Raw genomic sequence first — 72,089 nt, 5'->3', positions numbered from 1 at the left:
GTGGGTGACAGTTGTATGGCTAGGGAAGACTGGGGCCACTGGTAGTGAGACAGGATTTATTCTTACTGCTTTTTGGAACCCAGTCTCTTTGGAGGAATACCTTTCTCAGACTAGATATAGTGGGGAGGCCTTGGTCCTGCCTCAAAGCAATGTGCTAGACTTTGTTGACTCCCCATGGGAACCCTTACCCTCTTTGAGGAGTGGATGAGGGGGGTGGGATGGGAGAAAAGGTAGAGGGAGTGGGACGAGGGGAAGGAGTGGAACTGGGATTGATATGTAAAAAGGGAAATAATAATAAAATGATACAAAGATAATAAAAATAAAAAGATAGTTTAAAAAAATAAGAGTTACTGTAGTCATAGTACCTCTTCACAGCAATAGAAACTCTAAGAGAGAAATATATAGTACATTCTGGTTATAGGCACCTGATGATTCAACAGTACAGTGATGTTACTCCTATCTAATTACAATGTAGAGGCCATTGATCAAGCTCTCCCCATTCCAACTTTCCCCTACTCCCTCTGACCTCTATGAACAGATGATTTTACATATTTTTATATTATAATGGGATGATTTGGTGTATGTTATATTATGCAAGTGGTCATGAGGATTAGATGTATTCCTGATAAACAGACAGGAAGAGGGGCGTGATTAAGTAATAAAGACTGTAAACTTCCAAGACTGCTGTCTTCTTCCTCACTCTGTTGACCTGAGACAAATCCTGGAAACTTAAAACAAAAGTCTTGTGTGCTTTTCCTCTTGTGAGGACTTTTGAATTTGGATTAAATAAAGTTTGCATTATCATAAGGTGATGAGCTTGCAGATCCCAGAGAGCAGAATGTAATGATTTAAATGAAAAATATTTTTCATAGGCTTGTTTATTTAGCCACTTGATTCTTAGGTAGTGATGCTGTTTGGGGAGGCTGATGTGCTCTTGCTGGAGGAAGTATGCCACTGGAGATAACTTTGAGGTGTTAAAGCCACACAGCACTTCTTTCCACCCCTCTTGCTTGTGTTTGAAGACAGGAGCTCCCAGTTTCCTGCTCCTGCTGCCTTCCTGTCACAATGGACTATTATCCTTTTGGGACTATAAATTCAAATGCATTCTTCTTTTTACAAATTACTTCTATTTTGGTGCTCTATCACAACAACTGAAAAGAAGCTAGTAGAGTGAATAATGCAGAAAAGCCAAGCCTCAAGCTGGACATGGTGGTGCACAACAGTGATCCCTGAACTTGGGGGAGAGTGAGCCTCATTGTAATATCCTAACATACAACCACCATGCTACTAAACCCACACAATCCACAACTGCACTTGAAATATTTGTCCTTATTACCGCAAATAAGTGCAGTTTTCACCCTTCAGCAAGGAAACTTTTCTTTGCAACATACAAAGACTATTATAACCAATCAGATGCAGAGTTGTGGATCCTAGTCCTAATACATACATCTTCAAAACAATTTCACACTTAAGGCTCAAGGGACATTTTGTGTGTGAGTGTGTGTGTGTGTGTGTTGTGTGTTTGTGGGTATTCTAAGAGCTAGAGGATTAGGGAAATTGGAAAAGGAGATTGTGTTTGTTTCTTGGCCAGCCAGACCTAAATAATCACACAAAACTATATTAATTACAACACCATTTGACTAATGGCTCAGGCATATTCCCAGCTAGCTCTTATATCTTAAATTAACTTATTTCTATTAATCTGTGCACCGCCACGAGACTGTGGCTTACCATTAAGGTTCTGGCATCTTTCTCCTTTGGCAGCTACCTGTCATCTGCCTGACTCCACCTTCTTTCTCCCTGAATTCAATTTAGTTTCCCCACCTCCCTATATTCTGCCATGCCATAGGCCAAAGTAGCTTCTTTATAATCAATGGTAATAAAACATATTCATAGTATACAGAGGGGAATGCCACATCAGGAGATTGCTGTGAGATTGTGTCTCTAAGTAGATCTTAGGAGCTACATCAAGTCTCATCAACATGACTGTCTAACATGAGCTGAACAAAGACAGCACACGCCAAAGTGTACAGATGAAAACACTCAAGGCCTCAACTCTATGCTGAGTACTACAGTCCACTGAGGAGTCCTGAGAGTGGAAGAAAGTCTTTCCTAGGAGGAAATGGACAGTTATTTGAAGACATACATAGTAACATAACATAGCCTGAACAGGTTATATTTAGGAATAGATACATATACACATATGTATATTATATACACATGTATATTTATATGCAGACATATTTTTCAATATATATCCATGTAATAACAAGAGGAAAAAAAGGGGCCATGACTTTGAAAAAAGAGCAAGGAGGGGTATATGGAAGGGTTAGGAGGAAGGGAAGGGAAAGGAAGGGGAGAGATGATGTAATTTTATTATAATCTCAAAAATTAAAGAAAGAAAAAAGATTTCCATTAAAAAGTAAACTGACACTTGATCAGCTAAATAACAAATGGACAAGAGAGATAAACAAAACCTCCATCCTGAGACTGAGAGTGAAAGGATGAGAAAATATCTTACATATAAATAAAACTAAAAAAAGAGAGAGTGGTAACAGCATAAAATGTCTCATTATATGAGAACTACAAAAGAGGATGGCATTATATAACAAAAAAAGGGCCAATTCTTTTTAAAATAGTGGGACATCTAACCATCTAAGGGAATAGTAAAGGCTGAGAAAAGGAGGAATGGATTATGAGAGGATGAGACTGGAATGCCTTAGCACAACATTCCCCACATCAGGCAGCTCATTAGACAGAAAGCAAATGAGGAAACAATGGACTTAACACATCAGAAGCTAACAGACATGCGGAGAAGCTGTGCCTAACAGCAACAGAGCATGCATTTAAGTATACACGGGACATTTTCTGGGCTGAATGATATGCTGGGACACACAAAGGGTTTAAGAAGGTTTCAATAGTATCAAATGTCTTTTCGGAACACAGTGATATAAAACTAGACCTCAATAACAGAAGGAATTTCAGAAAACCCCTCAAATATATAGAAATTCAGCTTGCTTCTTGTCAGCCAATGGATTGAAAAATACATTTAAAGGGAAGGAGTGATGTATCTTAACACAAATAAAAATAGAAGCACACCATCCCAAATAGTACCAAGAATACATCTTTTTCATTTAATTAATAAAAATTTTCTTTTATTTTGCATCTCTATCACAGTTTTCCCTCCCTCTTCTCCTCTTGTCCCCTCTCACCTCCCCTTTCCCCAATCCACTCCTCCTCTGTGTGAGAACATGACATGTTTACTAATAGCAAAATTTCTACCACAAGACACCTGCAGCCAACAAGAACTGAACCAACTTAATGTTACTCCTCCCAAGGTCCTGATGAGGAGCAGAAGGAGGGAGAACATGAGCAAGAAAGTCAGGACCCTGAGGGGTGCGTTCACCCACTGAGACAGTGGGACAGAACTAATAGGAGATCACCAAGACCAGTTGGAATGGGACTGATGGAGCATGTGATCAAACTGGACTCTTTGAATGTGGCTGACGGTGGAGGCTGACTGAGAAGCCAAGGACAATGGCGATGGGCTTTGATTCTACGGCATGGACGGGCTCTGTGTGAGCCTTGTCAGTTTGGATGCTCACCTTCCTGGACCTGGTGGGAGTTGGGAGGACCTTGGACTTAACATAGTGTAGGGAACCCTGATGGCTCTTTGGCCTGGAGAGGGAGGGAGTAGGGGTATGGGTGGAGGGGAGGGGAGGAGTTAGAAACTTTTAATAAAAAAATGAGAAAAAAAAGAAAAAGAAAAAAAGAAATAAAAAAAGACCATGGTAACAGAAGAAAAGAGCTACACAGATCAGGCTAAAATAAACAAGAGACTAGAAAAACAGTGGGAAATATCAGTGAAACTTATGACTAAGAGATAGGTTTTGGAAAACCAAAATCAACAGACTGTTGGGTAGCCTGATGGAAGGAAGAGAATAAGCAAGTAAATAAAAAAAACAAACAAAAAAAAAACAAGTGGAGGTCTGAATGGGAAAGTCTGGCAGGAGGAAGGTGCTCTGCATTCTAATGAAAGAAAGCCTTCGCCGGGTGGTGGTGGCGCACGCCTTTAATCCCAGCACTCGGGAGGCAGAGGCAGGCGGATCTCTGAGTTCAAGGCCAGCCTGGTCTACAAAAGCTAGTTCCAGGACAGGCTCTAGAAACTACAGGGAAACCCTGTCTCGAAAAAACAAAAAAAAAAAAAAGAGAGAGAGAGAGAGAGAGAGAAAGCCTTTCTTCACTCGGTAACTAACGAGTTACCTCTTTTACCTCTTAGCTGATTATCGCCTGGGGTTTTATGCCAGACCACCCTCCCCACAGCCTTGCCGTGTTTACTCAGACCACCACCGATGAGAACAACAACATGGACCCCAGCATGGGTTTCTCTCTAGGTTTTGTTTGCTTCTGCCCTCTGCTGGACATTTCATAAGGTGAGGCATCTATAAAATGGCATTTTAGGATGCCAAGACAACTTAAGTGAGTTGACTTGACCTTAAGTCATCCAGTGCTCTAAGTAGTGTCTTCCTTGTTTGCTTCCTGAGTGGCAGTGCATTTAGGTAAAAGGGAAGAGGGAATGATAGTTTGACATGTGGTTTGTGATTGGAGTGCTGAGAAGAAAGGAGAAGAGAGCTGCTAAGAAATCCCTCCTGGGAACTACAAACACTTGGAATTCATGGCAGGAGTCAGGCAGTGAGGAGAGGGAAAAAGAGGTGGGAGGCATAGAAAATTCTTCCCGAATCTTCTTTTAACTTTATATAGCTTTCCTTGTCTTTTTTAAAAATTTATTTTTACATACCAACCACAGTTCCTTCTCCCTCTTTTCTTCCCTCTCCCTCCCCAATTTCTCCTCAGCCCATTCCCCATTCACTCCTCCAAAAGGGGTAAAGCCTTCTATGGGGAGTCAACAAAGCTTGGCATATTTATTTGAGGCAGGACCAAGCCCCTCTCCACTGCATCAAGGCTGAACAAGGCATCTCACCATATGGAATGGACTTCAAAAGGCCAGCTCTTGCACCAGGGATAGATCCTGGTCCTGCAAGGGGTGCCACAAACAGACCAAGATACATAACTGTCACCCACAAGCCTAGTTCAGTTCCACGCAGGCTCCCCAACTGTCCATTCTAGAGTCCATGAGCTTCCATGAGCTCCAGTCATCTATCTCTGTGGGTTTCCCTGTCATGATCTTGACCCCCCTCCCTCATATAATCCTTTCTTCCTCTCTTCAACCGGACTCTTGGAAATTGACCTGGTGCTTGGCTGTTAACTGCATCTGCTTCTATCAGTTACTGGATGAAGGTTCTAGGATGACAGGGCAGTCATCCATCTGATTACAGGGGAATTGTAGGGGAATGTGTTACAGTAGTGGTATTGGGATATCTTGACTTATCAGGAAGCCAGGATATAAGTAGAGGTGCAATAGGAGAGCTCTGGAGGCTGGAGCTGCAACAGGACAGCTCTGCCCTGGAGGAAAGGTGTCCTGACTATCTGGAAGCCACGTTACCTGGGGTGCCTGGTGGGGAATGGTCTCCCTGCAAGATATAGGGATCTTGCTCTTTTCCTGGAGAGCCGCTGCAGCTGAGTTCTGCTTTGTTCCCTTACAGGAGCATCCTAGCAGAGCTATTTGCTTCTCTTCCGGCCCTAGATGTTTTTTTCTGTGGACACTCTGCTAGGGGAAGCCCCCTGCAGAAATGTAGCAATCTCCACCTCCAGCCAAAGGCCTTGTTCAGCCCCCTTAAGGAGCTTCCTAGCAAGGTTCTTCTGTTCTGTTCTGCCTTGCTGAGGCCCCCTAGGGAGTATCTCAGCAAGGTTTTTCAGCTAAGTTCCCTAAGGGGAATGTCCCAGCCAGGTTCTTCTGCTCTGTGCTGGCGCTGGCGAATGAAGGTTGTCACCCAAGACTCCTTTGAGAAAAAGATTTATTTGGAAAGGAGGAATCCAGGAGAGTGGCTGCCTCTGCCAGGGAGGGATTAATGGCAACTCTTAACTGATAGGCAGAGAGGCTTATATAGGGCTTCTTAGGGGCGGAGTTTTCCCAGGGAGACGGGGGATTGGTTAATTTTTCCCTGATCAGGGATTGGTCAGTTTAGCTGGTCAGGGGCAGAGATGGCTTTGACTTCATGGCCAAACTGTGATTCTTTCACTGGTCCTTTTTACCCATTTGACTCTAATCTTAGGACCAGAGCATATTTCTTTTACTGGCTCTAATTCTAGGGACAAAGTGTGTTTCTTTGACACTAATTTCAGAGCCTGGTCACATATCTTTTTTTTTTTTTTTTTTTTTTTTTGGTTTTTCGAGACAGGGTTTCCCTGAAGTTTCTAGAGCCTGTCCTGGAGAAAATGCCCATGTTGGGGCTGGAGAGATGCCTGCAGGCCAGAAGAGGGCACCAGATCTGATTACAGATGGTTGTGATCCACCATGCAGTTGCTGGGAATTGAACTCAGGACCTTTGGAAGAGCAGGCAATGCTCTTAACCGCTGAGCCATCTCTCCAGCCCCCTGGTCACATATCTTTAGTTCTGAGTTTAGGGATAAAAATGTTTCTTTCCTGGCTCAGGTCTCAAATACAGGGTGTGTTTCTTTTACTGGCTCTGGGTTCAGAGTCAGAGTGCCCAGTGATTGATTGGTTTCCTGCCCTGGGATTGGTTGGTTCAGTTGGGCAGTGGCAGGGGCAAAGGTGGCTCTGCCTTCATGGCCAAACTGTGATTCTTTCACTAGTCCTTTTTAGCTTTTTGATTCTAGTCTTAGGACCACGACATTTTTTTTTTTTCCACTGGCTCTGATTCTAGGGACCAAGTGTGTTTCTTTGACACTAGTTTCAGAGCCAGGGCACATGTCTTTAGTCCTGGGTTCAGGGATAAAGATGTTTCTTTCCTGGCTTAGGTAGGTCTCAAATATAGGGTGTGTTTCTTTCTCTGACTCTGGGTTCAGAGTCAGGGTGCTCAGTGATTGGTCGGTTTCCTGCTCCAGTTGTCCCCTTTACCCTACAGGAATGACAGCTCCACCATTGCTAGGAGTCTTAACTGGGGTCATCTTTGTGGATTTCAGGGAATTTCCCTAGCACCATGTGTCTTTTTAACCCCATAATGGCTCCCTCTATCAAGCTATCTTTTTCATTGCTTTCCCACGCCTATCCTACCCCAACCTGACCATTCCATTCCCTCATGTTCTCATCCCCATCCCCTCCTTTCTGCAACTCCACCACTCCTGGTTTACCCAGGAGATCTCATCTATTTCCCCTTCCCAGGGTGATACACGCGTCCCTCTTAGGGTCCTCCTTGTGACCTAGCTTCTCTGGAGCTGTGGACTGTAGTCTGATTAATTTTTGATTTACATCTAGTATCCACTCATGAGTGAGTATATACTGTGTTTTTCTTTATGGGTCTGGTGACCTCACTCAGGATGATTTTTTTCTAGTTTCATCCATTTGCCTGAACATTTTATATCATTGTTTTTTTTTCAGCTGAGTAATAATCTGTTGTGTAAATGTACCACATTTTCTTTACCCATTCTTTGGTTGAGGGCATCTAGGTTGTTTCCAGGTTCTGGATATTATAGATAATACTGTTATGAACATAGTTGAGCAAGTGTCCGTGTGGTATGATTGAGCATCCTTTGTTCATATAGAAGAGTGGTAATTCTGGGTCTTGAGATAGATTTATCCCCAGTTTTCCGAGAAATAGTCATACTGCTTTCCAAAGTGTCTGTAAAAGTTTGCACTCCCACCAGCAGTGGGAGTTTTCCTTACTCCATATCCTCCCCAACACAGGCTGTAAAGCAGTGTTTTTGGTCTTAGCCATTCTGACAGGCGTAAGATGGTATCTCAAAGTCTTTTTGATTTGCATTTCCCTGATTTCTAAGATTATTGAGCAATTCCTTAAATGTCTTTCAGTTATTTTAGATTCTTCTTTTGGAAGTTCTTTGTTTAGATCTGACCCCCATTTTAATTGGATTATTTGAAATTTGATGTAACTGATTTTTTTTTTTTTTTTTTGGTTTTTCGAGACAGGGTTTCTCTGAAGCTTTTTTAGAGCCTGTCCTGGAACTAGCTCTTGTAGACCAGGCTGGCCTCGAACTCACAGAGATCCGCCTTCCTCTGCCTCCCAAGTGCTGGGATTAAAGGCGTGCGCCACCACCGCCCAGCTGATGTAACTGAATTTATGTTGAGGTCTTTGATCCACTTGTGTTTTGGGAATTCCATCTGGTTAGCCAATGGTATTAGGGTGATTTTAGCCCTATGGATGTGGTCTCATCTGAGGATGAGAGTCATATGATCTCTGTGACAGTGAGGGAACTGGCAAAGATATGGCTTAGAGATCCATTGGCCCTTGAGGAATGAGTTTATGGTGCAGAGGCAGAGAGCTGTTTCCCCAGTGGGATCAATGGAGTACCTGGTGATACCATCTGTACTCTTCCTTCTGTATTTTAATCATTGTGTACAGATTTGATTTAATAAAAGGTAAAACAGTTTTAAGGATTCCTGCTTTACCCTTGGACTTCAATTTTATGCATGGTGATAGACATATATCAATTTGGAATCTTCTATATATTGACATCCAATTATGCCAATACTATTTGTTAAAGATGCTTTCTTTTTTCTTTTCTTTTCTTTTTTCTTTTCTTTTCTTCTTTTTTTATTGAAAATTTCCATCTCCTCTCCTTTTCCTCCTCCTTCCCTCCCCTCCCCTCCTCCCATACCCCCACTCTCTCCCTCTCCAGGCCAAGGAGTCATCAGGATTCCCTACTCAATGTTAAGTCCAAGGTCCTCCTAACTCCCCCCAGGTCCAGGTGATGCTTTCTTTTTTCCTTTGTACAGTTATGACTTCTTTGTTAAAAACCAGGTATTCATAGGTGTGTGGATTAATGTGAAGGTCTTCAATTCAATTTTGTTGGTTCACATGTTTGTTTTTATGCCAATACCAGGCTGTTTTTATTACTGTAGCTCTATAGTAGAGCCTGAAGTCAAGGATGGTGATACCTTCAACAGTTCCTTATTGTACAGGATTGTCTTAGCTATCCTGGGTTTTTTGTTTTTCTATATGAAGATGAGTATTGTTCTTTTGAAGTCTGTGAAGAATTCTGTTGGGATTTTGATGGGGATTGCATGAATATGTATATTGCTTTTGGTAAGATTGTCATTTTTATTATATTGATCCTACCTGTCCAAGAGCATGGGAGATTTTTTCCTTTTTATAACTTTTTCAATTTCCATTCTTCAAAGGCTTAAAGTTCTTGTCATACAGATATTTCACTTGTTTGGTTGGTTACTCCAAGATATTTTATATTATTTGTTGATATTGTAAAGGGTGATGTTTCTCTAATTTCTTTCTCAGCTGGTTTATTATTTGCATTGGGGGGGGGCTACTGATATTTTGAGTTAATATTGTATCCCACCACATTACTGAAGGTGTTTATTAGCTATAGGAGTTCCTTGGTAGAATTTTTGAGGTCACTTATGTATACTATTATATCATCTGCAAATAGCAAAAGTTTGACTTCTCCCTTTCCAATTTGTATCTCCTTGATCTCCTTCTGTTGTCTTGCTGCTCTAATAGAACTTCCAGTACTGTATTGCCTAGATATGGAGAGAGTGGACAGCCTTGTCTTGTTCTTGATTTTAGTGGATTTGCTTTGAGTGTCTCTCCATTTAATTTTGTATTGGCTGTCGTCTTGCTGTGTATTGCTTTTATTATGTTTAGGTTGTTCCTTGCATCCCTGATCTCTCTAGAACATTTATCATAAAAGGTGTTAGATTTTGTCAAAGGTTTTTTTCCCAGCATCTAATGAGATGATCATGTGGCTTTTTTCCTTTCAGTTTGTTTACATGGTGGATTACATTGACAAATTTCATATGTTGAACCATCCTTGCATATCTGGGGTAAGTATTACTTGATCATGGTGGATGATTTTTTGTATGTTCTTGATTTAGTTTGCTAGTATTTTATTAATTATTTTTTGCATCATGTTCATGAGGGTGATTGGTCTATAATTCTCTTTCTTAGATAAGTGTTTCTGTGGCTTTGGGATCAAGGTCACTGTAGCCTCATAAAAAGAGTTTGATAATGTTCCTTCTGTTTCTATTGTGTGGCATAGTTTGAGGAGTATTTGTATTATCTCTTTTTTCGTTTTCTGGTAGAATTCTGCACTGAAACCATCTGACCCTGAACTTTTTTAGTTGGGAAACTTTTAATGACTGCTTTTATTTTCTTAGGGGTTATAGGTCTATTTAAATCATCTGTCTAATTATGATTTAATTTTGGTATGTTGTACCTTTTAAAAAAACTGTTCATTTCTTCTGGATTTTCCAACTTTGTGGAGTACTGGTTTGAAGTATGACCTAAAGATTACCTTGATTTCCTTAGTGTCTGTTTTATGTTCCCTCTTTCCTTTATGATTTTGTTTATTTGTATATTTTCTCTTTCCCTTTTGGTTAGTTTGGATAAGGTTTTGTCTGTCTTGTTGATTTTCTCAAGAATCAGCTCTTTGTTTCATTGATTCTTTGTATTATTCTCTTTGTTTCTATTTTATTGATTTCACCCCTCAGTTTGATTATTTCCAGTCATCTATTCCTCCTGGGTGAGTCTCCTTCTTTTGTTTTAGACCTTTCAGGTGTGCTGTTAAGTTGTAGTGTGACAGTTCTCCAAATTCTTTATGCAGGCAGTTAGTGTTATGAACTTATGAACTCTTAGCACTGCTTTCATAGTGTCTCATAACTTTGGTATGTTGTGTATTCATTTTCATTAAATTGTAGAAAGTCTTTAATTTATTTCTTTATTTTTTTTGATCCAGTGGTGATTCAGTTGAGTGTCACTAGGTGTCCATAAGTTTGTAGGCTTTCTGTAATTTGTGTTGTTGTTGTATTCTAACTTTAAGCCATGGTCGTCCAGTAAGATACAGGGGGTTATTCCAGTTTTTAAATATCTAATAAGATTTTCTTTTTGACAGAGTTTGTGGTCAGTTTTAGAGAATTATTCCATGAGGTGCTGAGAAGAAGGTTTGTTCTTTTGTGTTTGGTTGAAATGTTCTGTAGCTGTCTGTTAAGCCCATTTGACTCATGACAGTGGTTAGTTACCTTATTTCTCTGCTAGGTTTCTGTCTAGCAGATCTGTCCATTGTTGAGAATGGGGTGCTGAAGTCTCCCCACTATTAGTATGTGGGGTTTTATGTGTTATTTAAGATTTAGTAATGCTCCTTTTACAAATGTGGGTGCCCTTGTATTTGGGGCATAGATGTTCAGAATTGAGACTTCATCTTGTCGGATTTTTCCTGTGATGAATATGAAATGTCCTTCTTCATTTCTTTTGATTAATTTTAATTTGAAGTCTATTTTGTTAGGTATTATGATAGCTATACCAACTCGTTTCTTAGGTCCATTTGATTGAAAAATTTGGTTGTAGTGAAAGATTCTGCTACCCTTGAAATATTTCTGAAATATGTATCTTTTACAGTGGTATTCAAAGACTATTGGTGGTTTCTTGTTCACATGATAGAGCCTAAGCTTTAATACCCTGAAACTATTTTAGAGTCTTCAAGGTAATGAACCTGTTTATTTTAAGGCCTCTCAAACTATTCTCAACAAACACAGGACCCAGCAGACAGGACTACTGCTGATTCCCTAGACAGGCAATGATTAAGCATCTCTCAGTGAGCTGCTCTCTATCCCCTTGGCCCCCAAAGTAAGTCACACATGATCAGTGACTAATCAGTCACTGTTACAGGCTTCCAAGACAATTTGTCTTAGAGAGGTCTTGAATAATTATTTTGTCTTATTTAACGAGTTCCTCCAGGATGTAGACTCCTCTGGGACGCAGAGCCCCTTAGTCCCAGGGATGAACAGAATGAGGGATGTGAGCAGGGATGGTAGAGACACAGGTGATGACCACAGAGGCTGTTTTTCGTGTGCCTATACTGAATAAATGGGAACAGGATCTTGGATCAGGGCCATGAAGTCACCCTGAGACATTCTGGGTAAGTTGGCAGGAAGTTAAATGAACTGGGACCTTTATGTCCTTAACTGGAAGTTCTTAATCTCCCATGTCTCATGCATGATATTCTGCAAGATAATGTTTTCAGATATACTTCCATTTCTGTGCCTCCCAAGGAGATTCTGCACTGTAGAAATGCTGTGATTAGAATTTCGCACTTATAATATTTCTAGTGTAGTGTGTTAGAGGAGCAACAGGTGGTAATCAGCTTCAGAGGATTGGCCCACTAGCATATAAGGCAGTGATGGGTGCATCTCAGAAAGGCAAAACCCCAAAAGGTTCAGCTCCAGAATGTCTCTTGATACTGCTGTGTCTTTGCATGATTGCTGCTGTCTTTTGTCTCTGGTTTCTGGCATGGTGTGAAAGGGAGATCCCCATTGCCTTTAATGTAGTCTGATTATTTCAAAAAATTATTTCATGGAAATATACCTGGCATTTTTACCTGTGGATTGTTATGAAGATGATTTCCTCTTAAGCTGTACTGTTTAACTGAAGCAATGATTTATACAATAATAGTGCTAGTTTAAATAGGATTTTGATGACTGAGGGTCTTTAATAAATATATTGAAGGATTATGATAGGGGTTAGTTTAGTGGGAAAACTAATATAGGTAAAAGCAAGATATGGTGTTGTCCCCACCCCTGATAAAGCAGGGGCTGCGGAGGATAGAAAATAAGAACAAGGAAGTGTCACACAGCTAGTTTCTCTTGAGGAGCTATAGTCTATGGCTTAGGGTAATGATTAAGAAAACACAATTGAGTCCCAGAAAGATAAGTTAGCTTAAGTTCTTTTAATCTTAATATTGAGAGAAGTGTTCACAGGGTTTTGGTATACATCACAGCTAAAACAAAGCCTTAAATATGACTTAAGGTTAGGTTAAGATGTTTTTGTTAGTGACTTTGAGGTAGAAAATCTTGGAAAACAATTTAAATTTGAGAAGGACATACTTTTTTTTTTTTTTTTGGTTTTTTGAGACAGGGTTTCTCTGTAGCTTTGGAGCCTGTCCTGGGACTAGCTCTTGTAGACCATGCTGGACTCGAACTCACAGAGATCCACCTACCTCTGCCTCCCGAGTGCTGGGATTAAAGGCGTGCGCCACCACCGCCCAGCTTGAAGGACATACTTTTAATAGCTGAATGAGACATTCATTGAGGTCAGGGAACAGGAACACTGGCAGCCTGACTATTGCTGGCTGTTGTATCTTTCTTGAATGGGTTGGTGATCAAAGGTGATTATTAATTCCTTGTGACCATTTCTGTCCTCAGCTTCCTGATATAAAAAATTATTGATGAATAGATATGTACCCTGAAGATTTAAAGTAGGGAAGACTGATTCCTTTTTATATATAAAAGTTTAGATTTGTGATTCTTTTAATATTCCTAATAAGATTACCTGAGATAAATAATAAAATGATTGGTTCTTTTTTTGTAACCACAAAATGCAACCTGTCAACAGCAGAACTGACTGAGAAAAGTACCTTACTTGCTCATTCTGTTAATCTTTAACAAGATTCAGTAGGAATGTATGTGGGTTCTTAGAATAACTTGTTTATCACCTATAACACATACAATGGTTACTCATGTAAGGGATATGGAAAACATGCTGCTTTTTATTTGTATTCACTGTAATCATCCACTTAAAAATAGAATGTATCCACATTGCAATTTTTATACTGATTGAAAGATTTTGTTAGTATATATAAGCTGTAAGGGAAAAATAAAGTTAGTTAAACGGAAGATATCAAAAGAAATATAAGGGAAACATGAGGGTAGAAACACTCATTCTAAGTATTATCTTGGCAAGTTGGAAATCTATGTGTATATGTGTGTCCCCCCTTTTCGATGGCCCAGAGAGCTAAGTTTAACCCCCTGCTTGCCAGCCCCAGAGAATTAAGTTTTACTCCCTCAGATAGAAAAGTCAAGTTGAGTAATTAGTTCATTGAGCCAGCTTTATTGGATCCCCCTCAAACCCTGAGCTGATGGAGACTGGTTCTTATAACAATATTTGAGAAACTTAAAAAGGCCAAGATAACCCTTTGAAGAGATTATAGTCACAATTATTGGAGACAGTGTGAAAAATCTATATTTTTAAAAGTGAGTTATATGGTTATCCTATCGGAGTGTGGTCCACAGACCTCGAGAATTAACATCACCAAATGTAAAGTTTGGATGTTTAAAATGTAATATTTTGATTTCACACAAGATTTCCTGATCAGAATCAGAATTTATGAGGATACACAGGTATTTCACATCTAAATTAACTTTAACTCCATGGCTAAATCTAAGCCTTTCATCATTTTTTTTGTTGTTTTGTTTTTTTAACTAATTAATTTTATTAAAAAACTATCTTTTTAAATATATTTTTACATACCAATTCCAGTTCCCACTCCCTCCACCTTTGCCCCCCAATCCCCATCTACTCCTCAGAAAGGATAAGGCTTCCCATGGGGAGTCAACAAAGTCTAGCACATTGCTTTCAGGTAGGCCCTCCCCACTATATCTAGGCGGAACAAGGTATTCCTCCAAAGAGAATGGGTTCCAAAAAGCCAGTACAAGAAGCAGGGATAAATCCTGATCTCACTGTCAATGGTCCCACAGTCTGCCTCAGCCATACAATTGTCACCCACATTCAGAGGGCCTAATTTGGTCCTATGCTGGTTCCCCTGCTATCAGACCAGAATTGGTGAGCTCCCATTAGCTCAGGTAAGCTGTTTCAGTGGGTATCCCCATCATGGTCTTGACCCCTTTGCTCATATTATTGCTCCTCTCTCTCATCAACTGGACTTTCGGAGTTTAGTTCAGTGCTCTGCTGGAATCGCTGAATCAATGCGGATCTCTGCATCTGATTCCATCAGTTGCTGGATGAAGGTCTATGATGACATTTAATATAGTCATCAATCTGACTACAAGGCAAGGCCAGTTCAGGTACCCTCTCCACAATAGCTTAGGGTCTTAGTTGGGGTCATCCTTGTGGACTCCTGGGAATTTCTCTAGTGCCACGTTTCTTGCTAGCCCCATAATGTCTCTCTCAATCAAGATTTCCCCTTTCTTGCTCTTCCTCTCTGTCCTTCCCCCATCTCGACCATCCTGTTCCTTTAAGTTCTCCCTCTCCTACCTTTCTCCCCTTCAGCCTTCCCTTCTCCATCCACCCCCAGGCTCCCAATTTTCTCAGGAGATCTTGTGTATTTCCCCTTCCCAGGGGGATACATGTATGTTTCTCTTAGGATTCTCCTTGCTACCTAGCTTCTCTGGGGTTATGGACTATAGGCTAGTTATTTTTGCTTTATGTCTAATATTCACTTATGAGTACGTACACACTGTACTTGTCTTTCTGGGTCTGGGTTACCTCACTCAGGATGTTTTTTTTTTCTAATTCCATCCATTTGCATGCAAATTTCAAATCACCAAGTAGTATTACATTATGTAAATGTACCACATTTTCTTTATTCTTTGGTTGAGGGGCATCTAGGTTGTTTCCAGGTTCAGGCTATTACAAATAATGCTGCTATGAACAAAGTTGAGTAAATATCTTTGTTGATGGAGCGGTGGGCTGTGTCCCGCCACTCGGCTTGCTTTACCCAAAATAATTACACGGAAACTGTATTCTTTTAAACACTGCCTGGCCCATTAGTTTCAGCCTCTTATTGGTTAATTCTCAGATCTTGCTTTAACCCATATTTAGTAATCTGTGTAGCACCACGAGGTGGTCGCTTATCAGGAGAGATCTTAACCTGCATCCACCTCAGAGAGGAGAAGCATGGAGATTCACTATGGCGACTGCCTGAAGTGTCTCCCCACTCCTGCTACCCAGCATTCTGTTCTGTCTACTCCGCCTACCTAATTTTCTATTCTCTTAAAGGGTCAAGGCAGTTTTTTATTAATAAAAGTAACACATAGACACTCCTCCATCATGTCTTTCTTTGTGGTATGATTGAGAAACCTTGTTCACATTCAGGTAACCTGCTGCAAGATGAAGACAGACACAGCCTTTCCTGCACAGATGCAGTAAGGTGAGAAGTCAGCTCAAAGCAGCGACCAGGGAATTGGTAGTTGTGGAATGGAAAGAGGGTGCAATGGGAACATGATATCTGGTCTCCCCTCAAAAGGAACCAAAGATTTAGTGGGTGAAGCCCCATATACTGTACTTAAAAAGCAAGCCCAGTGAAATGGGGGCAGAGAGAAGATGTCACTAGATAGCAGGAACAGCAACTGTGGTGGGCTGGAGTCAAGACGCTGTGACTTTTTAGTCCAGTGTGGATGAAAGTGGAATATGAGAGTTGCTGGGTGAGCAGGTGAGGCTGTGGAGGCAGGAAGGGACCATTTGTGATTATCCTGGTTTTTCTAGTGTCTTTAGAAGGAGTTTTGCCTTTGTGTTGTGGAGGAGGAGAAAACAAAAGAACTTTTAGTAGAATGATGATCAGTTTCATCTCAAGCAGTCGCAATGTGAGAAGATTGAAATAGAGTATGGAAGAAAAGAGATAAATTATTCTACTAGGATTGTCCAACTGTATAGATGAGATACAATAGTAGTTTCTGTGTGGCAATTGAAATGATCATGGATGACTTAGAGAGAAATGAAATGACAGACTCTATGGGATTTGCTAGATTAGATGTTGATGGGAATGAATGGATGAATGAAAATTCAAACATCTCTTCTGTGAGTGTAGATTTCTTCTCTTGAGTTATGAGAAACTGCAAGAGAAGACTGGGAAAAGGGCAGGGCAAGTTGTGCATGGCATTTTATTGAGATGATGATAGTCCTGTTATACCTATGGGGAGATAATATGGGGAGTTGTTGTTGGTGTACTACAGATAACAGAGTGGCTTAGCAAAGAATTGTAGGTGATAGTTGATGCCGTAGCAAATGGATAGAAGTAGAAAAAAATCATCCTGAGGGAGGTAACCTAGGCACAGAAAGACAAACATGGTATGTACTCTCTCATAAGTGGATATTAACTATAAAATAAAGGATAACAGTACTGAAATCCACAGACCCAGGGAGGTTAAGTAACAAGAAGGGCTCAAGGGTGGTTCTCTGGGTATCCCTAGGAAGCTGAAATAGAAGAGGTTTGTGAGTGAACTAATGGCTGGTGGGGATGGAAACATAAGATATCAGGTCATGGGGGCAAAGTGAGAGAGTACTGAAAGAGTCTACTGGGAAAGGGAGACATTTCAGAGTCATGTAAAAACCCAGTGGAAGAAAGTCTCCCAGTCATCTACAAGGATAGCCTGAACTGGCCATCTCCTGTGACCAGACTGGTGCCTAGGTATGCTATAGTTGTGTAACTTGTTCCTCTTTTGGGACTCTTAATAGTGGAAGCAGGGGCTATTCCTCATAATGGGTCACCTTGTCCAGCCTTAATACATGTGGAGCTGCTTAGTGTTATAGTAATTGATATACCATGTTTCTTGCTATCTATGGGAGATCTTCCTGAACTGAAATGAAGAAGGAGTGAATTGGGGGTTTCTGAACAAAGGGGTTGAATCAGGGAGAGGGACTTGGAGGAGAGGAGTTAGGGGAACCTGTGGCTTGGTTGTAAAATAAATAAATTAAAAAATTGGTGCTATGGAAATTGGCAAGCTTTTGCAGGGCACTAACTATAGAAATATAAGAGAGGGGGTGTTTAGTACAAAGTCTCAGAAAACAGTAGCTACTGTCAGCAAAACCCAGCTCCAACTATTGAGAACCAATGGCCATTGAATTAGCAGGAGAGTGACTCACCTGTGTGTGTTTTTTAGATAGGAAATAACAGACAATCTCATTGTATCTAATTACCAGTGAGATAACTGACAAGTGGCTTTGACTTAGTCATAGAACTAAATTTAAGAAATTTAATTCACGTTTGGTGGTGCAAACCTTAAGTCCCAGAACTCAGGAATCAGAAGCAGGGAGATCTCTAATCTCTAGGCCCACTGGGTCTATCTAGGAAGCTTCAGGCCAACTAAGGCTACTAAGGGGGTCTATGTGTCAAAAACACACAAAAGAAAGATTTTTTTCAGTTTATGAGGATGAAATCAATTACTGATGTACAGTTGGCAGATTGTGTATCACTGAAATGTATTAATTTTTATTTGGATTTAAATGACTTTTAAAATTTTCTCTTAAAGATTCAGATGACACAGCATGACAGAAGGGAACCAAACTGTCTTCTCCTGGTTCCTCCTCCTGGGCCTGCCCATCCCCCCAGAGCACCAGCACCTGTTCTATGCCCTGTTCCTGGCCATGTACCTCACCACCGTCCTGGGGAACCTCCTCATCATCATCCTCATTCACCTGGACTCCCATCTGCACACACCCATGTATTCCTTACTCAGCAACTTGTCCTTCTCTGACCTCTGCTTTTCCTCAGTCATAATGCCCAAATTACTGCAGAACATGCAGAGTCAAGTGCCATCCATTTCTTATGCAGGCTGCCTGGCACAAATGTACTTTTACTTGCTTTTTGGAGACCTTGAGAGCTTCCTCCTAGTGGCCATGGCCTATGACCGCTATGTGGCCATCTGCTTCCCCCTTCATTACACCAACATCATGAGCCACAAGCTCTGTATGGGTCTGGTGGTGCTGTCCTGGGTGCTGACCACATTCCATGCCATGCTGCACACCCTGCTCATGGCCAGATTGTCATTCTGTGAGGACAATGTGATCCCCCACTTTTTTTGTGATATGTCTGCTCTGCTGAAGCTGTCCTGCTCTGACACACATGTTAACGAGTTGGTCATATTTATCATGGGAGGCTTCATTCTTGTCATTCCATTTGTGCTCATCATTGTGTCCTATGCAGGAATTGTCGCCTCTGTTCTCAAGGTTCCTTCTGCCCGAGGTATCCGTAAAGCCTTCTCCACCTGTGGCTCCCACCTGTCTGTGGTGTCACTGTTCTATGGGACAGTCATTGGTCTGTACTTATGTTCATCAGGTAGTCACTCTACTGTGAAGGAGACTATCATTGCTACAATGTACACAATGGTGACCCCCATGCTGAACCCCTTCATTTATAGCCTGAGGAACAGAGATATGAAGGGGGCTCTGGGGAGAGTATTTTGTAAGAAGAAAATGACAGTGTGATAGGACATGATGGTATTTTTTTGAGATTATTTATGTAGTAGATAATTAATATCAAATTATTAACCTCTTTTTTCATTGTAAATGGAGGCTGTGCTCTAGTTTCTCGGTCATACAAACCCAAGTAATCATACAGAAACTATATTAAATGAAATACTGCTTAGGCATATTTCTAGGTAGCTCTTACAACTAAATTATCCCATTTCTATTAATCTGTGTATGGTCACGAGGCTATGTGGCCTACCAGTAAGGTTTTTCAGCATCTTTCTCCCTTGGCAGCTACATGGTGTCTCCTTGACTCTGCCTACTCTCTCTCTATATCTCTGTTCAGATTTCCTGCTGTGGCACAACAGTCTTATACCCTGTAAAGGTTTACCACTTGTACTGGTTTAATAAAATGCGGATTGGCCAGTAGCCCAGCAGGAATTACAGGTGACCAGAACAGGAGGACTGGGAAGAGGAAAGGCTCAGTCTGCAGTTTTCACCCAGACACAGAGGAAATAAGATGAGAATGTCTTGCTGATAAAGGGAACCAAGCCATGTGGCTAACACAGACAAGAATTTTGGTTTGATGAAGGATATAAGAGTTAATAAGGAGCCTGAGCTAATAAGCCAACCAATTTATAATTAATGTAGACCTCTATTTATTTCTTTGGGATTGGATGACTGTGAAACCAGGCAGCACAGAAACCTCTGTCAGCAATTTCCTGCCTGCCTTTGCTCTGCTAAGCCATTGGCCAAAAGAATTTTATTCATCAGCCAATAAAAGTAACACATATACAGAAGGACATCCCACATCATTTCACTAGGGTAATTTTTCTTAAAATGAACTATTATAGTACTGCCTAGTAATTAAAATAGTGGAAGTAGAATTGTCTAGTTGATTAAGAAGGGAAGCAAGTGATCCTCCCATTTCTACTCCACATGGTGCTGGAGTTAAACAGTCACATGGCCATGCCTTTTTTATGTGAGTGTTGGGGATTTAAACTCGGGTCTGATTCTGTGGACCAAGCACTTCTACTCACTGAACAATTTTTCCAATTCTACATTTATCATTTTCTTATGGTGAAACATTCAAAACAATTTGTTTTTGAAATTGTGGTAGTTTGAAAGTAACTGGCCCCCATAATCTCATAAGGAGTGGCACTACTAGGAGGTATCACCTTGTGGAATGGGTATGGCCTTGTTGGAGGATGTGTGTCACTCTAGGGGTGGGGTTTGAGGTTTCCTGTGCTCAAGATTCCAGAGAGAGAGAGAGAGAGAGAGAGAGAGAGAGAGAGAGAGAGAGGGAGAGGAAGAGATAAATGTTGAGATTGAGATGCAGCAAGCAGCAAAGTTGGAGGGATGGTGCCATATAGGTCATTTGACTCAGACATAGAGCTACAGGACTTGGAGTCTTCCCTACTGAGTTGCAGTCTTACTATGGTCCAGTATTTCCTCATTATTCCCAGATTTTTCCTTTTTGGAATGACAATGTGTAACTGTTCTGTTGTATATTAGAAAGATATAATTTTGATTTTATAGATAGTAACAATTGAGAGAAACTTGATATTTTGGATCTTTATATAATGTTGAGATAGTGAAAGGCTATGGGGACTTTTAAAGTTGGATTAAATAAAGTTTTCATTATCATAAGGTAAAGAGCCTGCAGATCCCAGAGAGTGGAATGTGGTGGTTTGAATGAAAAAACATCCCTATAGGCTTGTATATTTAATCACTTGTTCCTCAGGTAGTGATGCTTTTTGGGGAAGTTGGTGTTCCTTTGCTGGTGGAAGCTGGTGACCGGAGATAAGCTTTGAGATATTAAAAGCACACAGCACTTCCTTTAACCCCTCTTGCTTGTGTTTGAAATCAGGAGCTCTCAGTTTCCTGCTCCTGCTGCCTTCCTGCCATGATGGACTCTTATCCTTTTGGAACTACAAGCTCAAATGTGTTCTTCCTTTTATAAATTGCCTCTAGTCATGGTGTTCTATCACAGTAATGGGAAAGAAGCTAGTAGAATGAATAATGCAGAAAAGCCAAGCCTCAAGCTGGGCATGGTGGTGCACAACAGTGATCCCTGCACTTGGGGGAGGGTGAGCCCCATTGTAATATCCTAACCTACAACCACCATGCCACTAAACACACACAATCCACAATTGCACTTGAAGTATTGGTCCTTATTACCACAGATAAGTACAGTCTTCCCCTTTCAGCAAGGAAATACCTCCTCTTTTCTTTTTCTTTAAAGAAAACAAACTATCTTTTTCTATTTTACATAACAATTGCAGTTCCTACTCCCTTCCCTCCTCCCATTCCCTTTACCTACTCCCACCTCACTCCACCCCCATTCACTCCTCAGAGAGGGTAAAGCACATTGCTTTGGAAAGGTCCAAGGCCCTCCCTACTCTATCTAGGATGAACAAGGTATCCATCCATAGAGATTAGGTTCTCAAAAAAGCCAGTACAAGCAGTAGGGATAAATTCTGGTGCCACTGCTAGTGGCCCCTCAGTCTGTTCCAGCTATACAACTGTCACCTACATTCAGAGGGACTAGTTTGGACATAGGCTGGTTCCTTCCCTGTCCCACTGGAGTTGGTGAGCTCCCATTAGCTCAGGTAAACTGTTTCAGTGGGTGTCCCTATCATGGTTTTGACCTCTTTGCTCATATTCTCACTCCTCCCACTCTTCAACTGGACTTTGGGAGCTTAGCCCAGTGCTATGCTGCAGGACTCTGCTCTGTTTCCGTCAGTTGCTGGATGAAGGTTCTATGGTGACATTTAAGATATTCTTTAATCTAACTTCAGGGCAAGGCCAGTTCAGGCACCCTTTTCTCTATTACTTAGGGTCTTAACTGGGGTCATTCTTATGGATTTCTGGAATTTCTCTAGTACCAAGTTACTTGCTAGCCTCATAATGGTCCCCTCAATCAAAATATCTCTTTCCTTGCTTTTATCTCTGTCCTTCTCTTTGCAACAGACAGAGACATGTGGTTTTAATCTACTGGTAAGGTTCTATCTGGTGTCTGGCATCTGTCTCCTGTGGCAGTTACATGGTGTCTCTCTGACTCCACCTACTCTCTCTCTCTATCCTTACTATACTCTGTTAAGCCATTGGCCAAAAGCAAATCTTTATTAACCAATGGCAATAAGACATATTCATTGCATACAGAGGGGAATTCCATATCACCTCCCCTTTTCTTTCTAATTAAAAAGGAAGGTTTTAACTTTAACATGGCATTATTACATACAACAAAATAGTTATCAACCAAGAATTACAGTATTTATATCTACTTTATCTTTTATCATAACTAAGGAAAACTATAATTATAACTATCTACTCTTCAATTTCATCAAAAACCCCAGAAGGATATAATATTACCTAAGTTAACAGAAAGTGCATTGTAAGCAATTTCCAAAACACTAGAATTGATAGAGACATCTTGCTGCCTGGACAGTCACCCAAAGTTCTTCTGTATCATTGTAGTATCCATCTTCAACCTTCAGGCCCATGGTATCTGGCAGACTTTTTCATGAAGAAAAAAGTTTGAAAGACTGTTTTACCTCTATTGGCAGTTTTCAGTCACTTTCTTCTGTGTCCTGAAGAATGTCTGTCAGACTCTTTCATGAAGCCGGAACCCTGAAGTTTAGGCAAGTTCAGCAGTCATTTTTCTGTGGCTCTTATATATCCAGTTCATACATCATAACATCAAGCAGTCCAGGCAAGAGCAGTTTCTTGCCCAAATGGCTAACAAACTCCATAAGGAGTCTCTTTTATGCCCATCATCATCTTGAAGTAGACTGGTGCTGCCAGGAGCAGATGAGTCTCATTGTAATGAAAATTCCTAATTTCTTAAACATTTTAAATGCCATATTCTGTTAGTCTTTGAAAGAACTGAAGAATACCTATCCATATGAAATTTATCTCTGTACATCTAGAAAACCTAACTAACATGACTACAAGCTTGACTATTACAGTTGACTATCTATTAACCTTTATTTCTTAATTATACATTGCATTTTAAATGAGCTGCACATGCACAATATCTTAGTCAAGAGCAGAAATACATATACCAAAATTGACCTTATATTTTATAGATAAACCAAGATCCATACCAATGAAAAGTATTCATCTCTATAGCATATCCCCATTTAAATGTAAACATTTTTAAACAATATTTGAGAATTTGGGCATAGTTCTGTCCAAACTACTTCCTGCTTTTTGTTGGGTAAAGTAATTTTGGGTGTTCATGGCAACCTTTTGGGGTATCTTTGTTTATCAAACCACATTAGTCTGGAAGGAATCCACAGCTTTTCATCCTCTGTGGAAACAAAAGAAGAACCTCTTTTCCAAACAACATATCCTTAGACCCAAATTTTGAAGTCAAGATACCTTTATGTTAGTTTAATGTAGCAGCCCTCAGAATCAAATGTCTCTCTGCAGTGAAAAAATTCATAGAAAATACAATAATATACATAATTCAGACTCTCTGTGTATAGTCCATCTTTACATGGCCTATTTTTCTTACTCTATTACTTTTTCTACAAGTTTAATATTTATTTTATTATCTTTACCCCTTTAATCTATGACTGTCTGTACTCTTATAACTGTTTATACTCTTTCTCTCTCTCTCTTAGGCCTATGTACATTTATCCAACACTGTGACCCATTTACAGGTCTTTTCCATTTGAATTTGTCTTTATTGTGTGCATATCTGTAATTGTTTTCTGACCAGGAGAGCTTTTAACCCCCAAATGCTAAGCAGGCATGGCTAGGACCAGCCCTGTCACTCTGACTATTGGCTCTGCCCAGTCCAACATGGTGGACACATATTTATATTGCCTCTGAGATCATCAGTTGGGAGCCATCCTCACCACCTCAACTCTGGGTAGCACTGTGTAGCATATAAACCATTCTATTTTTTTCTGAGTAAAAGCTAAATATGCTGTGCAGTGCCCTGCATGACCTGAAATACCTCTGTGTATGGCCACAGGAATCCATCATGCTCTCCTTCCTGTGCACTCTTAGCAGATCCCACCCCACCATCTGCCCAGGTGGAGAGTGCTAAGCTGTCTCAGCTGCTTTTCTCCCAATCCTGAGTGGGTACACAAGAACCTGGACACAAAGTAGGTGGTGGGCATCAGCCCCAAATGTTTGGGTACCAATCTGTAGGCAGAGGCTGCTTGTTTGTTCCTGACCACCCAGACCTGAAATAATTACACAGAAACTATATTAATTAAAACACTGCTTGGTCAGTCACTTAAACGTATTGCTAGCTAGCTCTTATATCTTAAATTAACCCATCTCTATTAGTCTGTGCATCACCATGTGGTTGTGGCCTATTGGTAAGCTTCCATCTGGTGTCTGACATCTGTCTTCTGATGTGGCTACATGGTGTCTCTCTGACTCTGCCCCCCCCTCTTTTTTCCAGACTGGCTATATTCTGTTAAGCCATCGGCAAACAGCAGCTTTTTAAATAACCAATGGCAATAAAACATATTCATAACATACACAGGGGAATTCCACATTAGTATATGGAAGGGTTGGGAGCAATGGAAGGGAAGGGAGAGATGTTGTAATTTTAATATAGTCTCAAAAATAAAAGAAAGGAAAAAATTTTCATAAACAACAACTGAACAAGTAAGCAACCAACCAGAGAATGACACAGACAGACAAAACTCCCCATTCTGTATGACATAATAAGAATGAAAGTCAAATGATGGAAAAACTTCTACAAATAGTTACTAAAATAAAGACAGTGGTAACAGCATGTATCTGTTACAACATACATTAAATGAGAACTGAAAAAGATGAGGACAACATATATCCAAAAGAGGGTTAATTCTTTTTAAATAGTGGGGCATCTAACCACCTAAGCAAATAGTAAAGGTCCTGAAAAGGAGGAGTGGATTGTGAGATGATGAGAGTAGAATATCTTAGCACAGCACTTCCCATATCAGAGAGATCATTAGACAGGAAACAAATGAGGAAACAATGGACTTAAAGCATCAGGAGCTAACGGGCAAGTGGAGAACCTGTGTCTAACAGTGACTGAGCAAGTATTTAAGTGTACATGGGGCATTCATTCAAATGGATGATATGCTGGACCACACAAGAAGGGTTTAAGAAGGTTAAAATAATATCAAATGCTTTTTCTGAATACAACGATATAAAGTTAAAACTCAGTAATGGAAAGAATTACAGAAAATCCCCAAATATATAAAAATTAAGCATGTCTCTGGGTAGTCAATGGCTCAAGGAATAAAATAAAAGGGAAATAGTGATATATCTCAAGGGAAATAAAAATGGAAGCACTCCATTCAAAATAGTGGGATGTAGTGAGAATACGTCTTCTAATAGCAAAATTTCTACCAAGAGACACCTGCAGACAAGCAGTAAGGTCAGAAACAACTTAATGCTATTCTTCAAGGAAATAACAAATGAACAAATAGGCATGGTAACAGAAGTAAAGAACACTACATATCAGATTAAAATAAATGAGAGACTAGAAAGACAGTGGGAAATATCAGTGAAACAAACAACTAAGAACTAGGTTTTGAAAAACCAAAATCAACAGACTATTATGTAGATTAATAGAATAAAAACAATAAATAATAAATAAAATCTCAAATGAAGAGATTGTGTTGGCCTGAATGTAAAATATCCTGGTGGGAGAATGGTCTTCTGCATTCTAATAAAAGAAATGCTACTCTTCAGGTACCTCTTAGTTGGTTATTGCCCTGGACTGTGTGCCAGACCACCCTTCCCGCAGCCTGGCTGTGTTTACTTAGACCATCACCAATGAGAACCATTTCTGATGAGAATGGCAAAGTGGACCCCAGCATTTGGTTTCTCTTAAGGTTTTGTTTGCTTCTTCCCACTGCTGGACATTTCATAAACCCATGCATCTATAAAATGACATTTTAGGATACTGAGGGCAACTTTGGGGCATTCACTTGACGTTAAGCCATCCAAGTAGTGTCTTCCTTGTTTGCTTCCTGAGTGGCAGGATATTTAAGTAAAAAGGAAGAGGAAAGGAGAGTTTTGACATGTGGTTTATGATTGGAGTGCTTTAGGGACGCTGGGATGGGATAGAAAGAGAAGGGCAGAAGGCGTGGGGAGAAACCCCTGCAGAATGACCAGAAAGATTCGGGGGTCAAGGAATGTCTGCGGAAACACACTCACCCTCTGCTGGGTCTTCTGTTTCAGGCTAATGGCTCCTTGCTGGGCTGGTATCTCAGACAAAGGCCCAGCTTGCCAGTGGCAAGCTGAGTCTCAAGCACATGTATTTAACGATGGTTCTCTGCATCAGATCATCTAAAGGACTCTTGTGGAAAACTGACCAAGTGTTCACAGTCTTTGATACCTTCTCTGGATTCTTCAACCTCCTTCATTACCTCCTCTGATGAAAGCTCATTGACACAACCTTAGTGATGAGTAAACATTTCCCCATGAGTTTCTTTATGCTCCCACCATTTTCCAAAGTATAGCCATGTATAATCAGGGGATTTAATCAGAAACAAGGTTTCTAGAGAATTGGTTCTAGAAGGGTCCTGGATAATTACCTTGTTTTAAATGAGTCTATCTGGGACAAAGACTCCACTGAGATTCAGAGTCCCGTAGGATCAGAGATGAGCAGAATGAGAAATATGAACAGGGGTGACGTACACAGGTGACAGCTTAGAGATCATTCTTCGTATGCCTATGATGAATAAATCGGAGCAGAATTTTAGGCCAGCTCCTGGAGTCACCCTGAGAGACTTCTGGGTAAGTTGACTGGAGGGTGAATGAGCTGATGTCTTAGTGTTCTTGCAACTTGAGGTTTTTGATTTTATTGCTTTTATGACATTCTATGGGATTTATTTATGTCATATATTAAGGACAACATTTATTAACATTAGCACAAAATGCATTCTCACAAACTGAGCCATTTCAGCATGATGGAATCCCTGTGAGATAGATATCAGATACATAGGTTTTCAGCCCTTGACTATATTTGCTATATTATTTAAATACTCAAGGAGCTTAAGAACACTTTAGAGAGCTTTTCTCTATGAGATTAGGATTATTACATTAATTGGGGAACAGTTCAGAAGTTTTCCTCAAAGAATATATCATATCATCTTACTATTCTAAGTGTGATCCACAGACCAGCAGTGTTATTACTAAAGGTCTTAAACTTAGTGTCTTGGGCATGCTAGACAAGCACTCTATCTCTGGGTTGTATCTCCAGCTTGAAGCTCTATGCTTTACAACTCTTATTTGTAGCCTTGACTGAGAATATGTATGAGAACATGTATAAGAGGTGAGGAAATGAGAGGTACCATCATGGGAATGGCTCAAACTTTTATTCTTAATGAGTGTCACTTTCTTCCAGGTGGTATCCCTTAATTTTGATTTATTATAACATCTAGATGCCAAATTGAGATCTTCCTCATTTCTCAGGAATGAACCTTTTGGTAAGCCACATGTACACTATTTTAATGATGATTTTCCTTATTGTAGAAACAAGGAAGCAAGCAAGCAAGCACTATCAGTGCAGCTTGAATAAACAGCACCACTAGGGTGAAACTTATAGTATCTGGATTCAATTATTCTTTAGAGGAAAAAGGTACCATGTGCCTCATTGTTCCTCTTCAGCTTTCTTAGCACTGAAGCATCCAACATATGCTTGTACCTGGAGACAAACTGGAGTGTGGTCTCAAGAGTAGAAATTACCCCCTTTCCTTCCTTTCTTCCCAAATAATTAAATCTATCATATTATTTTCATCCTCATATTAGCAAATCACAAATATATCAACATAAAGGGCAAAATATTTATGTATAATGTATGCTATATTTTTCAGGTCATTTAGGATAAAAAGTAGCATGCTTAGGCAGTATAATATTTTCCACAGGTCTGAAGTTATACTCGGGAATTATATATTAAGATGTCCAAAGGTAATGCTGTATAGCTCAAGCTAGAGACTCCTTATGTGAAGGCACAATAGCAGTGATCATCTTAGATGAGCATTTGCAGCCCTTGAAGTTTAAGAAATCTGTGTTTCAATCTGAGGGACAGCCAACGGAAATTCATGAGAATGCCAGGTGCTGTTCATGCCACGAGATGGCGACATAGTCTTTCCTGCATGGAGTTTACGTAGGGTTGGGAAGTCAGTCAAACCAGTGATCAGGGACTTGAGTGCAATGGGATGAACACAGGATACAGTGGAAATGTGGCTGTGGGGCTCATCTAGAAAGGCATGAGAGATTTAGCTCCTCAAGTCACCTGCAGTCTAAATGGAGGATAGATGGAGGAGAAGCGGGTGAAGTGGAAGCACAGAGCAGATGAGACCAGGTAGAAAGAACGGCAACTGTGAAAGGCAGGCGTGAAGAGATAGTGACGGAGAAGTCACACGTTGTTGTGTAGGACCTGTTCATGCAGTGGGTCACATGATAATGTGGAATAGGCAAGGGACAACTCTTCTGGAACATTTTGCCTTTTGAGCCTTAAAAGAATTTTGCCTTCATCTGAAAAATGGTGAGCATTCATGAAACTTTCAGCATGGTAATGATTACCAGATTTTCATCTCAGACAGCCAGGGAATGCAGGAGTCAAAACAAGGTAAGTGTGGAAGCAGGGAATTCAAATTAAAGCTGATCTAACCATCCAGACATAATTTTGGCATGGTCCAAATTTGGGAAATGGGATAAGCATAGTTCAAATAGAAAGAGACTCAAAGCTGGGCATAGCATCACACAATGCAACCCTAGCATTCTGAAGGTGAAAACAGTTTGAGGCCAGTATGGGACTATATAGCCTCTTGGAGGCTCCAGGAACATTTTTGAAGAAAGGGAGAAAAGAATGCTAAAGATATAATATAGGGATAAGGGCTGTAAAATGCCATCTTCTGGGCAATACATAGTGATTACAATCATGAGCTCTCAACAGTTATGAATGACTGCATTGTGTGTCTGCACAAGAATGGTCCCATAAACAGCCAGGTGTAGATAGAGCTCTCCCCTCACTACTGAAATATTTTGTACTGACAGATTCAGGGAAAGGTTGGTCATTGTCTTTGGTTGGGTGCACACCAGGCCCTAATGAGCAGTTTCAATGCAGTGGTAACACAGATGTCCCCAGATAAACTAAGTGAGTCACAAAACAAAATGAAAAATAATGAATCTGAGAGGGACAGATAAAAACAACACAGATGGTTAATAGGGGTGGGAGACATAAAAGAGAGAATGGGGCGGGGGAGAAAGTAACCAGAACATTACATTACATACATGAATCAAATTGCCAAAGAACTAGCTAAATTAATAAAAAAGCTGAAAAGAGAGACATAAAGAAGAGGGAAAGAAATAAGGAAGCAGAGAAGGTAGAAAAATACAGAATAAAGGGAAGCACAGAATTTGTAGAACTTTCTAGATTGTTAGAGAAACAAACAAAAGAAAGAAAACTCTGAGGATTCTGACTTGAGCCTAGATTCCATTCACACTAAGGCATGGCAGATGGAGGAGTGGGTTAGGAAATTGTCAGGGGAAAATGAGGTCTGTTGATCTGAAGATGGCCTGATAAATCCAGGAATAACTAATCACTCAGCACTTGATGCTGGGGTAATGAAGATGGTAGGTGTGTCCATGTAACTTAGATGACAACTAATGCCATGAGAGCAATTTGGGGGCTGGATGTTCATCTTCACAAGGGAAACTGTTCAGAGACATACTCCAGGGACCAGTGACATGGAATATACTGTTAGAAAAATAACAGCCAATAGTAGTTATTGAAAGTGAACGGTCATACAGTCATCAGAACTGGAGACCACAGGATTACCTGTGAGTATGTTTTAGATGGGAGAGAAGGTTTTGTTTCTAATGCTGTGCTAGGTGGCTGAGATTTAGACATGGGGTGATTCTGGTTGCAGAGTCAGCTTTCAGGTATGAAGATGAAATTAAGTATAGAGAACATGTTCACGGATCACGCGTCACACATATGTTTGTTTTTATTTGTATTTTAAGGACATTTTATTTTCTCTTAAAGATCCTAGATGCAGGGCAACACAAAAAAGAACCAAACTGTCATCTTCCAGTTCCTCCTTCTGGGCCTGCCCATCCCCCCAGAGCACCAGCATCTGTTCTATACCCTGTTCCTGGCCATGTACCTCACCACCATCCTGGGGAACCTCATCATCATCATCCTCATCCACCTGGACTCCCATCTGCACACACCCATGTATTCTTTTCTCAGCAACTTGTCCTTCTCTGACCTCTGCTTTTCTTCTGTCACAATGCCCAAATTGCTGCAGAACATGCAGAGTCAAATTCCATCCATCCCTTATGCAGGTTGTCTGGCACAAATGTACTTTTTCCTGTTTTTTGCAGACCTTGAGAGCTTCCTCCTTGTGGCGATGGCCTATGACCGCTATGTGGCCATCTGCTTCCCCCTTCATTACACCAGCATCATGAGCCCCAAACTTTGTATGAGCCTGGTGGTGCTGTCCTGGGTGCTGACCACATTCCATGCCATGCTGCACACCCTGCTCATGGCCAAATTGTCTTTCTGTGAGGACAATGTGATCCCCCACTTTTTCTGTGACATGTCTGCTCTGCTGAAGCTGTCCTGCTCTGATACCCATGTAAATGAGTTAGTGATATTTATAACTGGAGGAATTGTTCTTGTCATTCCATTTGTGCTCATCATTGTGTCCTATGCACGAATTGTCGCCTCTATTCTCAAGGTTCCTTCTGCTCGAGGTATCCGTAAAGCCTTCTCCACCTGTGGCTCCCACCTGTCTGTGGTGTCACTGTTCTATGGGACAGTCATTGGTCTGTACTTATGTCCATCAGCCAACAATTCTACTGTGAAGGAGACTGTCATGGGCATGATGTACACAGTGGTGACTCCCATGCTGAACCCATTTATCTATAGCCTAAGGAACAGAGACATCAAGGGGGCCCTAGTTAGAGTCCTTTGCAAGAAGAAAATTCTCTTCTGGCTATGATGGTAGCTACTGGAATTTTAAATTAACTTAAATAGTAAATATATTCACACTGATATTGGGTATTATAGACCCTTTCATTACATCATAAAACTTTCTGCTCAAATGAAATATTTTAGGATTGTTCAATATGTAAAGTGTCTGCAGAAATAATACTAGTGTACAGAATAACTCCATATAATATAGGTTATCATTTAGAAATTCTGTGGGTCAGATGTAGCACATCTAGCTCTCCAATCCCATTTGGACAGTGTTTGTAGAACTCAGAAGAATCTCTGATTAGGGTTGGAACATAAATGAACATGTTTTTCTTGGAGTCAGTTTTGTCTATGACTCCTGCTATCTGAACCTGTATTCACTGCTACTGCCTTGATCCTGAATAGTTCTCTGAATCAAGGCTTGCATCAAGTCTTTGGCAGACTTACAGACTTATAAAATAGGGCCCTGGAAAGCCAGATCCTGACAACTTTAGGAAAATGCAACTCTTTGTATTCCACCACTGCTCCATAAGTGAGTCAATGGAGTTATTCTTTTGAGCATTGGTGCAAATCCCAAGAAGGGACAGATGTTAATTTATGTTTCCTCTCATAATCATTGCGCTAAGTAGTAATGTATTTTGAGGGAAAGTGGGTACCAGTAACTTTCCAAGACAGTTTTCCTGACTCTGGTCAGCATAATGTAAAAATGCTTAATTGAAATTTCTTATTTATATTGCCATAATTCAGGTATGAATTATATCTTGTCTTCCCATGTCCAAACTGACTTGACTTAAATACCCAAGTCTTATTTCCACTCTTATTAAAAAAAATAGAAAAATTAACTTATTATACTAAGAAGCATGAATAATATTTGAGCCAAGACTCAGAGAAGCAGCCCACAAAAGTTCATATCTGTAATGCATTGGCTCATATATGGGGCACATATAAATATTTATGTTTACTTTGCTAATCAGCACTTTTCATTACTAAAAACTACTTGCCACTTCTGAGAACACATCTTTATCTTTCATTCTTTCTTTTTTGTTTCCATGTGTGCCTTGTCTTTTTTCTTTCCCCTAATTTATACTCAGAATAGACTGTTTGCTTTGTAGTAAGAGTTTTGATTTATGTTTGCCTAAGAGATGATTCATACCAGGGCCCAAAATTCTTCTTTCTGGTCATTAGGAAGGAAGTTGGAATCTGTTTATCCTCCTGGAAGATCTTTCCTTCTTTGTTATTTTAAACTTCTTGATAATTTTTGCAGACATTCTTTGTAGTTGTCTGGTGGTAATTGTATGAAAGAAAGTAAATTTTGGCTCAGATTATTCAAATTTGGAGCATCTCCCTCAGCACCCCACAGCTTCATAAATAGGATTAGTGGCCATTCATTTTAGTCTTAGCTCCATGGACATCATTGTTTAAGTCTCCAACATTGATCAATTTATTTTTTCAATGTTGTTTCTAAATGGTCACATCCAAATCATTTCATTCTTATATATTAGATCACATCTCTGCAGTCCAGACATCCTCCTGTACCCACTTTTACTCTTTGTCAGTAGATGCCTTTATTGGTGCTTCATGACAAGCAAAAAATGCTTATGCTTATGTCATTATGTACCTATATTTTCTTTTTGCTCTACATTCTATTTCTTGATTCTATAGTTTACTACAAAATTGCCCTAGACACTGCAAACTTCTGTATGTATGAATGTACACATATATTAAAATGGATTAAGATTCAGTCACATGACGTTGGACTGGTATTTCACAACCAAACTAATATTTTTCTTGAATGAATCAAGACTAAATGATTGACATCTGGTTCACATTTGAACAGGTGAAATGTGGCCTGATTTGAGGATATGATGGAATATAAAAGGGAAGTGAATTTAAGAGTAAGATAATAGTTTCACTTTGAATGTGATGGGTTTGTAATGATAAATATAATTTCAATTCCACATGCTATTTTTTGCAATATATATATATATTCACAAAATCTATAACAATAGAAATCTTAGAATATGTAAAGGAGTAAAATTTCATCACCTTTGATTACTTAATGATTAAAGACATTTTTAAATCTCAACTGTATGTATGTCATTGCCTAAGTTTCCAATCTTGATTCACTAATTTTTGTTTGTAGTCTTTCCTAGTGGTAGTTGTTATTATGCCTTAGGATATGATACACACAAAACAACTCAAAAACTTACAAGGAGCAGAAGGAAGAATATATCAACCATTTTTTTGTGCAACAATGGATACTTCCAGGGAGTTTTTAAAATTTATTTAATTTTTTTTTTTTTACATTTCAACCAAAGTTCTCCCTCCCCACCTCCTCCCACACCCTACCTCCCTCAGCCCACCACCATCCATTTCTCCCAATAGGTAAGGGCTACTATGGGGACTCTACAACGTTTGGTACATTAAGTTGGAGCAGGACCAAGCCCCTCCACCCTGTGTTAAGGATGAGCATGACATCCCATAATAGGGAATGGGCTCCAACAATCTAATTCATGCATGATAGATAGATCTTGGTCTTACTGTTAGGGGGCCCTCAGATAGTCCAAGTTTCACAACTGTCTCCCACATATGGAAAGCCTAGTTCAGTCTAGTGGAGACTCCACAGATGTCAGTCTAGAGTTCAGCATGGTTCAGCTGTCTCTGTAGATTTCCCCATCATGATCTTGATCTTCCTTGCCCATGTATTTCCTCTTCCCTCTATTCTACTGGATTCCTGGAGCTCAGCCAAGGGCTTGGTTGTGGATCTTTGCATCTGGTTCCATCAATTGTGAGATGAAGGCTCCATAATGATAGCTGGGGCATTCACCAGTCTGATTACAGGGGAAGGCCAGTTCAGGCACCCTCTCCACTCCTCTCCACTATTGTTAGGAGTCTTAGCTGAGGTCATCCTTTGTGGATTCTTGGAAATTTCCCTACTACCGGGTTTCTCCCTAACCTCATAGTAGCTTTCTCTATCAAGATACCTCTTTACTTTCTCTTTCTTATAAATAACTCACAAATGGTATAAGACATTTGACATTTGCACAAGAGTTGGTAGGAGTCTGTTATTTAGAGAATAAAAAGTACTTTTACAACTTAATGAAAGAAAAACAACACATAAAAAAGCAAAGGAATCCAACAAACATTTCTGAATGGGAATCATATAAATGGCAAATAATGAGCATAACATAACATAATACTCAACATAATTAGTCATTCTCTAAAGATGCTAAAATCTTTAAAGAAAATGTCATAACCACCAACTATGTTGGTTTTAGCTAGTGAAATGTAAAATAATTGTTTGTGAATATGGAAATTGAAACTCTTCTACATTATTGGTGAGAATAGGAAATGTTACAGCTGCTCTGGAGAAAATTATTTAGCAATTTCTCAGAAATTAATAGTAGAATTACCACAAGACTCAGAAATTCTATTTTAAGGCATATTTTAGGCATACCTAAAATAATTGTGGTACTTGAACATTTGTACATAAAAGGTTTATAGCAGTCTAGTAATCCCCAAATAGAGATTGTGCTCAACTGAAGACTGGAAAAACAAAACAGGGCCTACCTTACAGTAAAACAGTCAGCAACAGAAGAAACTGAATTGCTATATATTGATACATTCATTCATCTTGAAAATAGTCAGCTGATTAAAAAGTTGCAGTCACAAAGACCTTGGACTTCCCACAGGGCAGGGAACCCTGACTGCTCTTTGGACTGGGGAGGGAGGAGAAGGGGGATTGAGGGGTGGGAGAGAGAAATGAGAGGAGGGGAGGAGGTGGAAATTTTTAATAAAAAATAAAAAAAGAAAAAGAACAGGGAAGGGCTCCAACTAGGGACTAGAAGGGTGATCAAGAAGAAGAGAGGACGAGGGACAGATAAGACCAAAGCTATTTGATAAAGCCTCAAGGAATCATACTGTATATATATGATATATCTCTATCTTTATCTGTCTGTCTGTATGTATGTAGTATGTATGTATGTTTGTATGTATGTATGTCTATATCTATGCATGCCATTTGGGTTGACAATGTTCAATTCTTGTCACAAAACTATAGATTAACAAGATTCCCAGTACCAGTCATGAAAAATCTCATTTTAAATGGTTGATCAGGGTAATCCAAATGACTCCCAATGTAATAAATATTACCTATATAACCCTTAGTTTCCTCTCAGGGGTGGAGGGTGGGCTCCTATTGCTGAAGATACCACACAATTAGGACATAGAATTAGGATGATTTTTAGCAGATCTGACCTGAAACTCTCTTTCCTGAGGTAAAGCCTCCATGGTACCAGAAAATACTATTCAATTTGCCACAGGAGGGAAGTAATCAAAGATTCCTATGCATCTGGAACACCTGTGAATCATTCCAGTTACCAGCATGACAAGATATCCATAAATGTTCAGTAAATGGCACTCAAATGATTGTGGTAACCAACAGCTGTTGAATCAGGCTTAAAGCTCACTCCCATGCATGAACTCCTTTATTGGTTGTGCAATGAAGAGTGATCAGCCTTGAAACCATAAACACACAAACTTCAAATATGAACTGAGATAGTCATATTTATACATATTCATACATACACAAACACATAAGTAACAAATATGTCAGTAGCAAATGTTTAAAAAAAACTTTCCCATGTGTATATGTGCCACACTTTCTTTATCCAGTCTTCCATTGAGGGGTGTCTAGGTTGTTTCCAGGTTCTGGCTATTACAAATAATGCTGCTATGAACATAGTTGAACAAATGCTTTTGTAGTATGATTGGGCATCTCTTGGGTATATTCCTAAGAGTGGCATTGCTGGATCTTGAGATAGGTTGGCTACCAATTTTCTGAGAAACCGCCACACTGATTTCCAAAGTGGTTGCACAAGTTTGCATTCCCACCAGCAATGGATGAGGGTTCCCCTTACTCCACATCCTCTCCAGCATAGGTTATCATCGGTGTTTTGATTTTAGCCATTCTGACAGGTGTAAGATGGTATCTCAAAACAATATCTTGAATTTTGCATGGAAATGGATGGAAATAGAAAACACTATCCTGAATGAGATAACCCAGACCCCAAAACATGAATATGATATGTACTCACTCATTAGTGGATTTTAGCCATAAACAAAGGACATTGAGCCTATAGTTTGAGATCCTAGAGAAGCTAAATAATAAGATGAACCCAAAGAAAAACATATATAGATCCTCCTGGAAATTGGAAGCAGACAAGATCACCAGGCAAAAGTTTGGAGCATGGGGGTGGGAATGGGGTGTGGAAAAGGGGAGAGGGGGAGAGAGAAGGGAGAAGGGGAGAATTGGGAAGAGCTTAGGGGAGTGGGATGGTTGAGATGGAGGAAGGGCGGATATGGGAGCAGGGAAGAAGATATCTTAATTGAGGGAGCCATTTTAGGGTTGGCAAGAGACTTGGCTCTAGAGGGGTTCCCAGGTGTCCACAGGGATGTCCCCAGCTAGGTCCTTGGGCAGTAGAGGAGAGGGTGCCTGAACTGGCATTGTCCCATAGTCACACTGATGAATATCTTGAATATCACCATAGAACCTTCACCCAGCAATGGATGGAGATCAAGACAGAGACCCACATCAGAGCATTTGACTGAGCTCCCAAGGCCCAGTTGAAAAGCAGAAGGAGGGAGAAGATGAGCAAGGAAGTTAGGACTGTGAGGGGTTAGTTCACCCACTGAGACAGTGTGCCAGATCTAATGGGAGCTCACCAAAGCCAGCTGGACTGGAACTGAACAAGCATGTGATCAAACCAGACTCACTGAATGTGGCTGACAATGGGGGCTGACTGAGAAGTCAATGATAATGGCCCTGGGATTTGTCTCTACTGCATGTACTGGCTTTTTGGATCCTAGTGTGTTTGGATGCACACCTTCCTAGGCCTGGATGGAGGGGGGAGGGCTTTGGACTTCCCACAGGGCAGGGTACTTTGCCCTCTCTTAGGACTGGAGGGGGAAGAAGAAGGGTATGTAGGGGAGTGGGAGGGAAATGGGAGGAGGGGAGGAAGTGGAAATTTTGAATGGTATTATTTATAAAGCAATAAAAATTAAAAAGACTTTCCCATCACATGGCAACAAGCCAAGGAAGTTATAAGGAAATATCCTATTTGTTCTTTATACAACCAAACACCATTTCCTTCATGGGATAACCCAAAGGGCACTCAAAGGAATGAAATATGACAGATGGATGTGTTCCATTTTGTAGAATTTGGAAAACTAACATATATACACCACACCATTGATACCTATTCAGTTTTTTTCAATGGGCAACTGCTCTGAGTTGGGAGAAGGCTGATTCGGTAATCACACATTTGCTAGAACTTATGGCCACCATGGGTATACTTGCACAGACAATGGTCCAACACATGTCTTTAAGGAAAAAAAAGTTTTTGCTCATTATAATATAAAGCATATTTCAGGTACACCACACAATCCTACAGGACAATCCTATAGAAAGATCAAATCAAACTCTGAATGATAAGTTAAACTGAAAGAGATGATAAATGCCCCCCAAAATGATTTCATGATGCTTTATTAACTTTACATTTTCTAAATGCTAATAAGAAAGGAACAACAGCTGTGGAGAGATATTGGATAGTAGAAAAAACTATGGAATAAAATCAAATAATATAATTTAAAGACATACTGACCTCAGGATGAAAACTAGGACATGTGTTACATTGGGAAAGGGGTTTTGCTTTTGTTTCCACAGGAGAAGAAAAGTTATGCATACCATAAAAATTGACAAAAATTCTATCTGAATAAAAGACAACTCTTAGTTAGAAGAGAAATAATTAATCAGACAACATGGACATTTAAAGTAACCTATAAAACCAACAAATGCTTTTCATTTGATCAGATATAACTTGCCAAAAGAGAATTTCCCCAAAATTAGGGTTGAGGAAGGGTTTTGTTTCTGTCTTCTCAGGAGAATAAAGGTATCCTGGTAAGGAAGTCAAAGATGACTGGACAAATGAGACATCTGAAGAAAAAGGACAAATCATCCAGAAAAAGTGTCCCAAGAAAAGGAGTAAATTGGCCTACTGGTTTATTACATTTTCAACAAGATAAAATTTCTAAAATCTTCCCAAATGTTTATTTCTGCTGTTCTCTACAGATATATAATGCAAATGGTTTCTTTTGTAGCCTGGTCTAATTAAAAATTAAAGTTGGCTTTGGAGTTGGAGTGTGGCTCTCTCCTTCTCTAAGCCCAAGCATGGTTTATTAAAGTAAAATCCAAAATCTCTGTCTCATGTCAGAAGAGCTACCTAATACGGTACAGAAGATAAACAAAAATTAGGGACTATTTTATTGCCACTAACCTCATAAACCTTTAGTTTTATTTTGAGTCTTTTTTTTTTGAGACAAGGTTTCTCTGTAGCTTTGGTGCCTGTCCTGGAACCAGCTCTTGTAGATCAGGCTGGCCTTGAACTCATAGCGATCTGCCTGCCTCTGACTCCCAAGTGCTGGGATTAAAGGCATGCACCACCACTGCCCGGCTTATTTTGACTCTTAAACAAATTTTCTTAAGGCATAAGATTTATAAGATAATTTATATCTATGTATATATTTTAAACTTTTTTTCATGATATTAATGGTCATTTAGAGTACTAACTAATTCTAGAAAAAGTTTTTATCTACCTTCCTGTACATGATTTTGGGTTTGAGTCTCTATCAGTTTTCTGCAGTGAACCATGAGCACACCCAACAGCAACCTTTGAAGTCTCTAAAATGAGGATAGGGCCCCACAATGATCATTCCACCATGACTATGATAACACCATTAAGCTAAAACAAAATCACTGAAAGATCATCTTTGAACTACAAACTGATCAGAACTATTTTGAAGTGGCTAGCTGAGATGATACAGCCTAATAGACTACTCTAGCCAAGACTTGAGACAAGCCCTGCACTTTCCCGTTTTGAACAGACTGTACAACAAATGATACAGTTACCACTCCCAGGACTTGACAATTAACCCAAATTTTTCTTTTAGGATTCCCTAAAGATGCCATCATCCACAGAGACCAGGAAATAAATTTAAGAACATCACACCCCCATTTCCAAGAGTTGGGGGTAGGTGGTTTATGGTCTTTCATTGGGTTATGGATATTTGTCATTGTTTAGGGTGATTGGTTACAAGTTGTTTTTGGTAATTATCAGGAAGAAAGCTAAACAAAGGAAATTAGATTCAAGGTTCTTATTTTGAAAAGAAAAAAGGGGATATAGACAGGATAAAAGGATAGATTTTGAATCTATTCTGAAAAGAGAAAAGGGAGGATATAGATATGATTAAGATAAAAAGATTATTGAATCTACTTTTAAAAAGCAACTACAATTTTAAATGTTTTATATTAGATTGGACTTTTGTATACTGTATACAAATTTTGTATATTGATACAAATTTGAGATTAATTTTGTTATAACATACTGTACAGACATTTCTACCCTTGTTCAAGGTATTGTACCTATATAACTCATTTAACAATGTAATATAAACTTCTAGTCATTGAAAATTATTATTACCAAATGTTTTGGATAATAAGGAAATGTAGGTTAATAGTTAATCATCGGTCATAATTAAACTTGTAGTCACATTAGGTATGTTTTCAAGGTCAAACAAAGATATATTTTAGATAGACAGGTCATCTTCAAACACTTCAGAATCTACAGAATATGTCATTTAAGCTGTTTTAATAACCAAAGTTCTCCTTTGTTTTATGACAATGAGACATGTCTTCTCCTGGTAGTATCAATCTACTTCGGAGAGGATAACAGACTTTGAAGAAACCCCACATATACTTTACTTTCTTTGTGGAAAGCAGTGCCGATACACATATGAACTCACAGAGACTGTGACAACATGCACAATACCCACACAAGTTCAAACCAGACAAAATCCCGCTACTGAGAAGGGGTCATGGACAACCATCTTAAACTCCAGTCCCAGGGGATTGAATGCCCTCTTCTGTCCTTCAATGGCACTGCATATACAGTGCACAGACAAAGCATCCGTATGCACAATATAATAGTAAAGGCTAAAGGAAATTAGGAATGAATAAGAGCCAAGGTTTGTTCAGAGAGAGAACATAGAAGATATTAGGAGATGGAGGCTGATACTGTGATATTATCATTGATCTAGGATTTTGGATGGCAATTTAAAAATGAGACCGTAGTTAAACATAACTCAGGTAAACTGATAAAGTTCTGGAGTGACTTTGACGTAAGGAATGGAGGGCACTGAAATAGTAGCTCTAATACATGCCTTTTCAGGATCACCAAAGAAAAGCAAAATAGAAGAACAGTCAGAGTCACAAAAATAGTTTCTGTCCTCAGCTTCACACTTAGACATTCCTTCTTTTACATAATGGGCAATTGCTGGCCTATGCTTTTAATAAAATCTGATATGGAAGGAAAAATCTGGAACAGCACCCCCACATTATTACAGTTTATTTTTTGGGTGTAATTTCCTAAAATTATCAAGTGCAGCTATCAAAGACAGAAGGGAATTTTCTTCTTACAAAGGACTCTTATCAGGGCCCCCTTCATGTCTCTGTTCCTCAGGCTGTAGATAAAGTGGTTTAGCATGGGAGTCACCACAGTGTACATCATGGCCATGACAGTCTCTTTCACTGTAGAGTTATTGGCTGATGGACACAAGTAGAGACCAATAATTGTCCCATAGAACAGTGACACCACAGACAGGTGGGAGCCACAGGTGGAGAAGACCTTGTGAATGCCTCGAACAGAAGGTACCTTAAAAATGGAGGAGATAATTCGTGCATAAGACACAACAATGAGTAGGAATGGAATGATAATAACAAACCCTCCCATGATAAATATCACCAACTCATTAACATGTTTGTCAGAGCAGGACAGCTTCAGCAAAGGAGATATGTCACAGAAAAAATGGGGGATCACATTATTCTCACAAAATGACAATCTGGCCATGAGCAGGGTGTGCAGCATGGCATGGAGTATGGTCAGCACCCAGGACAGCACCACCAGGCTCATACAAAGTTTGGGGCTCATGATGCTGGTGTAATGAAGGGGAAAACAGATGGCCACATAGCGGTCATAGGCCATGACCACTAGGAGGAAACTCTCCATGTTTCCAAAAACTGTTAAAAAGTACATTTGTGTCAGACAGCCTGCATAGGGGATGGATGGGTCCTGGCTCTCTATGTTCTGCAGCAGTTTGGGCATTGTGACAGAGGAAAAGCAGAGGTCAGAGAAGGACAAGTTGCTGAGAAACAAGTACATGGGTGTGTGCAGATGGGAGTCCAGGTGGATGATGATGATGATGATGAGGTTCCCCAGGATGGTGGTGAGGTACATGGCCAGGAACAGGACATAGAACAGGTGCTGGTGCTCTGGGGGGATGGGCAGGCCCAGGAGGAGGAACCAGGAGACGACAGTTTGGTTCCCTTCTGTCATGTTCTTTCTCCCGGACCTTTAAGGGAAATAACATATATCCTTAGAAACCCAATAAAAATAGAGTTCTAGGCTCTTTGTTTATTAATTATTTTAAAACAATTGATCTCAAACCATAATTATAAACTTATATTTAATTACTCACGATCTTTAAAAAAACCTCATTGTGTGTTTCAGTATTCTATCATTTCCTATGTGTAAACATATTCCTGTGACATAAAACATGCTAGTTTTCCCCCTTACCTGTTGAATGTCCATCCTAAGCAGCTGTAATTGGCTCCTTCTCCTAATATCTCTTACACATGCGTGTGTGTCCGGATTCTGAAACTTTATTTTTTAAGAATTCCACATATGTATGTATGTATGTACGTATGCATGCATGCACTTGTCTATGCCAGTGGCTCAAACTGACATCTGAAACTCAGCCAATTCTGTGTCACCTTCAGAACTCTATCCTGTTTCTTAGTAGTTATAGTTCCTTGGATATATCACAGGCAAATGAGGTACTGTAGATCCGAATGAAATCCATAATACCACTTTGCTCTTTCTCAACTTGCCCGTGTTTTGCTCTTGGTTCTATAAAGGGTATCCTGGGAACTCAGTTCTGTAAGGGTGACACTGGGGAACTGATAAATCCAATGTCTGAAATGCCTGGATTGACTAAGAAATGTGTCACTTTTATTTCTCGTCCTGGCACTGTCAAGCTAGTAAATCCTGTAGCTCCTCTTCATTCTTCTACCTCATCCATTCATCACCTCAACACCACACTCCTAGACCAGGCAACTAGATGTTGCCAAGAATGTGTTTACAAGATTATCAATGTTTAAGTCATTAGACTTTGAGTAATTTAATGTGATGAACCTCAGGAACTCACTTAAAGGACTTAACAGTTTTAATTTCTCTTATTCAAGCCAACTTCCAACAATATCCAAAGCTCTTACCATGTTCACAAATGATGCTTTGTTGCCTGAGCTATGGCACACCTGTGTGTGCTGCTCCTCTCCAATGCCAGTCTTCAAAGTCACATTTTCTTGCTTCTAGAATTTTACACTTGCTGTTCCGTTTGCCTATATTTCCTCCCCTCTTTAGCCCCTTCACCTATGTTATCCCCATCTATCTTTCATAGATATTATATGATATTTGCTAATCAAAAATTTCCATACCAGATTGAGACCTGTTACCATGCTCTCGCAGCATCCTATGTTCTTCTCACATGGCTCAATGATCACTGACTCGTGTAGGCTTCTCTCCAGACTACCTGCAGGAGAGGCTATGTCCTCTAATAAGACCTTGGCATAGTACTTATGTTACCTGTGTTCGTAAATGTTGGTTGTGTTTCAGTCTGAGACAGACTACTTAAATGTTAAAGGCTACAGACCCCCCACTAAATAAGAGCCAACACAGATACCAAATCTTGAGGGTAGTATATTCCTTTAGTTCCAGTATTCTGGAGGCAGAAGCAGGCAGACCTTTGTGAGTCTGTGGCTAGCCCCATCTCAATAGAGTCCCAGGCTAGGCAGGGTAACACATTGAGACCCTGTCTCAAAGCATACTTTCCATATTCCTAATCACCAGACTCGATCATTTAGCACGATTTTCGTCACTTGTCAGTGTTACTAATGCTATTTTGTACTTATAAAAATTACAAGGATAGATCTGATGGACTTCTCTGTTCAGTAATGCTGATTACTCAAAATGAACTTCTTTTTAATAATTTTTAAAAATATTTTTTAAATATCATTTTACATTCCAATCACAGTTCTTTCCCCTCCTATCCTTGTCCCACTCCCTCATATCCTCCATCCCAACTTCCACGTATTCCTCCAGACGGAAACACAAAAATGAAATTCTTATGATTCATTCTACAAGAATTCCTGTCATGACTAACTTATTTTTTGAGTTGGAGTAAACTCTGGCACTGATTTTGGCCAAAAAAAGTTCTATTTTTGCTAAGAATATAGTTTTCAAAGTCATTAGCATTTAGAACAGCAGACTGGAAGTACAGAAAAATACCTTCTTCAATGTGATGAGTGTCCCACAGTCAGCGGAAGGTAAGAGAATGAGTGTATTCTCCTGAGTAGGAATCCTGCTCCAGGTTGCCTTGTACTCAGGTGTGCAACCTCTACTCAGCTAGGGATTTGTCTTTTTTTTTTTTTTTTTTTTGCAAATGATTTTTTTTATAAAGCAAATCCTTTCCTTCTGAGGCAAAGACATACATTGTCAGAAACATTTCTCATGGATGCTGATCTCTGTACCCCACTAAGCTTCTATATTGAAATCCCGGCCTCAGGACAGACATTTATCAGTTCTTAGTATTGTGTGGACTTAAAACAACTTATCCAGACCAAGACACACACACACACACACACACACACACACACACACACACACACACACACACACACACACACACACATTTTCTTCTTGACAACACCAACAAACTCCACTATGTTTTGGAGTTGTCAACGCAGAGAAAGAGCTTACGGGAATGCCGGAAGCTTTTTTTCTATGTGCTATCACTGAACTCACTTCTGAGGCCTTCACCCCGCAGACTTTATTTAATGAAGCTGAGCTCACTGACTGTATATGTGAACATTGCATGGTTCATTACAGAGAGAAGCAGCATGTAGAGAAAAATCATGCTTCACTGTGTAAGACTTCATGTCATGATTAACATATAGACTAGTCTTTGGCACTGATTTTGGTGAAATACTAATTCTGATGGTGCCATGAATGTGGTTTTCAATGTCATTAGTATTTAGAACAGCAGACTCAAGGTAAAATAAAAGTAGTTTCCCAAAATTCTACTTCCCTTGTAAAAGGGGGGGGGTCCCATGTAGTATAGTAAAATATGTGGAGGTCACAGACCAGAGACCTCGCCTGCAGGTGCTGTCCCTGGTGATCCAGAGAGCTTTGTATCTTCTTCAGCCATTAAATCGGTCATTCTCAATCAGGACAGCACATAGAAATCCCCTAGGAGACAGTGTGGTTCACAGTAAATACAAATCACCCAGAATTCTGTGAAAATGTGGATTGTGATTCTGTAGCTCAGATTCTACATTATAAATGGAACAGCAGGTGATGATACCTGGGTGCTGGAGGAGGCAGCACTTATATTATCACTAAAAACACACATTAGTGAGTCCCATCAGATAAATTTAAATTATCTTTGATGGGAGAGCAACTTAAGGTTTATTAATGCCCCACAGTAAAGTTAAAAAATGTCTTTATCATCACAGAGCTATTATGTTGGTAGGGTATGATCTTAGGAGAATAATCACACAACTATTAATAAGAGGAACTACATGATGAATAAATATTACAAATGGTAACCATTAATTCAAATATATCTATGGTGTGGCAAAGTCTCCAAAGATGAAGGAAGACAAAGAAGGAAATTATTTCCTAGAGATCTAACAGAACATCATACACTGTAGCGTATTGAAACTCCTGTGTTGGAAGAACAGAAAAACATCAGCCCATTCACCCACCTGCCAACTCATCCAGAATATTTGAGGGTGATACACAGTTCCTGATAAATTATCATGCTTCTCTTTATTCACTATGTCCATAGGAAATAATAGTCTCTACTCAATGCCTAGATCTGTATCATCATTTTTTCTATCTCTTCTTCCAGTTATCTCTGGGCTTAAGAGACTCTGTATCCCAGAGGATTCCAGACCCTGAACAACTCATTAGAGTAATTATTCAGTACCTTTCTAGGACCAATTCTTTCAGAGTCCTGTAGTGGTAACTGATTAGCTATTGACCGTGTGATACTTAGGGAGAAGGAGAAGAAGAAAGATTCACAATTAGATGCTTATTCATAACTTGTTCATGAATAAGCTGCACACCTATGTTCCTGGAGTCTGTATTTTGAGGAATAATTAGGGATTAAAATTAATAATTTAGAAGTTTCTAAGAGTTTGAAAATGTGTAGAAGAAGCCATCAGTTGCTATTATGGAAACATTACTATGCAACACATGTACTTTGGAAATGTTTCCAAGTGACACTCTCCGAAACTATATAAACAGTCCTCAAGATATATAAACATGGTGCCAACAAAGACCAGAATTTATGACTCAGCTTTCTATACCTGTCAATATATGTTAAGGATAGGAATAAGAACAATGTTTGATGAATTCTTTAAGATCATGTTTCTTTCTTCAGGTCAAGATACAAGAAGCCTAGATTCCCACTTCTTATTAGTTGTTTTGGCTCTTCACCTCTCTGGGAAAACATTAATTGTATCTACTACCATTACCCCAGCCACTTTCTGTATCTGTATCAGTACAACCTAGTGCCATGTTCTATATCCTTGTCATTGTGTCTGAGGCCAGTGTTGATGGTTATAATCCCAGCTTTTGCTCTCTGTCCCCTGTGTTTAACAATTATCAACTGAATACATAGTGTCAACTGTACTATGTGTTGAATACAATTATCAACTGTACATAGTAGTTAAACCACATAACCATCCTAGGGAACCTGAGCTTTCATTGACTTTGCCTGTAATGGGTTGTTCCAGACAATATTAACATTTTGTTTGGGACATTGAGCTACTAAAGATGTTAAAACACTTCCCCAGGACTTCAGACAGAGTTAAACTTCCTGCTTGTTTTATGCAGGAAGCATGTTTCCCATTTGGTATCAGCATCAACCACACCAGGAAGAATAATGCCACTATTCTCTGATATTTTACATAATAACCCAAAGTGTCTGTGTGGTAGACTCAACTTTCAGTTCAGTGAAACTGGTGTTATATCTCCTGACAGAAAAAGATGTATGTAAAAATAAACTATTTGCTTTTGTAGAGTGTAAAGTTATTTGTATACTCAGAACTGTGCAAATATTCCAAAATTATTTTTAAAACCCACTCATCACTCTCCTGAGTTTATTTATACTTTGTGTTAATTACTTGCTTTGTTATTATGAAAAATACCTGACAAAGGCAACTTAAGGAAGAAAAGGGCAATTTTGGCTTACAGTTCCTGGGAATAGAACTTGTCATGGCAGCAGGAGAAGGCTGGTCATATTGTGTTCAGAGTCAGGAAGCAGAGAGATGAATGCCTGGGCTCATTATGTCTTCTCTTTTTCATTTGGTCTGAAATCCTAAGCCATGGAAAGACATTGCCTACTTTTAGGGTAGGTCTTCTTACTTCAGTTAATTTAGCTTGATAATCCCTGACAAACAGGATTAGAGATTTGTTTCCTTTGTGTTTCTAAATCCCATAAATTGACAGTTAAGATCAATAAACACTTAGCTATCCTACACTTTCCCTACTTTGTCTACCATCACACAGAGGAAACTCCAGTCTATTTTGTATCTGTATGGATTTTCTTGACCTTGACATTTTACATACACACAATTATACAGAGTGTTCTATCTGTTTACTTTCAATTAATGTGGTTGTTTGAATGAAAATGGCCACCATAGACTCATGGGAAATCTGGTTTTGTCATGGAATATCTTGTTTTCTCTGTCTATGGTGATTGAAAGCTTTTCTGGGCATATAGTCTGGGCTGGTATTCATGGTCTCTTAGTCTCTGCAGAACATCTATTCAGGACCTTCCAGTTTTCAGAGTTTCCATTGAGAAGTCAGGTGTAATTCTGATTGGTGTGCCTTTATATGTTTCTTGGTTTTTTCTTTGCAACTCTTAATATTCTTTCTTTATTCTGTATGTTTAGTGTTTTTATTTTTGATTAGTATGTGGCAAGGGAACTTTTTTGGTACAGGGTATTTGGTGTTTTATGAGTATCATGTACTTTCATAGGCATGTCCTTTAGATTGGAAAAGTTCTTCTATGATTTTGTTCAATATGTTTTCTGTGCCTTTGAGCTGGTGTTCTTTTCCTTCTTCTATCCCTATCATTCTTAGGTTTGATCTTTTCATGGTGTCCCAGTTTTCCTGGATATTTTGTGTTAAGAGTTTGTTGGATTTAACATTTTCTTTGATGAATCTATTTCCTCTGTCACATCTTCAACACCCGAGATTCTGTTTTCTATCTCTTGTATTCTGTTGGTGATGCTTGCATCTGCAGTTCCTGATCATTTAACCAGGTTTTCCTTTTCAAGAAATTCCTCAGTTTATGTTTTCCTTTTTGCCACTATTTCAGTTTTCAAGTCTTGAACTGTTTCAGTCACCTGTTTGATTGTTTTCTTTTGGCTGTCTTGGCTTTCTTTGCTTTCTTTAAGGGATTTGGAAGTACACTTGAACACACTGGCACAGGAGACCACTTCCTAAATATAACCCCAGCAGCACAGACACTGAGAGAAACAATTAATAAATGGGACCTCCCGAAACTGAAAAGCTTCTGTAAAGCAAAGGACTCGGTCAATAAGACAAAATGACAGCCTACAGAATGGGAAAAGATCTTCACTAACCCCACATCAGACAGAGGTCTGATGTCCAAAATATACAAACAACACAAGAAATTGGTCATCAAAAGAACACATAATACAATAAAAAATGGAGTACAAACCTAAACAGAGAACTCTCAACGGAGGAATCTAAAATGGCTGAAAGACATTTTAACTAAACAGTTTATGTGTGATTATTTCGGGTCTGGGTGGTTAGGAAATAAACAAGCTGTCTCGGAGTAAACTTTTGTGTTTTCTTTCTTTTTCTTTTTCTTTTTTCTAAACAGGGTTTCTTTGTGTAGCTTTTGTGCCTGTCATGGAACTAGCTCTTGTAGACCAGGCTGGTCTCGAACTCACAGAGATCCGCCTGCCTCTGCCTCCCCAGTGAAGGGATTAAAAGTGCGCTCCACCGCTGCATGGCTTCTTTTCAGTATTCTTAAAACAATCCTGCAGATTCAGGTCTTATATTTAGGTCTTAAATTCATTTAGAGTTGACTTTTGTAAGTGGAGAGATAGAGGGTGAATTATTTATTTGAAATTGTTCTCATAGTATGCCTGGTATAAACTTCAAAAGGAAGAAAGATTAATTGTGATTCACATTTTTAGATACTTTAATCCTTCATAGTGGGTAAGATGTGACTAAGAAGATCAGTTCATAAGGTGGAGGCCAGCAAACAGAGTAAAGGGGAATACAGGAAGAAGTCATAGCAGATTCAGCTTCCAACGACACATTCCTGGTTTATAATTTTCTCTGATTAGGTACCAATTCCTACTTTTTTAAAAATCATGTCCCTTTAACATTGCATCATGATCCTATATAGGTAGCAATTCATTCACTGGGTCATAGATTTTATTTATGATCTAACCTTATCTAGAAATGTCTTCACAAACACTATCTATGAAGAAATAGAAACAATCTCCACCTCTCTCCTGTTGAGTGTGTCAGGAAATGCAACACATATACACAGAGGTATATAACTCAGACATGAGATACTGTTATTTACAGTAACCTGAATGGGAGCAGAGATAGCTAAGTTAACTGAGAAAAGACAGGCACAATAAGAGGGGTGTCATATGTCTTCATTCTTAGTTGGATTTTAAAAAAGTTAATCTTGTGAAAGTTTGGGATTAAATAACTCCAGAATCCATGGATGGAGAGACTGATCAATATAGTGTAGGAAGACATAAACAAAAATTCAGGTATGATATTACATCCTAGTATGACCACAGGCTACAGTTATATATTGTTTATCTCAAAATTCAAGAAACAAGGACTTTGCCAATTTTCAATATGAAGTGATAAATATTTTATATCACAATCTTGTATAGCTTTATTTTAAGCCCCATAAAATGTATACACAGCTTAATGCATTTGTCAAGTCAAAATAAAAACAAAAGTCAAAAACATTCTTTGGAGACTCTTCTATTAAGTCACCGAATATAACAACTTATTATAATCTGTGTCCTTCCTAGAGCCACCAAACCTAATTTTCATTGCTTCCAACTATAGGGTCTATTTTCAAGGTGACCTTGATTAATTTCAATATTAACATTATATTTTATCTCTGTTTGCTGTATTCTACTAAGCCACTGAGATTTGGAATTATATGTATGGCATCAACAAATACACAGAGAATAGTAAGATGTTTCAGAATAATTTTCAAAGTAAAAATGAAATTATATCATCATGATCTAGTTTTGTAGATAATAGGCCTCTTATGAAATGGGGTGAGAAGTGATATCATAAGCCAAGAAATGTTATAAATGACTTGAAGAAATATCGTATGGAGTACAGCGTTTAGCATTGTGGAAGTGTAGAATATTTAAATGGCAGTGGATCCTTAGGCAGAAGCTTCCACTGAGGAGACCCATGGAATAGTAAGGACCTTGGAGGAAGATTAACTTCTAGTGAAGGTGTGCATTTCAGCAGAATATCTGAGATGGTGAAAGAGGTGTTGTTATTGCACACTCTGAGGGACAATAAAAGGTACAAATAGGCCAAATTTGAAATCCTGGCCTATCATGTGACACAAGAGGTTGGAAAAATAGTTACTCCTTTCTTTTTAAAGTGAGAGAATCTGGAAAGAAGGTGCGGAATTAGGCAAATTTCTGTATTACTAAGGCTTACCCATAGATACCAGGTAATGGGGGAAGGTGTTGAAATTTAGTTCTTAGTCAGTAAAATAGTGATATAAAGTAATTGAAAACATATATTAGCAAAGGAAAATATCAAACAGAGGGAAGGCATAATGGAAAATTAACTTTGTGGTTGCCTTTAGGTATTTTTTTTTCTGTTTTTCTGAAAATAAATTGGTAAAATAACAGAAAAATAATGTAGACTCTTGTCTTAGCTAGAGTTTCTATTGCTGTGAAGAGATACCATGACCACAGCAACTCTTATAAAGGAAAACATTTCATCGGAACTGGCTTGCAGGGAGAGGAAAGGAGGGAAGCAGAAAAATATAGCTCAATAAAATAAATAAAATAAAAAGGAAAAAGGAAACATTTTTTTTGTAGATACAATGTTAATTTAATCAAGGAATCCCTAAGAATAACACACAAAGCAAATCCTCTAGCCCAAGGGCATTCTAACCTCAAGACTAGAGGAGCCCACAGGAGGATGAAGACCTTGCACTGCAGATCCCTTGAAGGACAAGAAGCGGCACCCTCTGTTCAGGAAGCAGTTTATTGTTGCTCCCAGGATGAGCGCTCACACAGGCGAAGGCCTTCAGAGCATCTCCCGCATGGCCTGGTTGAGCTTCTGAATCTTGGTCTTCGCAGACATGTCAACGTATTTCTCCCCAATTCGGACAATCATGCCACCCATGATTGACGGATCAGTCTTAACCTCCAGTTTCAATATCTGCCCTTGACTCAGGAAGCTCTTCAGCACGGTCTTTAACTCGGAGAGAACAGCTTCATCTAAAGGAGATGCTGTGGTCACCGTGCATGGCACTTCTCCAAGGTGGACACTCATGATGGTGGAAAAGGCAGAGATGACCGCCTGGGTATTGCCTAGCCGTCCGTTCTCAGCAAGCAAATTCATGAGGTTGGCTGTCAGCGGAGAAAACTTTTCCTTGGCTGTGATACTAGCCAGGCTTTTCACTTTGATGGAGCGCTTGATGTAGGGGTTCAGAACCGCAAGAGACACCTTGGGGTCCTTCAGGAGTTGCCCCACCCGCAGCAACTCCTTTTCCACTTGGTCCAGCTTATTCTGTTTAGAAGCAGCAGAATAAAGGGCAGTGGCATAGCGACCTTCGATGCCATAGATCTGCACGGGGGGCCTCACAAGCTTGGCAAAGGGCCTGACCACTGATGTACTGAAGCTCCGTACCTGCCAGGAGAGCCCGGATGCTGCTGGCGCCGCCATCTTTCTCCGGTCGGGTGTAGGTCAAACCCAAGTGGGGACGGAGCCCAGAGGCGATAGAGCCGAAAAAGGAAACATTTAGTGTATTTTTCTTGTTTGATGTTGTTCATGCTGGTTTTAATTTTATATATGCTTTTGCCTCTTTATTTCCCTGGACAATTCTTGATATTTGTTCTTATTGTATACAGTTTTGTATTGGGCTTAGAACTCTTTTATTTAGACAAAAGGGGAACATGCTGTGGGAACTTCTTTAGCCAATAGCCTGTAAGATACTGGCCCACTTTGGGTGTGGTCTCATGTAGTATAAATGCAGACAAAATGTGTGTGGGGGCTCTTATATGCTGTATTTGTTTCTAGTTCCCAGCGCATGCAGAGGACTGTGGATTGGCTACTCTTTCTCAGAGTTTATCTTCAAATAAATAAACCTTTGTCATACTTCATTCTGGGCTATTGTGAACTCTTTTGTACATCAACAGTTTTATTCATCAAAACTCTGTATAGCTTAATATTATTAGTATTAATTAGACAATACATCTATGAAGAAGCCACCTTCTTTACAATCCACAGATAAAAATGTTCAATAGATCAGAATAGTATTCATGAGATTCACATATATTAGAATAGAGGCTGTGGGGAAATCTCCATAGCCACCAGAGAAAGAATGCAAATTGGCACATGTAAAATTACAGACAGAAACAAAAGATTGGAGTCTGTATTTCTTACAGGCTTTGCAGTAAATGAGTTTCCTCTACCAGAAATTAATTCTGGTGGTTTGATACCTTGAATATTAATTACTACTTCCTGCAATAATGGTGTGCAACATATGGGCCTATGGGGCATTCCTTTTCAAATCACCACAACATCAAAATAAAAAAAAAGGTACAGGGAATTAAGAAATAAAGTAATGTCAAAATTTCTGGGCAAAGAAGGAACAAAGTCAGCATAGAAAGTTGATATTTTTGAATATTGCTAATATTGAGTTAAATTACAAGTAGTATTTAAAAAGGATAGTAACACCAGAACAGAAATCTGGAAACATTGTACAATTCTGGACTAACTTCATTATCAGAAGGAAAGAAATCCAACATAGTAGTACATCTACACTATCACTTTTCCAGGACCATATGGGCAAGACAATTAGAAAGGTGATTCTAGTGCCTAAGACCTACTCCCCATGTTAACCTATTTAGTTAAACTTCTTAATGTAGTGGACAATTAGTACGAGCTATGAATATGATAGGTTTCCATGGTAGGAAAATTCTACAAAATATTTCAGTCTTTACATAAATATGTTTATGGGATGAAATTGTGTGAAATTTCTAAGTTTTACCATCATAGGCTTAGTTGATTTTTCTTTTTGCAAAAGATTCTTTCCAGAGCTCCCTTTATGTCTCTATTCCTCAGGCTGTAGATGAAGGGGTTCAGCATGGGGGTCACCACTGTGTACATCAAAGACATGACAGTGTCCTTCACAGTAGAGTTATTAGCTGATGGACACAAGTACAGACCAATGACAGTACCATAGAACAGTGAGACCACAGACATGTGGGAGCCACAGGTGGAGAAGGCTTTACGGATACCTTGAGAAGAAGGGACCTTGAGGATGGAAGACACAATTCGTACATAGGACATGATAATGAGTGCAAATGGCAAAACAAGAAAGATGCTGACCACAATAAATATTACCACCTCATTAACATGTGTGTCAGAACAGGCCAGCTTTAGTAGAGCAGACATATCACAGAAATAGTGGGGGATCACATTGTCCTCACAAAATGACAATCTGGCCATGAGCAGGGTATGCAGCATGGCGTGAAATGTGGTCAGCACCCAGGACAGCACCACCAGACTCACACAGAGTTTGGGGCTCATGATGCTGGTGTAATGAAGGGGAAAGCAGATGGCCACATAGCGGTCATAGGCCATGACCACAAGGAGGAAGTTCCCGAGGTCTCCAAAATAGAGAAAGAAGTATATCTGTGTCAGACAACCTGCATAGGGGATGGATGGGTCCTGGCTCTGCATGTTCTGCAGCAGTTTGGGCATTGTGACAGAGGAGAAGCAGAGGTCAGAGAAGGACAAGTTGCTGAGAAACAAGTACATGGGTGTGTGGAGATGGGAGTCCAGTAGAATGAGGATGATGATAAGAATGTTTCCCAGGACAGTGGTGAGGTACATGGCCAGGAACAGGATATAGAACAGGTGCTGGTGCTCTGGGGGTATGGGCAGGCCCAGGAGAAGAAACTGGGAGATGGTAGTTTGGTTCCCTTCTGTCATATTGTCTCAGGTACCTTTAAGAGAAAAACATGTTAGATTTCAAAATAAATATTATCATGTCTTCCTGTTAACCATCTTTTATGTGTTCAATAATATCAATTTCCAAAACATTACAATAATTACATGCATACTCCTATGTTTGTTATCTGTATAAATATAGTACTGATGATTGAATATTTAGTTCTTTCTACCATGTTTACATGTTCATTAATCACTTAATAATTTATGAATTTTATTCTGAGACACACAGTTTGTTGGTTTTTTTTATCTTTTTTCCCGTCTTCAAACTTTTTATTTTGCTTTTTCTACACAGAGAGAAGGGGGGAGCCTATTTCTGGGTCAGGTCAAGAGATCTAGAACTATCTTGGTCTCCACCCTGAAAAGAGTAAAATGATCTTCCGCGAGTCTCCTCCTCCCTTCTGCTTTGACAGATTATTCTGTAAATTAAGGGGACTGGATCACCATGGCTTGTTCTAGTCAATGACCATGCCCAAGTCATATATTTAATTTTAATATCAATGTATACACAGTTCTTTTAAAATTGTAAGTGGTGCAAAATATACATATGTATTAATAAATATATTAATTTATTGGGGAAAAAGTTAGAGATCAAAGCTTTGAAATCACTCAGGATAACACGACCACAGAATAGTCACAGTACAGAGAAGACAGGAAGAAACGAGCGCTAGTGATAACCAAAGCCAACAAGCCAACTCTCACAAAGAGTTAAAGCTACAGAAGACAGTGAGCCCATCATTGAACTGGGAACTTGGAAGTATGCTCTCAGAGTTGGGGTGGGGCGGGATTGGCTCAAGGTTTTTTTTTTTTTTTATCTTATCTGCCCCTTTTGTTAACATTATTCTATGAAAGATTTTTTTCTGAGCCAAATCCTCTCAAAATTCTATGTACAACCCCATGACAAATTTTGGATTACTAATGAAAATGTTCTTTTTGCCTAGAGATTCTGTATTGCATTGTTAACTAATTACCTTCTCTGGGGTGAACTATAGGAATCTGAAGTTCAACAGATTCCAATATGTTGGGGGCCATGCAAGGGAACAACAAACAATTTTGGAAATCATGGAACATGACTGGGCAGTCAACAAAAACACACTCAATGAGCTTTGGAGAGGCAGAGCCACAAGGACTAAATGTCCTGAAGACCTCATGCTGTTATTGAACACAACTCTGCTTATTGCCCTCATGATTACTAGGTCCCTCACAGTCTTTAAGTTGCATGAACCCTCTCAGGGGTTTCGAACTCCTCACTGGGCAGTGTTACCGGTGCTTTCAATAATAGTGGCTGTTTTTTTTTCTAAGCATTTCTCCTTGAGCAGATTCATGATTCAACTACCACCCTTAGAAAGAATTTAGACACATCGATTGTTAAATTAGGTTAAGATGTTTTTGTTAATGGTTTTGATGTAGAAAATCTTGGAAAACAATTTAAGCTTTAGGAAGGCACTTTTAGTAGTTGAGAGAGAGGCTTGTTGAGTTCAGCGAACAGGACAGTGGTACCATGGATATTGGTGGCTGGCTTACCTTTCTTGCTGCAAAATGTTGGTGAACAAAGGTGATGATTAATTCTTTGTACCAATTTCTGCCTTCAGCCTTCTGATATGATTTAATAAAAAAAACTGTTGATGAGTGGGTATGCACCTTGAGGATTTAAAATAGAGATGACTGATTTTTTTTTAAGAAATGGATTTTTTTAGATAAGTACCATATACCAAAATTAAATCAAGACCAGGTGAACAATTTAAATAGACCTGTAAGTTGCAAGGAATTAGAAGCTGTGATCAAAAACCTCCCAACCAAAAAAAAAAAAAATCCCAGAACCAGATGGTTTCAATACAGAATTCTACCAGAACTTCCAAGAAGAGCTAATACCTATACTCCTTAATGTATTTCACAAAATAGAAACAGAAGAGTCATTGCCAAACTCCTTTTATGAAGCCACAGTTATCCTGATACCAAAACCACACAAAGACTCAAACAAGAAAGAGAATTACAGGCCAATCTCATTCATGAACATTGATGCAAAAATTCTCAATAAAATACTGGCAAACAGAATCCAAGAACACATACAAAAAATTATACATTATGATCAAGTAGGCTTCATCTCAGAGATGCAGTGCTGGTTCAACATATGAAAAATCTATCAATGTAATCCATCATATAAGTAAACTGAAAGAAAAAAACATGATCATTTCATTAGATGCTGAAAAAGCATTTGACAAAATTCAACACCCCTTTATGATAACGGTCTTGGAGAGATTAGGGATACAAAGTTCATACCTAAATATAATAAAAGCAATATACAGCAAGCCGACAGATAACACCAAATTAAATAAATGGAGAGAAACTCAAGGCGATTCCTCTAAAATCAGCAACAAGACAAGGCTTTCCACTCTTTCCATACCTCTTCAATATAGAGGAAGATCTAACAATAGCAATATAACAACATAAGGAGATAAAGGGGATTTGAATTGGAAATGTAGATTTGTGATACTTTTATATTTTTAAAATAAGATTACATTTTGAGGTAAATAATAAAATGATAGCTCCCTTCTTTGTAGCTGCAAAATTCAGTCTACAAGTAAAAGAACTGGCTGAGAAGAAAACCTTGCTTGCTTACAATTTCTTAATGTAATAAGCTGCTTGGACATGAATGTATATTGTTTCTTTGGGATAATTTGTTTTTCACCTGTAACACATAAATGTATAATCATGTAAGAGAAATAAGGAGCATGATGTTTTGACTTGTCCTCATTGCAACAATTCACTTATAAATAGAATGTAACCACATTGTAGTTTTTAGATTGCTCAAAAGATTTTTCTGGGGTATGTAAACTGCAAGGGAAAAAATAAAGAAGTTAGAAGGAAGTCAATAGGAAAGAGGAAGAAGGGAGTCATCAGGGTAGAAGAACAGAACAGAAAAAACAGAGTAGAACAAGCAACAGAAAGAATACTAAAATGAAGACGCAGGTTTTATTCTTCGGAGGAGAAGTCTGTGTGTTTTTCTCGTCAACTCTGCATCTCGTTCCCAGTCTCTCTGACATGCAGAAGGCTGAACTGTCTGCAGGAATACATTTTAATGATGTCACTCATCTCTCTCTGCACCTCCTGCTCTTATGCTTTTATAGCTCAGTATGAGGAATTCTAAATTACATCACAAGCAAGATTCTTTTGCGAATTCATTTATTTATTTTACCTTCAATCTAGAACATCTGATAGATCTTTCTCCATGTTCACCTGTTGCTCCTCCATAGCTTACCAAAAGAGCATATTCATAGAAGAATGTGACATCTTCTGTCTCCTGGAATATCAAAACAGATGTTTTCTTTGTATCAGTAACTGTGCTGTCAACCCTTCTTCAATAGGTTTCATCCATAAAGTTGCACCCTGAAATAGTAATCTGATGTTTTCTTCTGATGATTGCTTCATGGGGATTATCATTGCACTTTAGAAAGAGGCATAATCTTTAACATACACAAAGCCTTAAATTTTTATCCTGTTCTTCAGTAAAGGCTTTGTTGGAAGTTGTAGTATGTTGTCTCCAGTTTTCAAAATCTGCTATTCATCATTACTTTGTTATCTGCGATTTCTTTACCTGGCATATCCTTCATGCATATTAGGACATAGTTTCTTAATCAAACCTTGGACACCCGGTGAGACTGGGAGAGGCCTGGTGCCATGTTTCTAAGCAGCCCATAATTTCCCTACTGCATCTGATGCCTCCAGTCACTGGTTTATAGCTGATTTCACTCCAGAATTGCGAACTCTGCAGAAAACACTGTATTTGTCTTCATCTTGTAGCAGGGCCAATTGCTGGCATAAGGCTTGATTGAAACCAATGCTTTCTGAATATATCTTGGCTGTGCTTCAGCCTGAAACTATTTCATTTAATGTTAAAGGCATAAAGTTTTCATTTTAATTAAAATGTTTTAAATAATATTTTCAGGATATAAACCTCCTGTATAACAATTTTGCATAAAATTTGATGTTCTGTGATGAATTTCAGACAGGAAATTTTGTGTTTCTAAAATATTGAGCATAGGATGGGTGTATAATTTATTTCTGTAATGTTGGTGACTGAAAGTAAATTTTTACGCTTCTGTTCTGAGAGTGTCATGGAAGTTGGTGCAGAAATACTAAATTATGATTATTTTTATAAATTAATGAAAATTTAAAAGAAGGATGTACTTGTTTCAAAATTTTGGGGCATATCATCTCAAATCTATCCAATTATATCTGGTTTATTAGATGCATCAACTTTGTTCCTGATACTAGGTATTGAGAAACATCTGTTTTAAGGTTTCTCTGAAGTTTCATTTCAACCTTGTTAATATTTTAGTCAGCACACTTGAATAAAGATTGCCATTTATACGGCAATGAGACTTATACAACAAACTGAAGGATATCAGAAGAGAGTGTACTCTCCTGAAGGATTTTGCTTCTAGACTGTTCTGGACTTACAACTTCAATTTCTGATATTTCAGAGACTCTGTTTTGTCAGTTGTCCCTGCACATACTGGATATAAACAACTAAGAATATTCTGGTTATAGTTTTTCTGGACAACCTTCTTTAATAATGCTCAATCTCTCTCAGTTCTGACAAAGGAAGCAGAGGAGGATTCTTAAGAGATGTGGGAGGGCTGGGAATGTAATTCAATGGCACAACTCTAGCCAGCATATGTCTAAAGTACTGCATTTGAAGTCTAATATCAAACAATCAAAGAAAGAAAACATCGCCAAGCACAGAAATGAAAGTGAGGATGGAGGCTGAGAGAGACAGAGACACAGAGACAGAAAACAGACTAAATGAGTCAAAATCAAATGCTGGGATCTTTATCCTGTTGGTGATGTTCATGACATTCAATGTTTGCATATTTGTCACAAAAGGAAGAGACATTTAGGAAAGATCACACTGATTCTGAAATTCTGCTTGTTTTGTGAGTTATTGGAACCTGTGTCTTATGTAAGAGCATGTGGTGTAATCAGAAACCAAAGATCTCACCTGGAGTTTTTGCTGCTGCTGACCTAATGACTGTATCTTCTTCAGCTGTGAAGCTTACAATTTTAGATCTGGACAGCATATGAAAGTTTTAATGGAAGTGTTTCTAACATTAAATATGCAAGTAATTCTTCACTTAATAGTATAGACAAGGAAGGAATACCCAAGAGATTCTGAAACAAGTATATACTTCTTTTAATATTTATAATAATGTATAAAATAAATTATTCATCACATTTATTTTCCTGTATAAACTTTAATGATACAGAACAGAGGCATGAGGAAATTATTTTTAGTCTCCAATATCACAGGATACTGTACACCTGATCTACTCACATATTTTTCATAAATTCAAAATTTCCTATCTGAAATTAATCACAAACACCTATTATACCTCTGACGTGTAAAATGCTACAGAGCAAATGAGCCCACAGGTGATGTTAATAGTACTGTGAGTGGACTGTACTTAGGAACAATTGCATCTATGACTATTAAACATGTAGATTTTTGAGCTCTGTCAGATAAGTTTAATTATGGTCTTGGATATTTCAACTTGTTCATAGTTTATTAAAGCTCCGTAAGTGAAGGTATGTTAAAGAAGATTTAAGAACCACAGAAAGAACACTAAAATTGGTGTAAGAACCAGCAGGCTGGGTATAGCGCCTTATAACTAATTACAGCAATTGAGAGGCTGAGGACATATGATCACCTTGAGTTTAAAGCACACTTAGTCTACAAAGTGAGTCCTTTTCTCAAAAACCCAAACAAATAGTTGTGCTGCAATGATATGACCTTCGAGAACTTTGCATAAGGAGTAATTGTAAAGAAGTACCCCATTACTAAATAGACTATGAATGATGTCCACAAGACAAAAATACTTCAACAATAGCAAAGTCTTCAGAGTAAAGAGATAGCAAATAATTTTAGCATACCTAAAACTTGTGCTGCATCACATATTACAGCGAATATCCTCATGCTAGAAGAACTGTAAGGAAGTAACTCATCCTTACCCAGGTTCCACAGGATGATGTCCAAGTCCTGATAAAAGATACTGCTCTCCTTTATTCACTGTAGACACAGGTTGTAACAAGTCCCATAGTCATCCCCTGTCTGCACCTACGCCTTTCTCATATCCTCTTCCAGTTATCCCTGGGCCTAAGAGGCTCTGTATCTCAGAGGAGTCCAGTAACTCATTAAAGACAGTAATTACCCAGGACCTCGGTAGGACAAGTTTTCCCAGAGACCTTCAGTGGTGACTGATTATCACCACCAATCATATATTACTATGCTTAAGGGATGGTGAACTTGGAGAAAAAGCCTGAATAGATGCTTTTTTGTTTATTTGTTTAAATGGCTAAAGCCTATTCTTTGTGGAGTGGGGAGGGGTCCGGAAGAAGAGAGTTTACAAAATCCCTAGAAGTAATAAGAGACCACTCTGATTGATAGAATGTACATTAGCAATCATAATTTACTAAAGAAGCCATGGTGGCTTTTAAAGACACACATCCCAGGTAGCATGTAGTTTGTCAGTATAACTTGGCCTCCTGTAAAGCTGGCTGGCTATATGAGGAATAGTCATGTTGCTAGGGTGGATCAGACTTCTGCAACCAATTTCCTCTATCTGCCAATATGTTAAAGACAGGAATAAGGCAAAAGATGCTCTGGCCTACACCATGCTGAATTTATTCTCTAATTAAGATATAAGAGAAAAACCCAGTTACCCACTCCATTTGGTTACTTACCTTTTATCCTTCCCTCTTTAGAAAAATGTTGATAAAACTGTATCACCATTCTCCCAACCATTCTCTGTAGGCTTTGCTTTATGCCCTAATGCCATGTCTTAATATCTGTTAATGATTCTGAAGCCACAGATAACCTGCAGTTTCTTACTCCCGGACCAGCTCTGTGTACATGGCAATTATCAGCTAGATGAGGTTTTGTACATAGTGATACACTGTAGACATTCCTCTGGGGGAATCTGAGTTCTTTCTCTCTGGTCTTGTATTTATTGGTTATTAGAGACAATAGTTATGGCTAATTTGGGTCATGCAAATCTACTTTCATGTAAAGAATCACACAGAACTTAAATTGACCTTAAGACTCTACCCCAAACTTTTTAGCTTTCAAAAACACTTCCCAAAAAGTAGAAGAATGGAAAAAAATTCAAGGCACAAAACCAAATGGTTTTCCTGCTCCTGAACAATAAATTTATGGATCAGAAAATCTGAAAATAATATCTCTTTTACAATAGCTTCAAAAATTACCTAGGTGGGGAAAAACCTTAAAAATGAAAAATTTTGAAACAGTAGAGAAAGAAATTGGAATAATCCAAACTCAACTTGATTGGATAGGAGGTTACTTCTGCTCTCTAATTTCCCCTTTGGATCTTACATTTATTTATTTATTTATTTATTTATTTATTTATTTATTTATTTATTTATTTATTCCTCTTTTAATTTTTTTTAAATAATGCCAATCAAAATTTCTACTTCCTCCCCTCCTCCTACTTCCCTCCCACTCCCCCATTCACACTCCCCTCTCTACCTCCAGTCCTCTGAGAGAGCAGGGTACCCTGTCCTGTGGGAAGTCCAAGGCCCTCCCCCTCATCCAGGCTTAGGAAGGTATGCATCCAAATAGAATAGGATCCCCAAAAGCCAGTACACACAGTAGAAACAAATCCTAATGCCATTATCATTGGCTTCCCAATCTGCCCCAATTGTCAGCCATATTCAGAGGGTCCAGTTTTATCCCATGCTCATTCAATCCCAGTCCAGCTGGCTTTGGTGAGCTCCCATTAGCTCAGACACACTGTCTCAGTGGGTGGACCAACCCTTCGTGGTCCCGACTTCCTTGGTCATATTCTCCCTTCTTCTGGTCTTCAACTGGACCTTGGGAGCTCAGTCCAGTGCTCTGATGTGGGTCTCTGTCTCTTTCTCCATCCGTCGCTGGACGAAGGTTCTATCTATGGTGATATTCAAGATAGTCATCAGTCTGATTACAGGACAAGGCTAGTTCAGGCACCCTCTCCTTCACTGCCCAGGGTCCTAGCTGTGGTCATGCCCATGGACTCCTGGGAACCCCTTTATACCCAAGCCTCTTGCCAACCCCAAAATGGCTCCCTCAATTAAGACATCTCCTTCTATGGTCCCATAGTCGTCCTTCCCCCATCTCAACCATTCCACTCCCCCAAGCTCTCCCCCACCCTCCTCTTATCCTTCTCTCTCCCCCTCACCACTTCCCCCCATCCACTCCCACCACCATGCTCCCAACTTCAACAAATGGTGCTGGCATAACTGGATGTCAACCTGTAGAAGAATGGAGGTAGATCCATTTCTATCACCATGCACAAAACTCAAGTCCAAATGGATTAAAGACCTCAATATTAATCTGACCATACTGAATCTGATAGAAGAGAAAGTGGGAAGTAGTCTACAACACATGGGCACAGGAGACCACTTCCTATGTAGAACCCCAGTAGCACAGACAATAAGAGCAACAATGAATAAATGGGACCTCCTGAAACTGAGAAGCTTCTGTAAAGCAAAGGACACTGTCATTAAGAAAAAAAGGCAACCTACTGACTGGGAGATTCTGCCTCTTTCTTTGTCTGATCCATGGAGACAGGCTTTTCACCAGACTATCGACGAACAAATCTAAGTGGGAATTTTTGTCAGAGGTCAATGAGTAAAGCATCCAAATGTTGTTTCTGAAACATAGAGCTTGATTTTTTCTTTCTTTTTACCTCTTTAGGTTTGACTTTATCTTGATCTTCGTGATCTTTAAAGTGCAACCAACACCTTTCAGAAAGATGCCATTGACAGTATGACATAGGTTTATCAAAACCCGACTGAACACCATGGTCTACAGTAAGCACTAGAGTTTATAACTGATCCCACATGTGGTGCCTGATAAATGACTCCAGCAATGATAAAATAGTCAGCCCATGGGGTAACTTGAGTAGGGGGACTGTAGTTGTTGCTCTCAAATACTGAAAAGAATGAACTCTTGAGCATGTAAAAAGATGTATTCAACTTCAGCCATCTGATTCAAGTGTTCTATTGCTAGCCTCTGCATCTTGACCACTTCATTATTACATGTCCTGTCATAAAACAGGATTGTTTCTTTCTGAAAAGGAATCCTGGATGCTACCACTGTTCAAAATGGGGATCAAGAGCTGCAACCTAAGAGATTCCCAGAAGATTATGTAGTATATCTACTGCTACCATAATTCCAAAAAAGCCATATGTTAACATACTTTTTCATTTGTGATTCTTTTGTACTATGCCATTGAGATTTCAGTTTATGACAAGAACTGCTGTGACTTTTAAAACCACACAGAGAATAATATTCCAGGAAGAATATTCAGTGAGAAAAAGGCACAACATAGTAGCTGCATGAATAATTGTCTCCATTTAGGGATAGTTATGTATACTGAGAAATTGCTCTAGTAATTGTATAAGAGATGGTATCATAAATCAAAACATGAAAGGATAATAAAAAGATGTGGTAGAATTTAAGTTTAAGTTTGTGTTAAGATAAAATACAGAGCATTACATAGAGATGTGCATGGGACAGATATGCAGTATAGCAGAGAACTCTGAAAGTGCCCTTTGAAAATGGAAAGTCAATGAAGTCTAAAACAGAGGAACAGATTTTACATCATAACTTTTAGGGACAAGTAAGGGAATGAGTAAATCAAGGTAAGAGTTCCATTTCAGTGCATACTATATTATGTCACAGTTCATGTGACATGAAAGTATTTGGACAGCATGTTTTTCAAGTACTATAAACTATGTACATAAGAAATTTTGCAGGCAAAATAAAAATGAAACAAGTGGTAATGTTTGAAACTGAATTTTGTTGTATCTCAGCTCCTTTCTATTGTTTGGGACAGACAAATTTTGAATGTCTCCTGGCTAATATTTTCAGGAAAATCCTTCAAATAATATCATTATACAAGAGGAGGACAAAACTTTCTTGAGGGTTAGGATAGGTCAGAAAAGAAAACAGAAATAAAAGAGAAGTGTAAATGGAGGCTGTGCCATGATTTCCTGCCCATCCAGACCTGAATGATCACACAAAACTATGTTAATTCCAACACTTTTTGACTAATGGCTCAAGTGTATTCCCAGATAGCTCTTATATCTTAACCTATTTCTATTAATCTGTGTATCACCACAAGACTGTAGCCTACTTTTAAGGTTCCAGATTCTTCTCCTTCAGCAGCTACATGGCATCTGCCTGACGCTGCCTTCTTATTCCCTCTATATTGGCTTGGATTTAATCTGTGCATCACAATGATGCTGTTGCCTATCAGCAAGATTCTGGTATCTCTCTTCTTCAGCAGCTACATGGTGTCTCCCTGGCTCTGCCTTTTAGTTCCTGCATTCAGTTTAGTTTTTTCACCTAGCTCTCTTCTGTCCTGCCATAGGCTAAAGCAGTTTCTTTATTAACAAATGATAATAAAACATATTCACAACATACAGAGGGGAATACCACATCAGAGAAGTATAAGAGATGAACTGATTTAAAAACTAGTATAGGGAGAGGCTGTGGGACAATGATCTGTACCCTGTTACTTGTATTTTAAATAAACGCTGATTGGCTGGTAGCCAGGCAGGAAGTATAGGCAGGCAACCAGGTATGAAGTAGAGGTGGGGCAATGAGAATTCTGGGAAGAGGGAATTTTCAGTGTGCAGTTGCCACCCAGACACAGAGGAAGCCAGACACAGAAGAAGCAAGATGAGACTGCCTTGCCAAAAAAGGTACCAAGCCACATGGCTAACACAGACAAGAATTATGGGTTAATATAAGTTATAAGAGTTAATAAGAAGCCTGAGATACTAGGCCAATCAGTTTATAATTAATGTATACCTCTATATGCTTCTTTGGAGCTTTAATGGCTGTGGGACCAGGTAGGATAGAAACCTCAAACAATGGGAAGAACAGTAGAAAATAATAGAAAAAGGTTGTGTTTGAGTCATTTGGATGCTATGAAGCAGCAGTCTAGGATCATGATAAATTATTTACTCATGTTTTAATACTATATTGCAGTAAACACAGTAATTTGAATTAAAAAATAAAACCTTGGAAAAATTTAGAATCAATCTATTTCAAAGTCCCTTTCATAACACTCACAGGCATATACCCAAAGGATGCTCTATCCTACATAAGGACACCTGCTCAACTAGGTTGTTTTGTTTGTTTCTTTCTTTTCGTTTTTCCAGACAGGATTTTTCTGTGTAACAGTCTTAGTTGTCTGGAACCAGCTCTGAAGACGAAGTTGGCCTTGAACTCACTGAGATTCATCTGCTTCTGCCTCCCAAGTGCTGGGAATAAATGCGTGCAGCCCCCGGCTATTCTACTTTGTTTAATATAGCTTTATTCATAATAGTCAGGAGCTGGAAACAAATTAGATGTCTCTAAACTAAAGGATGAATAAAGAAAATGTGGTGCATTTACAAAAGTGAATATTGCCCAACTGTTTAAAAAAATGACATAAAATTTGCATGCAAATTGTTGCAATAAGAAAAATCGTCCAGAGTAAGGTAACCCAGACCCAGTTATGGTATGCATTCAATTTTAAGTGGGTATTAGCTGGTAAATAAATGATAATCAAACTACAATATACAGAATGAGAGCAGTTATGTTTATAGGTGGGCTATAGTGGGGAAGTATGGATTTCTCTGTAAGTGTAGATAGAATAGATTCTTCAGGTGGACTGACAGCAGGTGAGTATGGGAAAGTGAGGAATGAGTTGTAGGGGATGAAGGGAGAGAATACTAGAAGAGACAGCTGGAATTTGTGGTAGTTTGGGGGCAGTGTAGAAACCTAGTGCAGTGGAGAATACATGGAGTTTTTGACCCTAGTGAGATCTTCTAGTAATGTAGGTTATGGAGTCTGAAGTGGCCATCTTTTTTAGCCAGTCAAGGCTCCTGGTGGTGGGAATGGGGATGTCTTGTGGAGATGCCTAAACAGCCATAGGTGATGCTAGGATAGAAGTTAACTCTCTGAAAAGTGACAGAGTGGCCTAATTGCCAGCAACAACATTCCTACAGCTCTTTGAATATATAAAGGTCAAGCTGGTGTAGGCTTGAAGCCTTCACCCCTACATTCTAGTCCCTTTAGCACATGAAAGAACTCTTATGGCTACAAAAATAGAAACCTATACACTAACTCAGCAACAAAACCCTCCACCTATACTCTGTCCTACTGGCAACATGTTCTGGAGCAATGGTCTTGCAGAACTTGTCAGAGTAGCTAGCTCATTTTTGGTTTAATGTCAGGCTCATCCCACGAGAGGCTACCCATGCCCTGAATGTCCAGGGATCAGGGACTGTATAATTCACAGACCTAGGCAGAACCAATCTAGCAAAAAAAAATCAATGAAATGATGCCTCATGATAATTTGCTGTTTTCATAGATCTGTACTTTGTCCAGTTGCCATCATAGAGAATTTCTCCAGCAGCAGATGGGAGCATGTGTAGAGAGACCCATTGTCAGAAATTATACATGTAGAGAACATCTAAATTGGAAGTCTCCTTTGTGTCCCTCCCCTTCAAAATTAGGGAGACCTGGAGAAGCAGTTGAGGAAAGATCATAGGGTTTGGGGGAACACCAGAACAGCAAGGCCCACCATGTCCATTAAGTAGTTACAATATGGGCTCATTAAGACTGGAATTGCAAGCATAGGGGATCCATGAGTGTGTACCATGTCCTATGCATATATGTGAAGATGGTTAGCTGGGTGATGTTGTAGGATTTCTGACAGTGTGTGTGTGTGTGTGTGTGTGTGTGTGTGTTTATGGCTCTTTTGTCTATTTTTGCTTTATTCCTACTTGGTTGGTTGCCTTGTCCAGCCTCCATATCATGGCTTTCACCTTGTGTTATTGTATACTTTGTTTTTGGTAATGGTTGGTTATCTGTTTTTGGAGGCCTTTTCTTTTCTAAAGAGAAAACTGAGGGGTATTGGATCTGAGAGAATAGGGAGATGTGAGGATCTAATAGGAGTGGAATTATGGGAAACTGTCGTTGGAATGTATTGTATGAGAGAAGAATCTATTTTCCTTAAAAAATGATTGAAGAGAAAGAAATCAGATGAAACAATTGTGCTTACCTTATGGTTTACTAGGATCATGCATGAAAGACAGAGAATGGTATCACTGAGTCATTAGGTCCCCTTCCTTAACTGAACTACTTTGCAAAATTCCCATTAGCAAGTGAAAATATTATGTAGTTTGTTATTATATGTATGTCTGCACATATGGATATATATTGTGATATTCATATCAATATATTTGCAAGGTAAGTTTAAGTAAAAATCTTTGTATTGCCACTATAAGGAGATTTTCTTCTTGTAAAGGACTCTTATCAGGGCCTCCTTAATATCTCTGTTCCTCAGGCTGTAAATGAAGGGATTCAGCATAGGAGTCACCACTGTGTACATCATGGCCATGGCTGTCTCCTTTGCAGTGGAGTCATTAGCTGATGAACATAGGTAGAGACCAATAATTGTCCCATAGAACAGTGAGACCACAGACAGGTGGGAGCCACAGGTGGAGAAGACCTTGTAGATAACTCGAGTAGATGAAACCTTTAGAATCGAACAGACAATTTGTACATAGGACACAATGATCAGTAAGAATGGGATGACAATAACAAGCCCTCCCATGATAAATGTCATTAATTCATTAATATGAGTATCAGAACAAGCCAACTTGAGCAGAGCAGATATGTCACAGAAAAAGTGGGAGATCACATTGTCTTCACAGAATGACAATCTGGCCATGAGTAGGGTGTGCATCATGGCATTGAATGTGGACAGCACCCAGGACAGCACCACCAGACTCACACAGAGTTTGGGGCTTATGATGGTGGTGTAATGAAGGGGGAAGCAGATGGCCACATAGCGGTCATAGGCCATGACCACAATAAAGAAGCTCTCTATGTTTCCAAAAATTATTGTAAAGTTCATTTGTATCAGACAACATGTGTAGGTGATGGATTGATCAAGGCTCAGCATGTTCTGCAGCAATTTGGGCATTGTGACAGAGGAGAAGCAGAGGTCAGAGAAGGACAAGTTGCTGAGAAAGAAGTACATGGGTGTGTGGAGATGGGAGTCCAGTAGAATGAGGATGATGATGATGAGGTTCCCCAGGACAGTGGTGAGGTACATGGACAGAAACAGGGCATAGAACAGGTGCTGGTGCTCTTGGGGGATGGGCAGGCCCATAAGGAGGAAGTGGGAGATGACAGTTTGGTTGTTCATTATCATTCTTCATCTGCGGTATCCAAATGAGAAAATATCAGTATCTCTTGAAATTTAAAGTAAAAGTGAACATATATTTTAAATATATATTTTAACACAATGGATCTGATAGTCAACATAGTAATTATAATCCCAAGCTCCAAACGCCTATAATCACAACCATCAATGAATTTTCTCATCTTATCTAAATAGGTTTCTATTTCCATCATTTCTTCGACAGTTTTATGCCATTTCTAGGGAGATACAAAGTAGACTAAAGCTTTTCTCTCCTGCTCTCTGCTTAACTGTTGTTTGTAATTTGTAATTTGCTTTATGTTATTTTCATAATGAACTTCCTTGAAGAATCTGGATAAATTTTATCCTCATAACATCATATAAATGTCAAGAATATTGCACATACTCCTATGCCTTAGATTACCACTACAAACTCAGATATCCATATCTCTGTAACATACATATTTCTGCTTCACTGTTCACTAATCATCTTCCCTCCATTGCACATACAACAGGTATCAGACGCTCAGAAGCCTAAAGTGAATTTCATGTCTTCATGCTGTTGACTCCCAAAGCAGTCCTCATTCTCCTGCTTTTCCCGTATCCATAGTGTAGTAAATGAAATTCATGTTTGAGTCACAAATCTGTAAATTTTGATCCTTTCATTTTTCCTTATCTTGAACTGCTACCATGCATTGTACAGAGTCTCTCCTTTATTATCCTCCCATTTCATCAATTCCTTCCTGTGAGATTGTATTCACATATGAAGGTCACATCTTCTCTTTGCTGGAATACAAAAGCAGACTCTGTTCATGTCTACATTCTCATGTCTCCTGAGTCTTTTCTTCTCTTTCAACCTGCTGCATTTACACTGCTCATCCTAACAGAGTAGTTCCATCATCTCTTGTCTGATTTATTCTTCATATTACCACTGTTTTTCTTAGGACAAGACAAAAGCTCCTATCAGGGACACAAACGTTGTTTCATTATCTCACAGTGGCCAATGGTATATCCCCATATGTTCTCACAGTGACACTTGCTTTCCTCTCTTTATCAATGTTAGGGTTAAAACTCTTCACCTCCTACATTTCAGAGTTTCTCCTCTACTTCCCTACCACTTTCTACTCTCTGTTTCTCTTTCATCTGCTCCATCCTCACTCATATATAATGGATATTACTTGGCACATACACAGCTAAATTTACTCTATCCCTCCATAAGTGAGACCTTCAGCCTTGTTCCATAGTCTACTATATGTATCCTACACAGTAATACTTTGATCACTGCTTTAAGTTTACATCATTTGTAAACTATATGGATGAAAGATCTCATTTGCTCTCTTTCTGTTTGATTATTAATAATAATTCTTAATCTCCAACTAGTGCTAGTACATGTCATAATGCTTGAATTTCACCAGTGAAGATTAGGTACTTGCTGCTCAAATTAATACTGATTTTTTCAACTTCAACAGTAGAGAAATCCCCATTTACACAGAAAGACTTAAATAATTAGCCCTAAATTGTACCCTTCATAATGAGTGTCGAAGACCTAATGTTGCATTTCTGTAGTGTTAGGGTTAGTCAATTCCTTAGCAATATTGATAACTCAAAATCATATCCATATGCTTTAATCCACAAAATGTCATTGATATTGATGCAGAAGACAGGATGGGAAGTTTTATAAATAATATAAAAAAGAAATAACAAGTTTGATTGCAACCTTCACTTATGTTATTCCTCAGATGTCTCTACTGTGTGTATGGCTAATTTATGTATCGGGTGGTTGAAGCCTGATACCAATTTTGGGAAAAAAACTACTTGCTCTGCAGGTATTCTCTATTTTTTTCAGGACAGAGTTTCTCAGTGTAACTATGCAGATATTGTGTAAATGTGATTTAATATGTAGATCTTGAGTAAAGTACCTAACACTTCATAACATGATAAGCTTCATGCAATCACATGAAGGAATTAGAAAAAAAGGACACTTCACAAAAGAAAAATTTTACATTTTTTTTTTGCTAAAGATACAGCTCTAAAACCTATACTCTTTCACTCTTTCCTGGATGCCAGTATTCTAGAAAGTCATTCAAATGTTTTCTAATCATATTCTCACTGTACAGTCTGTATCCTAAGTCACATGCATGAGTGGTCCTCCTCCCCACCCCCGACCTCATATGTCAGTTTTGGTTCTGTGCAGCACTGGTAAAGGAATCTATCAAATGTTTCAAAGCTGACAACATAGTAAATACATTAAGAGATTTATGGAACTTTCTCTGATATATACACCAATGTTCTACTGCTTGTATATTCTCAGACTGACAATGTTTATCACAGCTGATTTAAGAGTTTCACATGTAAACATTGAGGATTAGCATTACAGAGGGGAAACCATGTAGGCAAAAGAAATCATGTACCATTTAAAAGATCCTCTCCTTATGCACCCAAGACAGGCCTCAAACATGCAGCACTCCTGCCTCTGCTTCCCAAGCACTGGCATTATAGGCATGTGCCGCCATGCCCAGTTTCTCCTCCTCCTCTAAATAAACAGTACCTTTGTGTTAGATGGCATGTGTGCAAGGAATATAAACTGGAGAAATCGCCTCAACAGTTATCACTCATGGGCCAATGGACTTCATACCGTCTTTAGATATTCAGCCCACTGTAGTGAAATTGAAGAGTAAATAAAAATCTCAGGTGATATTATTCTAACTTTTGGTACAATTGCCTATCATCCTGTATTCTGAGTTGAAAACTAGCTCTTCTTGTACTTTTACATGAGCACCTATATGATTTGATGTCTTTCTTGATGGACTACACTTAGGAGCAATCACAGATATTAAAACTAAGACACTGATTTGGGAAATTGTACAGATAAAACTAATTGTCCTCTTGGGTAGGACATTGTTTAAAGTTTGTAAAGATCCCTCAGGCTAGGGTATAGTAAACAATCTTTCAACACTACAGCTGTGAACTCCATCTCACAGTGCCATTCTCATGTGGAAATGGTGTGATATCGAGAGAAAATTACATAATGTGTAATTGTGATGAGCCCATCCATATGAACTTGGTTAAATGATTATCAAGAAACAAATACATGTACTGTGTGGTAAAGTCCTAAGAGACAGAAAAGGAAGAATGTTATCATACCTGAAAAACTATCCTGCATCACACTGGAAATTCATGTGAGATAACAGCAAGACAGCAGCTTACTTTCCTGAATGGACCCAGATCTGCTGAGGTTGAGTCAAATTTTCTGGTTTAAGAACCTGCTCACCTTTATTTTATTTGCATGCAAAGGAACTAATGGTGTCTATTCTCGTTTCTTTGCCACATTTCTATTCACATCCCCCTGTGGCCATCATAGGGACTTAGGAGGCCTGCATCCCATAGGAGCCCAGATCCTGCATAACTCATTAAAGTCATAATAACTACCCAAGACCTTTCTTGGACCTTTCCCCACCAGGGATCTCTAGTGGAGACCAATTATTATCACCTATTCCTCCTTTCTATACTTAGGGAAGGCAAAGTTTAAAAGCATACAATTTAAGAACAACTTTTAAAAACATCTGAACAAATATAAGCAACAAGAAAGCCTCAAAAGACTGGGAACATGTAAACTTCTTACCTGTTCATGCAATATACAGGGGTTTTGCTTCACTGGAGCAGACTTTTCTAGGGGGAAAAGTGAGGAAGTGTGACTGTAAAACCACCGCAAATCATCAGGCATTATTTGTTTATGATGTAAAATGTCTTACATAACAAAAGTTTACACAAGAAGCTCTTTGCAGTTTTTCATTTGGAGGATGGGTGTTTGTAAGCTTAGCCTTTAATCTCTCCAGCCCATCCACAACAGTTTTTAAGCAGAGTGAGATAGTAGAAAACCACACACATTGGGAGGTTCTCTAGGGCATCATCTCAACAGCTATACAACCTTCTGAAAATTTTAAACTCCATCAGCCAAATTTCTTTGTGTAACAATATATGAACAGTCAGGAATATGGCAAGCAGATGGCATGTTTAATGTACCCTTAATCTAATAGAAAAGCAATCCACATTCCTATGCATGTCTGCTCATTTTGTCTTTTTGAAAACCTTAATTGTACCTACTATGACCAGTGTCCCAACCCCTCTCCTTACATGTGAGGTTACTTTCCAATTCCATGTTCTGTAGGTCACCCTTCACCATGTGTCTGTAGGTAGCATTTGTAATTCCTTCCTTCATGTAGTGAGGAGCATGGCAGGCTGTTCACTACAGAACCTTCATAACAATTTTATGGCCTGACAGTCATCATTTGGATGAAGTTCTGTCTGTGATAATGACATAGAAAATTTTAACCCCAGGGAATCTTTTTTTTTCTCATGGTTTATTTTTTTATATTTAAAAATT

At 39.0% G+C, this 72,089-nt stretch overlaps 6 protein-coding genes and 1 pseudogene across 6 annotated transcripts; 2 read left to right on the top strand and 5 right to left on the bottom strand.

Annotated features, from left to right (window-relative positions):
• Window positions 1-18,104: 18,104 nt before the first annotated feature.
• LOC119811893 (olfactory receptor 1468-like) lies at window positions 18,105-19,043 on the top strand. Its single transcript, XM_038326049.1, has one exon. It carries the CDS (start codon window positions 18,105-18,107, stop codon window positions 19,041-19,043), a length of 939 nt encoding a protein of 312 aa, XP_038181977.1.
• Window positions 19,044-30,049: 11,006 nt separating this feature from the next.
• Window positions 30,050-31,003, top strand: LOC119812059 (olfactory receptor 1468). The gene has a single exon (XM_038326398.1). It carries the CDS (start codon window positions 30,050-30,052, stop codon window positions 31,001-31,003), a length of 954 nt encoding a protein of 317 aa, XP_038182326.1.
• A 9,478-nt stretch (window positions 31,004-40,481) lies between these two features.
• On the bottom strand, window positions 40,482-41,426 carry LOC119812060 (olfactory receptor 1468-like). Its single transcript, XM_038326399.1, has one exon. It carries the CDS (start codon window positions 41,424-41,426, stop codon window positions 40,482-40,484), a length of 945 nt encoding a protein of 314 aa, XP_038182327.1.
• Window positions 41,427-50,510: 9,084 nt separating this feature from the next.
• Window positions 50,511-51,200, bottom strand: LOC119813406 (ATP synthase subunit O, mitochondrial-like). The gene has a single exon (XM_038328709.1). It carries the CDS (start codon window positions 51,150-51,152, stop codon window positions 50,511-50,513), a length of 642 nt encoding a protein of 213 aa, XP_038184637.1. The 5' UTR covers window positions 51,153-51,200.
• A 1,281-nt stretch (window positions 51,201-52,481) lies between these two features.
• LOC119811854 (olfactory receptor 1) lies at window positions 52,482-53,441 on the bottom strand. The gene has a single exon (XM_038325988.1). The coding sequence runs from the start codon at window positions 53,424-53,426 to the stop codon at window positions 52,482-52,484; it is 945 nt and encodes a 314-aa protein (XP_038181916.1). The 5' UTR covers window positions 53,427-53,441.
• An 8,576-nt stretch (window positions 53,442-62,017) lies between these two features.
• Window positions 62,018-62,669, bottom strand: LOC119811452 (annotated as a pseudogene).
• Window positions 62,670-66,778: 4,109 nt separating this feature from the next.
• On the bottom strand, window positions 66,779-67,717 carry LOC119812022 (olfactory receptor 1468-like). The gene has a single exon (XM_038326330.1). The coding sequence runs from the start codon at window positions 67,715-67,717 to the stop codon at window positions 66,779-66,781; it is 939 nt and encodes a 312-aa protein (XP_038182258.1).
• Between the last annotated feature and the right edge of the window lie 4,372 nt (window positions 67,718-72,089).

Source organism: Arvicola amphibius, chromosome 4 (genome assembly GCF_903992535.2).
Source record: "Arvicola amphibius chromosome 4, mArvAmp1.2, whole genome shotgun sequence".
NCBI classification, from domain to species: Eukaryota; Metazoa; Chordata; class Mammalia; order Rodentia; family Cricetidae; genus Arvicola; species Arvicola amphibius.
The sequence above is the reverse complement of the archived record's forward strand: the minus strand, read 5'-3'. Positions and strand labels throughout refer to the sequence as shown.

Excerpts from the sequence above, each read along its gene's own strand:
- LOC119811893 (XM_038326049.1), top strand. The coding sequence starts at position 18,105 with ATGACAGAAGGGAACCAAACTGTCTTCTCCTGGTTCCTCCTCCTGGGC.
- LOC119812059 (XM_038326398.1), top strand. The coding sequence starts at position 30,050 with ATGCAGGGCAACACAAAAAAGAACCAAACTGTCATCTTCCAGTTCCTC.
- LOC119812060 (XM_038326399.1), bottom strand. The coding sequence starts at position 41,426 with ATGACAGAAGGGAACCAAACTGTCGTCTCCTGGTTCCTCCTCCTGGGC.
- LOC119813406 (XM_038328709.1), bottom strand. The coding sequence starts at position 51,152 with ATGGCGGCGCCAGCAGCATCCGGGCTCTCCTGGCAGGTACGGAGCTTC.
- LOC119811854 (XM_038325988.1), bottom strand. The coding sequence starts at position 53,426 with ATGACAGAAGGGAACCAAACTACCATCTCCCAGTTTCTTCTCCTGGGC.
- LOC119812022 (XM_038326330.1), bottom strand. The coding sequence starts at position 67,717 with ATGATAATGAACAACCAAACTGTCATCTCCCACTTCCTCCTTATGGGC.